We start from the raw sequence: 70,729 nt of genomic DNA on the forward strand, positions 1-70,729 counted from the left end.
TAAAAGGTGACTTTGGAAAAGCCTTCAGGATGCAAGCTCGTTGCCAAGGGAGACAACCTGGTGATTTGAAGGTTGGAACTTGCATTCCTACCCCCAGACCTCTAGGAGGGGAGAGGGGCTGGAGATTTTCGATCACCAATGGCATACAATTGACTCAATCACCCCTCTGTAATGAGTTCTCCATAAAAACCCAAAAGGATGGGGTTCAGAGAGTTCCCAGGTTGGGAAGTCATAGAGATTTGGGGAGATTGGTGCCCCTGGAGTCAGCACGGGGCTCCTAACCTTTTCCCCATACCTGGCCCTACACATCTCTTCCTTCTGGCTGTTCCTGAGCTCTATCCTTTTATAATAAACATCTAGAAAGTAAAATGTCTGAGTTCCATGAGCCTCTCTAGAGAATTAATTGAACCCGAGGAGGGGTTGTGGGAACCTCTAATCTATAGCTGGTCAGTCAGGAACACAGGCGATGCCCTGGGCTTGGGACTGGCATCTGAGGAAGGGTGTGTGGGGCAGTCCTGTGGGCTGAACCCTTAGCCCGAGCACCCACTGCTATCTCAGGCACATCCATCAGAGTGAGGTGAATTATGGAGCACCCACAGGTCCTGGAGAATTGCTCCATGGTGGGAAGAAAGCTTGCATCGAATTGAGAGCAAAATCAGACAGGGCCAAGTCAAGATGGCGCTGAATGAAAACATAAATCACTTTTGGGCCATTTCTCAGATCCTCCAGGAATGAGTTTGCACAGAGAAGCTTTATTACTATTATTTTTTTTTTTCAGGATAAAGTGGATTCCCAAAACTTGAGATATAGTCACATTCATCAACAAATGTGTAAGCAACTCAAAAACCAACGCCAGTGATTTTTTTTTTTTAAACCAACTGTGGTTTTTAGAAGGACATTGAATGTCTTCTCATCTATTAGTGTGAATCGTGAGGAACTGGCTGTTCTCATTAAAGTATAAGAATGCTAATTGGCTTTAAAAACCTTCAGAAGATTTTATGTGGGAAATAAAATTGAGAATGAACTCAATTCTGTTAAAAAATATGCCTGACCAGAAAGACTTGAAGTAAATTAGCAGTTACCTCTGGGTGATACAATTAGGGATAATTTTTATTTCTTTCATTTTGCTTTCCTCTGTTTTCCAAATGTATGCCAAAAATGTATTATTTTTAGAATCATGAAAAAAACGTTGAAGTCTTTCGGGCTTTTCCAGCCCATCTCAGTAGCATCTGAGTTGGACTTGCTGTGTAGGCTTTCTTTGTAATTCACCCTCCCCCTGCCCCGACTGGATAGGGCACGTGACAGCAGGGGTTGTGTACCCCAAATGTGGCCCAGACACAATGATCAAGGACTCAAGCTGCCTCCTTAAGACTCTTTCCCTGTCCTCAAGGCCCTGGATCTGACCCATTCTCTGGGGCTGGTGCCCAGCGCTGGCAGGCATCCAGGAGGATGAGGGTAGTTGAGGTCGCATCTCTCCTGGAGAGGTGAGTGCCCTAAGCAGAGGTCAGGTGAAGGGGCATGTCTGAGAGAATGCTGCATGGCCAAGGGGGACCCATCCAAGTCTGGAGGGCATGAGGTGGACACTGGGGCCAGGAATGCAGAGCTCTTGGCTCTAAGAGCCAGAAACTCCAAGCAGAATCAGACGGGAACAAGTTGAAATGCTCTGAATGAAAAGATAAATCAGTTATTGGAGGGATGAGAGGGAGGAGTGTTGGATTGCAGCGGGGGGAGGGCTCGCTGTTCCCATACTCGTTGGGCCCATCAGGACAGGTGGATGGAGGTAAAGGAAGGGCTTGGACTGAACCCACAGCTGGGAACCAGGGTGCCAGGGTGAGCTCTGCACCTCCTTGGACTCCAGTGCAAGGCACCTGCCTGCCCCTTGGATATCTGACCAGTTCACACTCAGAGCATGGAGCTAGGACCCCCGGTATGGAGGACAGTGCTATCCCAGGCATGACCAAGTTTTAGATACCTGGTCTCCAAGATGCTGGCTTTCATTTTAAAATACAAAGGGCATTTTCCCCAAGGGACTCATCTATACTCTATCTTGTTGCTGATTGGGTTGCCTAAATATACTTATTAATTATTGATAACCTTGATTTTTAAATTGTACTTGCCTTTAGCAATGGCATTTTGTAAAAACACACAATTCCTTTAATTATGCACCAAGGAGGGGCTTCATTACATCGACCCACTGAGAGAGAGGGTGTTGTACAAAAATATTTTAATATATTACAGCATCTTACAATACATCAGACTGGTATTCAAGAGCATCACATATGAAGAAGAAAATATATTTTTCCCCCAAATTGGGACCTATATACACTCAAGACAAACACTTAAAATCTCACAGCATGGCGAGTGTCCCCCTAATCCCAGCTGATTAAACGGTCTTTCAATAAGTGGGCAGGCCAAGAAGGAGAATTATTGCCTGACGGAGCCTCATCGAGACTTCTGCTAGTTTTAACATCACGGTTCTCTCTACCAATCCTACGGCTAGAGTCCAAACGCCGGGAGATGAAACGGGAGCCCGAGTCCAGATGATTCAGCTGGATGACCTCCGCCATCTTCAAACTTCAGAGAAAGTAGGCAACTTTCATGTTGTTTATCACTAAATGACAGCGATGCTTCATGCTTTTTCAACCAATACGGCGTTACTCATGTCTGACTTTCATGGGTTTCTTAAGGCAGAATTCCATTCATATTGTTACAGTGTAAACCTCCTTAAAAACACCACAAAAACTTTGACCTCAACACTTACATTGAGATGCCTCAGATAAATTACCATCTGATACTTTCCTCTCTTTTTTCATTAATTATGATTATTTTTTTAATTCCAGGTAACCAAAAGTGTTGTGTTAGTTCCAGGTGTACAATATAGTGACCCAGCACATCCATTCACCACCAAGTGCCCACCACGGTGAGTGCCCTCCGTTTGTTTTTTCCAAAAAAAAAAAAAAAAAAAAAGTGTTTCACAAAACTGCAAACTTCTATTTAGAACTGAAAAAATAAAGCAAAATGTTAGGTAATCCAAATCTGAATTTTACCCTAGTGCTATATGTCCACATTTCTTCCTTCTAAGAAAAAGAAAACATTTAGGTATTTTAAACATTGCAAATCCTGACCGGGCACAAGGCTGTGAAGCACTGGTGTCAAACTGGTTGGAAAAATATTTAAAATATTTCTCAGGTGCCATTGTTTTATTTTTCTATGTTTTAGACTTCCCTTTGGGGGAAGAGTTATACAATTCCCTGCATTTTGAATTTGAGTGAATTTGAGAGAAATTCATTCCAACTCAGAGGATGTGGGCTTCTGACCTAGATTTTGTTTCAAATAATGACTGAGGCCCCACTGTCTTCCAGACAATGTCTTCAGGGTTTCCACATCTGTGGTCTTTCTTTGCTGAACTTGCTCTTGCTGAATAATGCGAATATCAGCAAAGTGTGCTTATGTTACATTAAAGAAAAAAAAGCAAACAAAAAAACCTTTTATATTTATACAGATTATATTAAGGTAATTCTAGCTTAGTGGCTGTCAAAACCCATACAGGAAAAAAGCTTTCTAGTTCATTTTTCTCTTAAAATATAACACAAAGTAAAATGGAAAAATACATGACAAGCTATCCTGTTTTTAAATTAATTAATTAATTTAAAAATTTTATTTATATATTTATATATTTATTTTACCCATTTATGTTACCTTTTTTGAGATGAGACACAAAAATATCTCAGTTGAATTCTAGTGACTTAAAATATGAAGTAGAAATATATTTTCTGACAAAAAAAAAAATTTACAAAAACCAAACTTTCAAAACCACCAAGTCTGGAAAGTGGATTAAGTGCATTCTGTCACTGCTTTATGGACTCAGGCAACATTTACTGCCACCTAGTGACCCATACTGGTATGGCAGCTAGATTAAAACTCATGCTTGGGCAAAAAAATTTTCCATGATTTTGCTTTTCTGAAACAATGATAGGAAATTGTTGTTTTCCAGGCAATGAGATACTGTCTAAATTACATAAACAAACTGCACTGATATTTCCACAAGGAGGCGACTTTGTTCCCTGACCCCGTTTAGGTGACATTTCTCAAAGAAGCTGAGAAAGGAAGGCACTTCTCCTATTGACTGAAATTATGTCCTTATTTCAAGTGATTCAGAGTTAGTTGAGACCTAATATATTGTGCCCTGGCTTCATTTACATAAAATCCAGGTACATTCTAGACGCTTCCACACATGCCTTCCTACATCCTAGTCCAGTGCTTTTCCTTACACAATAGGTTGATCTAGTAAGATGTCCGTCCGTCCGTCCTTCCTTCCTTCCTTTCCTTCTTTTTCTTTCTTTCTTTCTTTTTCCTTCTCCTTTTTCTCTTTTTTAGATTTTATTTTTAAAAATCACTTGAGAGAGAGAAAGGGAGAAAGACAGAGAAACAGAGAGAGCACAAGCAGGGGGAATAGCAGGCAGAGGGAGAAGCAGACTCCCCACTTAGCCAGAAGCCCGATGCAGGGCTCGATCCCAGGACCTGGAGCTCATGACGTGAGCTGAAGGTTTAACCATCTGAGCCATAAGGCATCATTTCTCAGAGATGTGGGGACAACTGTCTATTCCAATGAACTCACTTGGCAGACTGAGGTGGCAGGAGTAACAGGTTCATAAGGCAACCCAAACACGGACCCTGTGTCAGCTTTGTCACGAAGTGCACAGGGTTTGTTGCTTTTGCTGAGACTCTTGGAAAGGAAGGAGAGCGGCAGAGATGGCTCACATTCATGGAATAGTCAGCGCGGGCCAGGGTCGTGCAGAGCACGGGAAGACCAACCATCTCCTTCCAGGTACTTACTGAAAACTGGTAAGGTGATCATCGCCTACTCTTTGAAACATCTGCTGATCATTTCTAGACCTCTGGGTAAAGAGTCCAAGACTTCAGTGGTAGAACGGCAGGAAGGAAAGAGCATTGCAACAAACAGAACAGTTGGGGGAGAGATTTGTAATGGCTCTAGGTGTGAAAATTGGCATCTCAGTATGTAGCAGAAAACAAAAAACAAAAAACAAAAAACAACAGCCCGACTCTATGAAATGAAAGGACTGGAAACATAACATCAAAATCGGGGAACCAGGAGTCCCAGAAAACTGCTCAAAAACCTAAATCCCAAATAAGCGAATTAATTAAAGTTAATGGTTCGGCATTATCTGTGGGTTTTGATGGCCCAAATGATTCGTGTGTTCAGTTACCACAGAGAATCGGAGAGCCTGCGCAACACAAAATCCGACCTGGGGCCATTGCAAAATGCCGACAGGAAGTGCCGCTCCCGGAAGTTGCCACACCTTGAGTCTGAGTGAGAGTCCCCACCGGTGGGTGGATGCTGCTTCCACGTCCAGCTCTACCAGTCCAGCTTCAGATCTGCCTTGCTCCATACATATTTCCCTCCTCGCTTCAGAAACATCTTTTCATCAAATCCACTGAATTTGATAGCTTCTTCTACACCAACATCCAGGATTGACTTGGAAGGGTCCTTCCGCCCATTCCTACAATTTAGGAAGCGCATCTAGAAAATTCAAAGACAGAAAGGAGATATTTTTGTATAATCGATTCCTTGAAATTCAATTCTGGGAATTAATTCAGAATGATTTTTGATAATGTCATTTCAACAAACATTTATTGAAGGCTGTGGGCCAGATACCATATGAGGATGCTGACCTCCTTGAAGACCCTTTCTCTGCCCAAGTAGCTCACTTTAACTAACAAAAACACATCTGACCAATTAAGTGCACGATCAACCGAATTTCACGTGTGCCACAGCTGGTGCATGTGCCTCCATGCGGGAGGGGTGATGTTCAGAAATCGTAGTCTGGAGAGAACAGTGTTATAAAAGCACAGATGCATGAAACAGGATGATGTCTTCAGGAAATTGCAGGTAGATGATGTTGCTGGAGTGAAAATGGTTTATAAATATATGGCATAACATGAATAAAAATCTCTTTTGAGAAAAGGAGAAAGAGGGATAAAAAGGAAGTAAAGTCAAGTATGAGGCCAAGAAGTGTCATAGACACCTACTGAAGGGTCGCACTTTTCCTCCTACGTTGAACACCTTACAGGCAAGAATGAGGCCTTCACACGTCTTCTGACCTACCCTGTCACTAAGCATCTTGTAGTAATACCTTGAATATTCTTAAATTACCAAAAGCAACTTTTGGTTCACTGTTTGTGGTAACTGTGTGGAGAGCCAAGAGTTTGTTGAAGAGCCTTGGTCAAAATCCCCAGCCAGTCACGACACTCCAAAAATAAAAACTGGGCTGCCGGGTGGCTCAGTCAATGAAGTGTCCAATTCCTGATCTCAGTTCCGGTCACGGTCTCAGGGTCGTGAGATTAAGCTCCACCTTGGGCCCTACACTCAACGTGGTGCCCAAGATTCTCCCTCTCCCCCTTCCTCTGCCCCTTCCCCTTCATCTCCCTCCTTGCATGTGCACTCTCTAAAAATAAAATTTAAAAGACAAAAATAAAAATAAATTGTTTGACCTTTCCTCTCTACCTCAAACCCATACGCAGAACGTTAGCGTCACCTTTCCCCTTACGCCCCATGAAGAATGCTCGTATTGAGAAACAATGAAATGGCTATGAAGTGTCATTGATTAATTTGAAAACACTAAAATATCAAAAGTCAAAACAGGTATTTCTCAAAAAACCAAATTCCATGTATACACTGAATCATTGTTCTTGTTAGAGCTCATTTCTTTCTTTCTTTTGTAAAAAAAAATAAATAAATAAAAATTAAAAAAAATTATTTTTATTAATTTTTAAAATTTACTTATTTATTTGAGAGAGATAGAGAGACGTCGGGCAGGAACAGGGGGGTGGGCAGGGAGGCAGGGTGAGGGAGAAACAGGCTCCCCACTGAGCAAGGAGCCCAACATGGGGTCTGATCTTAGGACCCCCAGATCATGACCTAAGCTTAAGGCAGGCCCTTAACCACTCAGTCACCCAGGTGCCCTGAGCTCATTTCTTAGAAACATCTTTGAATGGACTTGTTCATCCTATCCTAGAACAACTGGCAATAGTTTATGAATCTCGCCCTTCCCCCCAAAAAAAGACAAAGGAAAGAAAAAAGTGATTTGTCTTTCAAATTTGAGAAGGGATAGATTTTCTTTTTTCTTTCTGAGGCAGAGGGTAGCAACTCAATCGGGGCTTTGGGAGAGGAGCTGTAACGGATTCTCACTGGGCTAAGGCTTATCCATCAGGGACGAGGAGCATCAGAGGTGTGAAAGGTAATGGGAAGTGTGAGAACACCTTCCTCCAAAGTTCCCTGGGCTCCCACTGCCAGGAAACTCCCAGCCCAAGACTGCGTGACACAGGACTCGGCTTTCACAGTGTTAGATTCAAGGTGACATCCAGGGACCCATCGCCTGGGGTGGGTGCAGACATGGGGCCGGGGTCAAGCAAAGTCCTGCCCACGTGCATAGCTTGGAACCCACCCAGTGCAGGAACGGCTCTGTAACACGAACGCCCATCAGTGACCACAAACACAGGAAATGCCGGCCCGGAAGAAGAATTGGGACGGGTCAGGCTCATGATAGCCCAACACTGACACAGCAGCTTAATTAATTTTTCATTTTAAAAAATTATTTTTATTTAAAAGTTTTCAAAGTTTATAATCCCTTACTAATACTTACATACTCATCCAGAATAAGGTAGGAATCCTTCATCTGTGAAAGAGAAATTGAACACGAATTTAGTTCCAGCTGCATTTTTCAGTGCGTGCACTCAACGGTCTGTCCCACAGGGTCTGTATGTTTGTGCTTTACTACTTCAGTGGCTTTGGGTGTGTCCCTTCCAAGGCAATCCATCGGCTGGCGCCCCCAGCCCCCTAACACGCATCTCCAAGGACATCCATCTGTGTCTGTTCAGATTCTAGCAGATGCCAGGCTTCTCTGGGTTCTGGAAGCATCAAATGGCCTCCATTGACAGCTTCTCTGACAATCATCCCCAGGAGAATTTCCCCATTTCCTCAAGCTGTGGGACAGCCCTGTTCTTCACTCAGTATTCCCAATGGCTGTTCCGACCCTACACTGAATGTCCCCCTTTATTCAATCTGTAAAGCTTTAACGCTATTCCCTGGGAGCTTCCCTGAAGATTCTACTGTGACTTCATTACCTGTAACTAGTTATACCTTCTCTAGGTATGTGGAAGGTGCACCTACCCTCCTATAGGAAGCTATCCCTGCTCAAGGCCGTGTCCTTGGAACAGCTCCCATTGTGGGAATAGTGGGGGATGCATGGTCAAGGACAGGGAGGGAGAAGGGCCACTGAAGCTCCTCCAGAGGTCCCACAGTGGGAAGGGGACAGCACCCCTCCCAGCCTGCTCTAGAACCCTCTACAGGAACAGCGTGTGAATCCCTCCGAGCTAGAGCTCCCTGTTTGGAATCAGTCTCAAGTTGTGGTGATGAACCAAGCCACGTTTGCGTCATACAACCTTCTGGTTGGACTCGGGCACCAGACAGGACACCTCTTTGTGGCGGTCTAAGAATCCTTCAAATTCTTCGTCGCTGATAACGAATTGTTGCGCTTCCCTCAGAGCTTCCTCTCCGGAATTCTCACCCTCAATCAGGAGGCACTGGAACACCTGGAAGACAAGGATGGTGTCTGCTTTGCCAACAGGCTCCCACTGTTTGCACCCCAAACCCCATTCCCCCAGACCCAGCATCATCTCTTTTGAGCAAAGAAGACTCCACTGACTCAGGAACAGTCTAGAAAGACATTGCTCTGGGCCCTTCAAAGTCAGGAAGTACCAACTGTCTGAAAATATAAGTTTTCAGTGTATGTTTGATTTAGTCTGATAATCTGACTTTTCAGACCACCAGATAACAGGTGTTCATTGCAGGGAATATGGACTATAGAAAACATCAAGAAAATAAACAAATCATTTGTGATCCCCAAACCAAGAAATGATATTTTCAAAACGTTGTTTCTGCTGACTTCATTATATCCTTATTAAGGCCTCTCGACTATGGGGTTTATTATTTAGTTAATATATAAGGACAGTTTCCAAAGGCATTGGTAGTCTCCCAACACTCTTTTAAGTAAATAATTGTGTGTGTGTGTGTGAATGTATTATTCCCTCGTACGGAATACCATCATCTGAGAGGGAAAAACTCTTCTCCAGGGACCTGCTCAAGGTGAAACAAGACGGTCGCTGACGAAACACATGGATGCACGCAGAGCCCGGGTCTGTGGGGTTTTCATGGGAGGGGGATTATACATAGTATTTAATTAACATTTTAGTCAGCTTAGATTTAATTGTAAAGTTCCCTAACATTGCCTTCTTTGCTCACTCTATGTCCACCCCCTTCCTCTGTGCTCCCGGGTCCTCACAGACCCTCGTCCCACAGTAGTTTTAGTATTTGCTTTCATGACTGTCTTGCTCCGTAGGCTGGCTTCTAGGGAGGGGACACCCCTCATTGTTGTCCCCACGGCACCCAAGCCCAGTCCAGGCAACAGGGTGAGGAGAGCGGCCTGGCAGGGAGGTCAGAGGAGGTGTCCGCACGGGTTGGGAGCCCACGCTGATTTGAACATCAGGCAGGGGAAGACATACGTGGGCTTCTTCCCTGGTGACTTTGGTTCTAGAATCCACAGCTCGAATGGAGCTTGAGAAGCAGAATGGGGGGAGGAGGGTGAGATTGGCTGCGCCAGGTTAGGAGGGGCCACTCTCTTGTCACTACGGTAAGCCTCCCGGTGACCACAAAGCCCTCTGTTGAGGAATACCAGGAGGTCTCCTCCGGCCCATGCACTGTTGACGGGGCTGCGAGCCCAGGCCCTCACACGGAGGAGGCAGCCTAGGGGGCTGACCTACACCTGACCCACGAACATCGATTTCCATCGATTTGCAGCCTGCAGACACCCGTGATCTGAGCCGAAACCTGCTCTCCAAACAGACAGCAGCTAATCTGTTCCCCCCCTGAAAACGCAGGGTTTTCAACAGGCAGTTCTGGAGTGGATCGGCGAGGGGGAGCCACAGGAGAAGGTCTAAGATCGGAGAAGAGAGCGCTGAGAGAGAGAGGCCACGAGGAGGTCCTGGCAAACCAAAGTCAAGAGGAAAAATGTATATACCTATACAGAGAAGCTGAAAAGAGAATAATGAGGAAGACAGCAAGACCAAAAGAAGTGGGACAGAGGGGGAGGGGGTTGTCAGGGAAAAGGAGAGTGATGGGCAGATGGTTCTAGAAGGAAGATCTAAGAACCCAGAGCCTGCCTCAGGCCCTCGCCCCTCCCCCTTCCTGGACCACAGCCTCTGTTCCTCCCACCGTCCCACCTCCAGTTCCTTCTGGGCAGGGGGTGCAGGTCCAGGAAGTTGCTTTTTAAACAGTTCCCCAAGTTGATTCCGAAGGAACAACCAGGGGCAAGAATGACTAACTGTTATTTCTGAATCCTGCACATCGTGGGCTGTAAACACGCCCTGAGTTTGAACTTTAGACTTTGTCGTAGCGGACCGAAGGGTCAGTCCTAAAGCACAGATCTTGGCAAATAAGCTTTGCCACAACCTGGGAATAGTGTTGCCCCAGTATCTTCAAATAATTCAAAGAAAAATGTATTAACAGAATTTATGAAGAACATTTATCCATTGATGACTAAGCCGAGAGTTTTAAAAAGAAATCCAGTCTAAATATATTTAATAAATACATCCAGGTTAGGTTTTCTATGGGCACATTCTTCAGAACCTGTCCAAGCACTGACTGTATCTTTTCTTCTTCTTTTTTTTTTTTAAGATTTTAATTTTGAGTCATCTCCACACCCAACGTGGGACTTGAACTCACAACCCCAAGGTCAAGAATCTCGGGCTCCACTGACTGAGCCAGCCAGGTGCCCCCGACTATAACCTTTGACCTTTATCCTCCCAATATCGCAGAAGGGAATCGGGTCCAGTTTTCAGAGGGGAGATTGGGACAGAGGGAGTGGAGGCAGTTTAAAGTTTAAGAGAACTGGAAGAAGGACCAAGGACCAAGGACTTTCCCAGCCGGTTCGGTCAGAGCAGAGTCCTTTCTCACCTAGACATTTTGGGTTTCAGTGTCAAAGTCTCTCCGGAACATTTTCTGAACTACCCTCAGCAAAAGGGACGCGCTACTTACTTTCCAGCGGACAGGGTTCAAGGCTTTAATGGGTTCCCTCATATCCTCATCCACGTTGAATCGATTAATGACAGAATTTATCTTGAAGGCCACTCTGTAATCGCGACACCATGCCCTCAGTTTCTGAAGATTTTCCACATGGTTCTTCTTTCCTTGACCACGGCCGATAAGGACATTGACTTGCTCATCGAAGCTGTCACAGGAGATGGCGAGGATGTCCAGATACTCACCTGAGGGAAAATGAGCACCTTTAAGCTTTTCTGTTCAAGGACAAACACTTTCAGATCATTTATCTCTCTTTATGTTAACACACATCTTGCTTGTATCTAAGTTCTAATGCTTAAAAAGACTTTTTTTCATACCTACAACACTCACAGAAATGTCAACTATACTTGGTATTTGTTTAAATAATCTTAGAAAAAATATACGTATCATGACGTGACGGAGATGATCTGGAGGAGACGGCCCTTTGACCATCCTAAAGCCACACGTGCATGTGTGCGAGCGTTTATTGGTATATTTAAATGAGGTCCTTCGTTAATTGCTACATCTGGATTATATCCCCTCCTCCTGCTCTCAGACTGTCTTGTAGGAGCCCTTGTGAAGAGAGAGTTAGCGCAGCAGATCTGTTCCCTGACTCCTTGTGAGTCTCTGGAAGGGCACAACGATGATGGAGGTTTGGCCAGTCCCCGCATGTAGCCCCCAGAATGCTCTCTGTGTCTCCCGTTGATGATGTGTCTATGTCTGAGCAATGGGGCATGTTATGTCAGCTTGTCAAGAGTCACTGGGATCATTGCACAAGATTCGTGATGTAGCTGGTTTTGTTGTTGGGAGTCCTGCCTTTCAGCTGCCATGGATGGTGTCCAGCGGTACGTGTCTGAGAGACCAGCCCTGCATAAAAGCCTCAGACCCTAAGACTCACATGAACATTCCTCGGCAACAACGTTCCAGACATGTCCCTATAGCTCACAGCGTGAGAGAAAACACATCTTCTACATCCTAGAAGGGAAGGACTCAGAAGCCCGTGTCTCTGGCCCCCCGTGATGCCCATCACTGCCATTTCTGCACCGCAGCCTTTGCCCTGATGAACCTCAGCCATGAGTCTACTGGCTACTGAGTCTTGTGAGTGAGCGCTCCCAGAAAATTGTCAAACTTAGAGACGTGGCGGTTTCTCCAAAATGGTTCTCTTGCAGACCACACAGTTATACATAAACATTGCTGTCTTATTCCCTCATGACATCCGACAATATTCCAAATTATTTGCAAGTATTTCATTGGGAGATTTAACATGGAATGTAGATTTCTGAATTTGGCAACACCAACCCTACGTTCCCACAGAAGATAGACGTCCATGGAAGCTCAGGACTCACGGGCTGCCCGTCCGTCCACCAGGACAGAGCACGGCACTTCCCATGCTTCATGGCCTCCCACTTGCTTATGGTCTCCCTACGACTGAAGCGGGTTTTTCTTCTGCAGCTCCACACTCCCTCACATAGAGTCTCCCACACCAGCATCTGAGCTTCTGACCCTGGATGCTGTGATCCTTCGTCCCACACGGGGCATGGGGAACCAGTGCTGGAGGGAGAGCATGGCTCGGGGACAGTGCCAGCAAGCCCGACCGATTCTCCCCTGCTCATACCGTTCCCTAAACCCTCCTTCCCTCTCTGAATCCGGCTCCCAGAGTTTATTTGGAAACTTCTGACCCCGTTTCACTAAGTGACTCCCTTCACAGTCATTTTGGTTCTCACAGGTCATCTTATGGTCTTCCCTGATCTACTTTCCCCAGAGACTTTCGCATTTGTCTTCCTGCTTCCCCCTCATGAGACAGGCTGCCCCGCCCTCATCCAGTCTTCCCTCCCCACATGCATCTCTCCACCGTCTCAGCAGGGGTGTGTGGTCAGAGACTTCCTGTGCGCTGCCTCAACAGAGGGTAAAGGCAACACCTCTTGCAGTGATGTCCAGGCTCCAACAGCTCATACAAAGTGAGAACAGAAAACTGTGCTCTGAGAGGTTATGACTGTCTACGTAAATGACAGTAGAAATAACAGCTAATATTCTCCACTGCTCCCTCCTCGTTCCGGGTGCTACTCTAGGGATATCACCCCTACGGAAACTCAGCCGTAAGGGAACGCCATGGTCTTAGGATCTGTGGTTCGCCATCCTGGCCGCGGAGTAGAATCCCTGGGAGCCCCCCAGGTTGGTCTGTGACACAGCACGAGGTTCTGATATAATTAGTCTGAGCTTCAGTCCCCACGCAGATATTTTACTTAACTTTCTTCAGCAGCCAAATATGGAGCCAAAGATAGGAAATACGGTTTTGGTCCAATTGTTTCATTCATGAGACTAATGAAGTGATGGTTCCTTCAATATTTAAAAATAAAATATCAGTGGCAAGCAATAAGGTAGAGGTTGCAGAACTGTGTCGGTGTTCCCTGCTAGTGGCTAAGCTAAAGCCATTGGCCTCAGCACCTGCTGAACTGGGATGAGTAACATAGTTGCGCTTATTAACATTTTGTTACCTGTCCTGCCACACCTGTTCGAGTACAGGGCTCTAAGTGTAGAGTCCCGCAGAAGCTTGCCGGGCTTGCAGAGGGATTCGAGTTTGGTGTCTCCTCCCCCAGCGAGCCTGGCCTAAGGACCAGGGTGTTCGGAACCACCAGTCATTGCAGCTGTGACCACAGCGTGAGGGCGGGAAGCTCACCGTAGTTCTGGAACCAGCGCTCCCGGATCAGGCTCCCGTTGCTCACGATGCTCACGCTGGGCAGCCGCAGCTCCTCTTTGCAGAACCTCACCAGCTTGCCCAGGTACTCGCCGCGGTCGTGAATAAACGGCTCTCCGCCCGAAAAGTTTATCTTCTCCATCCCTGTGAGAGGCAGAACGTGAATCTTTCCGTTCCCCCCCCACCCCCGTTGCACAAACACCCCTTGTCATTATTTTAATGACAGAAGAATGTTTTCTCAAAGTAACAAAAAATGAAATGAAAGCTACCCATTATCCCCAGCCCCCACCCCCAACCTTGGCTCCCCATGCTCCCCACGGGGCTTGGCAGGGGGAACTAACCATATACATGACCCAGGGCCTATCCTTCCCCCCTGCTTTAAAATAGATACACTTTAGGGCACCTGGGTGGCTCAGGCAGTTAAGCATCTGCCTTTGGCTCAGGTCATGATCTCAGGGTCTTGGGATCGGGCATCAGGCTCTCTGCTTCTCTCTCTACCCCTCCCTGCTGCTCATGCTTGCTCTCTCTCAAATAACTAAGTAAATAAAATCTTAAAAAAAATAAAAATAATAAAATAGATGTGCTTTAAAGTAGGGAATCAGTTACAGGGATGGAGAAGACAGCGCAAGGATGTGCAGAAAACCCCGTGTCCCACTCAGAATGGTCTTGCTTGGGACTCTAGCCTGAGACCGCTCAGTGCACCCAGCCCTGGTGGCCCCTCCCTCTCCCACGCGCTGGGTGCCTCTTGGCCTGGAATTCCTCCCCTTTCGTCTCTTGACGCACTCCCTTGTTTTGGAAAAGCCCTTAGCAGTTTCCTGAAAAAAAAAAGCACAATATGAATCAAGGTGATATCCTACTTATATGTTTCAAAATTCATCTGTGATCATTCGTTTGGACAGGTATAGTATTCTGGGTGAAGTCACTTTGAGCTTGGAATGTTAAAGGCATGCTTCGTTGTCTTCTAGGTTTTAATATTACTGTTCAGAAGCCTGATAACACTTTGGTTTATAACCTTTTAAAGTGCATAACTCTTTCCCTTCCAGAAGTTTTCTTTCCAGTGTCCCCACATTTCCAGGTGAGGTGCCTTAGCCAAATCTGTCTCTATTCATTGTTCTGGCCACTTGGCAGGTCGTTGTTGGAAAAAGACCGCTTCTTCTGGTACGGCAAGTTTCTCATACCGTGTGTTTGAGAGCTCCTACCCCTTCACCATTGTGCAGATCTCTCTGGAGATCCTGTCCAGGGTTTACTGGCGCTCTGGTTGGTAACCACCCGCCCTTCCTGCTGTGTCTCCTGCGTCCCATTTTCCCAAGACCTTATCTTTTAGTCTTACTATTAAAATTCTAATTTTAGAAATCCCAGTTTCCGTTCCCCAGACTTTCCCACATCTTATTTTCTTAGCACCGCATCGCTATTTCTTACATGTAAATTTTCTCTTATCTCTCTGGGATTATCGGTTACAGATGTTTTGAAGTTTTCCTATATTCTCTTTGCTTGTTTTGGTGTCTGCCTTTTACTTCAGTGTTTCTATTTGTCCTTTCTTATTTGAGTGATGCTTCAAAGAGTGGAAGGGGAATTTCTGTGATTGAGGAAGAAACCCCTCATTTGGAGGGTTCTGCTGCAGAGCGACAGAGAGAGAAACTGACTTAGTCCCTGGATTACGTCCCACATGCTGGGAGCCTTGGTCATGCCTCTGGGCCATTCTGTTCTGCTCCTGCTATGCCATACCCTCTGGGTATCTGCACCCCAGAATGTGGGCTCTCACACCCAGCAGGCAGACTCTCACTCCCCCATCTTCACTATGGTGCTTTTCTTCTCCCTGCTTCTCCTGGGGTGGTTGAGCCCAGCCTCGGTGCCCAGATCCTTCTGAAAATATGCCTTCTGTCATGCGCAGGAAGAGGGGCTCTCCTTGTGGTGGGGGCAGCAGGGGATCTGCCTCGGACCTGCTGTCTCGCTCCTGCCTCACTCCCTCCTTGATCAGTGCTGTACTTCTGTGTGATCAGATGGTTCTCGTGTCTGAAATGCACTGCATTCCACGGGGCGGGCTGGAGAACTCGGGCAGCCCTATGCACACAGGCTGAAGATGTCCAAGTGCCATCCACCAGTTCCAACAATTGCGTTGATTTCTTTGTGCGTTTGTTCCCCTGCTTTCAGTGATGCTACTGGAATTTTAGTGGAGTGAAGGAAAGATTGGAGGGAATGTGGACATGAACTAGGAGGTCCAGAAGTTCGTGAAATACAGACTTTATACGGTGATATTAACCTAGTGGAGTTCATTTTGAATTCAGTTCAGTTCAATTCGGTTGGCTGAGTGCGTCTTTCTTAGATGCCCAGTGCTAGTGGCCACATCAGAGTGGGCCATTTCCAGAATGAACTCGTAATCAGGAAGCAACTGCCTCCGCTAAGAGAAGTGTGAGATGCCCACTCCAGTGGATGTTGAGGGTGTCGAAGGCATGGGCACGGGACAGCATGCTCAGATTAGAGACAGACACCAGGCACCTCAGAGCATGGCAAGGAAGGACCCGGGCTGATGAGCCACAGAAACAGAAGCACATGTGAGGTCAAAGGGGGAAGCATGAGACTGGTAAGAAGTGCAAACAGATCTGGTCATAGGAACGAAATAATTAGAGACACCAGCCAGGCTGGCAGAGAGGGCTGGGGAACTTATTAAGGGGCAAACAGCACATTATGCCGTAAAATTCCCTGAGAATGTTATTTGTTGAGATTCGTTCAATAAACTTTGTACCAGCTAAGTAATGAACACTGTGCGTGAAAATCTAAGCTGTGCAAATTCCCTGTAGCGCAGCCTTTGGAATGCTGCTCTGACTCAGTCTCCAGGTCCCGGCTGAAGGGTGGTCACCTCTTCTTGAGCAACACCCCAAGCCCCTGATCTATGAGGGTCTCTCTCAGGGCCATGGTCCTCTGCCCTCTGCGTCCCAGGGCCAGGTCTCGGACGACCGGGACAGCCCCGGCCGGCACCCAGGGCTCGCTGAAATTGTTCAGACTAGCCCATGCTAAGCTGGCTTTGCCTCCCTATCGGTTCCTTCCTGTGAAAACCACACTGATGGGGTCACATTTACAGTCCTCTCCTGTCCCGACCCAGGACTTCCTGTGAGGCGAGGACTGTCCTGCCCCAGGAACAGTGAATAGCAAATTACACGACTCTTTCCGGTTTTTCTCTCTTGATCTGCATCTGGCCTCCCCAAACCTCACCCAAGGTAACATGGTTCAGGCAAGCATTTAATCCTGAAACCCATTCAGCAAGGAAGGGATTATTATCCTGGTTTTTAGTTGCTGGCATCAAAGCTCAGGAAGGTTCAAAGGATTATTCAGGATCATAAGACTAGGGAAAAAATGGGAGCGAGGATGGGTATCCAAGCTCCACAGCCTTCATCTCTATCAGGGGCACCGCCCTTCCCCCAGCTCTCCCAGCACAGCCCAGCTTTATGGCGGACCAAACGCCATCTGCTGTCGTTTTCAACACCGCCTTTCTCCCTCAGATGTGTCTATGTCTGGACATTGATGGACTCCGTCATCTCACTATTGGACTCCAAATGCCATCTGCTATTGTTTTCAACACCGTCTTTCTCCCTCAGATGTTTCTATGTCTGGACATTGATGGACTCCGTCATCTCACTATTGGAATCCAACATGCTGGGAGCCTGCCTGTGTAACAGTGACCATCGTTTGGTAGAAACATCATTATTCCCGACAGTGTGGTGAAGTAGGATCAGATTAACCGGAGAAGGTGAGGTGGTGTATTGGCCAGCGGCCCTTGAAGAATTTGAGGGGAAGATGTAGACAGGATGAAAGGAACAGAAAGTTGAAGGAACAGGATGCAGGTGCGTAGTTCAGATCATAGACGGACAACAATTACTTCACAATGAAGTTAACCTATCAGGAGTGATCGTACCATAGCACGGATGGATAACTGATGCTCACAGAGGCCAAATTCCGCTCCATTTTCTCCGTGTGTACGTGAGAGAAGTAAAAAATATGTTGTAAAAGCACCTTCCACCCGAGTAGTACATTTTAAATATAATTTACATTTAGCTTTACATTCTTAATCATCACCAAAATAGATTTTCCTCTATTAACCAGAAATCTCACTTAGAGGTCACTTGATCATTTTAATTGACTTTGGCTTTATTTACTTAAAACTGAGCAATCACTATATAAAAATATTAATTATAACCATAATAGTTTATACTTGCTTTAAAAACCCCTGAACATTCACTTATTTGTGTCATGTGGCAACTTTTTGAGGTTGGTATGGGCACTATCCTTTTTTTAAAGATTTTATTTACTTGAGATTGAAAGTTTGAGAGAGAGAGAGAGATTGAGAGCACAAGCCGGGGGGCAGCAGGCAGAAGGAGGAGAAGAAGCAGGCTCCCCACTGAGCAGGGAGCCTGACGTCCAGTTGGATCCCAGGACTCCGGAATCAGGACCTGAGCTGATTCTAGGTTCTAGCTAGGTTCTTCCCATGACACTAGTCCTCCCTTCGTTCATTCATTCATTCATTCATTCATTCATTAATCCATCTCTCCAAAACCATTCATCAACCCCCTGGTAGCCACAAAGATACAAAGAACACTCAAATTCTACCTTGGAACTCAAACTCTCTGGGGGATCCAAATATTAAAAACAAAACAGCAAAACAAAACATAATGGCATAACTTTTTATAAAAAAAAACTATAATAGGGGCGCCTGGGTGGCTCAGTTGGTTGAGCGTCTGCCCTCGGCTCAGGTCATGAACCCAGGGTCCTAGGATTGAGCTCCATGTTGGGCTCCCTGCTCTGTGGGAAACTGCTTCTTCCTCTGCCCCTCCCCCTGCTTATGCTTTCTCTCTCTCAAATAAATAAATAAAATCTTTTTTTTTTTTTAAAGATTTTATTTATTTATTCATTTATCAGAGAGAGAGAGAGAGAGGGAGAGAGAGCAAGCACAGGCAGACAGAATGGCAGGCAGAGGGAGAAGCAGGCTCCCTGAGGAGCAAGGAGCCCGATGTGGGACTCGATCCCAGGACGCTGGGATCATGACCTGAGCCGAAGGCAGCTGCTTAACCAACTGAGCCACCCAGGCGTCCATAAATAAATAAAATCTTTTTAAAAAAGTGTTATAATACATATTTGTAATAGGCACCAAGGGATCACAAATGAAGGAGAGGGGCATTCCAGAAAGTGAGGACAGCATGATCACAGGCTGGATTTAGGCAGGTGTTGGGGGAGAAGGGGTGTAATACAATGTGCCTAGAGGCACTGGGGTGGAGAAACTTGATGTCCCAATGGGGACCGCAGAGACAATTATATGAATTGCAGCAATCCAGGTGAGAAATGGGGAGACCCTGAGCTAAAACCCACTGGGACCAGTGAGGCGGGTCTGTACTTGGATGAACAGCTATGGATGATTGTGCAAACATAATGGAGAACCAAATAAGCCAGATCCAAGGCAGTGCAAATGGTGTAATTTCATTATATAAAGTAAAAAATCAGGCAAAAGCTACTGTCTGTTAGAAGACAAACTCATGGTTACCTGGCGAGGGCAGTGGCTGGAAGGGAGATGCTTCTGGATGCTGTGATGTTCTCTCTCAAGATCTTGGGCTGTTTACGTGGGTGTGGTCACCTTGTGAAACTCGCCCAGCTAAACCCTCAGGATGTGTGCAGTTTTGCGCATACATGGTATACTTCCATAAAAAAAGTTAAGCAAATTGAGAAAAAGCGGGCAAGGCTGCTAAGTTACGAGCTTGGCTGGAGCTCGAGGAAAGACAGGAAGAGGTGAGAAGGGACAGGTCTAGGGTGGAAGATGTTGCCAGGCCGAGCTCTCCCCAAGATGCCTTCACTGTACTGATTCGGGAAAGTTCAGCAAACAAGTCTAGAGCAAAGTCATTGCCATATTTGTATTGTAAATAGCTTCTTTAAAGTTTCATGTTAGGAGCACTTACACGATTCAAAGTAAAAAACTCAAACATGGTAATTCTTTTATTTTTCTTAAGATGTATTTCTGTATTTTAGACAGAGAGAGGGTGGAGAGCGGGGAGGGATAGAGCGAGTGAGAGAATCTTAAGCAGACCCCCCCCCACCCTGAGCGTGGAGCCTGACATGCAGCTCAATCTCACAACCCTGAGATCATGACCTGAGCAGAAACCAAGAGTCAGGTGCTTAACCGACTGAGCGACCCAGGCACCCTTCAAACGTTATAGTTTTTAAGTCAAAGTTTGTGTCTTTGTTTTCAACTTTCCTCTTTTACTGTTTCTGGAAAGCCCCACTCTATCAGCACTTTGGACCAACTCAGAAAGTGGCACGACTTCCCATCCTGTCTCTTGGCCCACGCTGGCTGCCCTGGGAGCCTGGCAGGTGCACAGACTTCTGCTTACTTGGTGGCTCCAGGAGAGATGGGTTTGCATCCCTTACCGTCTGTGCCAGCCAGCTCTGGTTCCGAAGGCCTAAGATCCCACCCCAGTTCACCCTAATACTCCCTCGTAAGGTGGGCTGGGGAGCATCCCAAATTCTGTGTGAGCTCTCGCCCTTGGGCCTGCCCCCAGCCAGCGGCTGTGCCCTGATGCCCTCCCGGGACGGGGGACTCACCAGCTTCCTGCAGCATCTGGAGCCCTCGCTTGGCCTCAGCCAGGGGCAGCACGAAGGACGTCTTGGCCGTGTGGAAGCAGAAGCCACACTTATAGTTGCACTGGCGGGTGAAGTGGTAGTTGACGCTGGTGGGGGTGGTGGGCGGGTCTGGGCCCTCCTCCTCCTCCCCTCTGCTCTCCTGCCGTTCTCCCTGGCCCCTCGGAGGTGCCAACCGGGTGTTCTTGCCCCCTGCCAGCCAGAGTGCTGACCTGAGCCAGAAGAACCAGGGGACCACGCTGCCCCACAGAGAGCCTAGTGGCTTCCGGAGGGAACTCAGCAGCTTTCCGGCAAAAGCGAAGGGCACGAGCATCCACATGGTGACCGGGTGCCCCGGGGCTGCACGGAACCTGGGGATTCTGTTTATATGCGCTGGGCCAGCCTATCACACCTGCGGGACGGACACACCTCTGACTGAGTCTCAGCTGAGCTCAAGTTTCGATTTTCCTTTTCATGAAACTGAAAGCTGGAACAGCGCCAAGACCCGAGGCTCAGGATCAAGCCAGCAGCTGACTCTCTCCGCCTCACCTTTCACCTATCTTCTGGGTCACCAGAGGCTTCTAATTGGATACAGATCAAGGCCTTCTGTCCATCTGTATCTCAGTCCCGCAGAGAGCGGCAGCCTGGAGAGATACAGTCCCCACTTCAGAGGCATTGCTCATGCATGATACCACACGTGGGGGCTCCGCCCCGGCGTGCTGCCCGAGCACACCCCCCCCACCCCGCACTGACTGCTTGTTATGAAAGTCAAAGAATGCAAAGTATGACTGACCTGTGCAGGCTGAGGACAGAGCCCACACGCCTCGGGGCCCCTTTTGGATCACAGTTAGAAAAAGCACAGGCACATAACATGTATCCTTCATCTGCCTTTAGTTACTCATCATCTGTATTTTCATAGTGCCGAAATGCAGACATTTATGTTTTCCTGCATATTTATTTATGCTTTTTTTTTAAGATTTTATTTATTTATTTATTTGACAGACAGAGATCATAAGTAGGCAGACAGGCAGGTACAGAGAGAGGGGGAAGCAGGCTCCCTGCTGAGCAGAGAGCCCTGTGTGGGGCTCAATCCCAGGACCCTGAGATCATGACCTGAGCTGAAGGCAGAGGCTTAACCCACTGAGCCACCCAGGCACCCCTATTTATGGTTTATTTTTAAATACACCCAGCATAAGGCTCAAACTCATGACCCCAAAATTAATAGTCACTCCCTCCTCTGACTGAGTCAGCCAGGTTCCCCACTTCTGTTTTATTTTTAAAAGACGATAGGAAGGGATGCCTGGGAGGGCTCAGTCAGTTAAGTGTCTGCTTTTGGCTCAGGTCATGATCCCAGGGTCCTGGGATCGAGTCCTGCATTGTGCTCCCTGCTCGGCGGGGAGTCTGCCTCTCTTTCTCCATCTGCCTCTCCCCCAGCTCATGCTCTCTCTCTCTCTCTCTCTCAAATAAATATAGAAAACCTTTAATAAAAAAAATAAAAGACCATGGGAAAATCAGATGCTTTTCTAAGATGGTTCTTAATTGTCAAGAGGTACAAGTGGCTTCTTCCTTATTTTTACAGTTTCTTAGAAAGGACTGTCAAATTTTGTGCTGAAACTTATTTTTCCTTGAGTTTTTTTTTTTAATCAGAGCTGAGTTTGAGCAGGTACTTTCAGGTTTTCCTGAGACCTGTGGAAAGTTGCAACAGTCCCAGTGGGGAAGCTTCTGGCACCAGGAGCCCAGCTCATCACTTGCCATGTGACTTTGGTAACTTATGTTATTTCTCTGGGTCTCCATTGCCTCGTCTGCAAATACTGGTGTCTCATGGGACTTTATGTGTGAAGACTGAAAATTCTAATGGATGGAGAATCACATAAATAGGGACATTGTCTAGCAGACTATAAGTGTTCAGTTCGGGATAGCTATTGTTTTTCCAGTAGTGTTATGTTCTGAATGGAAACAAAGATGACTTCCATTTTACTTAGAAAGGAAACTGAAAGTAAATTCAGCAAAATAGCAAGCCAATGTGTAATGATTTCCAATTATGCACTGGTGGATAGAGTCCAAGTGGAAATCATCTTAGCCCAAAGCATTGTGAAATATCACTGTGATATGATTCAGTCAAGAAATAGCTTTTGTTTTTCTTTCTTGCTAGATCACATGTATATGAAGAAACAAAACCAAGTCAGTTTACATCTTGAACTGAGTATCAGGTATGGCACAGAGGGGAGCCATGCAGGCTTTTCAAGCCAAACATTATAAGGTATGAATCCTAGTTCAGCCAGAAGTGTTTAATTTTGGGTAAGTTTCTTTATCTGCCTGGTCTGATAAACACATATGGAAAACATGGATATTAATATCACACTCACATGGGGCATTTTCAGGATTACATGACATAACCCTATGTTAAGCCCCGAGAGTACTGCCGGCATAATAAATTAGCAGTGGCCAGCTTACCATCCAGCACTGTGGACCAGGCACTGCTCTGAACTTAGCGTGCACTAACTTCTTTTATAATTTGGGAAACTCATGTCACAGAGGGAGTAAATGTTTGAACTTGGATTTAAACACCTGCCTCACTGCTCAATGACTGATCATTATTAGCACATTATTTTATTTTTTCATAAAATATTAATAAATATTAATAAAATAGAAATAAAATAAAGAAGTCAAAGTCTTTTCCAGCAAAGAACTCACAAAAGTCATGGAACAGATGTTCTATTCCTTCCACCTTGTCTTTTCCCCTCCATTTAAGAGTAAGACTCAGGACTGGTAGACTGTCTTATTCAATGTCATGGCTTGCACAGGCCAGGGAGGGATTTCTTCTTCCAACTGCTCAGACAGGTGTAGGCTGGAGGAGGTACAAGGCAGCCCCCCTTAGGCCTTCTAGTTAGGAGTTGGTCAGTTCTAAAGACATCCAAATTGCAGTTGGAAACCAGCCAAATGTCATCATCATTTTTCTTTAGCCAGAGACTTTTTCCTCCAAACGACTGCACATCCTTAATGTACCCCATGCTCCCTGAGGTGGACCCTTTCCTGCAGGATGTCCCAGCAGCGGCTGCAACCCATTAGCAGACGGTGGAATCCGTTCAGTTATTTGTAATCATCATAACATTTCTGTGCAAATCTCTTACTGGGGCCTATTGGACATCGGTGCCTACCTCAACTACTGTACGTGCATCGAGAGGGGCATAATCTGTAAGCGCACAGCACAATCAGCTCTTGGCAGAATGAACACATGTGTGGAACGAGTGCCTTGATCAAGAAATCAAATGTCACCAAGAAGTCTCCAAGATGCTGAAAAGAAATTAAAAAAAAAAAAAAAAGAAGTCTCCAAGACTTTCCCCCCAGGCCCTGAACCAAAGATAACCCTGCCCTGTTTTCTGAAAACCATCCTCTAGGTTATCACAGCACGCCCTCGCTCTGTTAGGCTTCTCTCCCTGTGTTGTGTTTACAGACTCACCCACTCTGCTGTGTCTAGCCGCAGACTGTTCAGAGTCATACCTCACATTTGTTGATTCCATTGTTTGAATACACCGCAGTACATTTAATTGTGTCATTAGGATGGATATTTGGAATATCTTGCTATTGTGCCACGTATTTTCTTGTACATATCTTTTGGTTGACATATATGTATGCGTTTATCTTGGGTATATACCAGGATTGGAATCACTGGTTCATACAGTGTACGTGTGCTTCCGGAGAACTTGAACCAATTTGCACTCCCGCCAGAATACTATACATGTGGGAACATCTCTGCACGCTAAATGCCCCAAGTCTGATTGCCCACTGAGCGTAAGAATGATCCTGTTCTCAGAGAGCTAAAAACAACTGAATCTCTGAATTGCTCCTTGTCTATTAGCCCATACTTCAACCATGTATCTATAACAGTTCCTGTTTGTCTGAAAGTTGTATTCCTTCCAGAATTAAAGGTACACCCGTGCTAACTCCAAATTCCTTAAATGATAAAATTTATTTGCCCTCAGTTCATCTAATGTTTTTCATCATTATTCTAAATGTTTGAGTTTTCTCCACAGGATTTTTGTTTTCAGTCCCCTTGGCAATCTTTTTTTTTTTTTTTTTTTTAATGAAGATTTTATTCATTTGTCAGAGAGACAGAGAGAGCGCTCACAAGCAGGGGGCATGGCAGTCAGAGAGAGAAGCAGGCTTCCCGCTGAGCAAGGAGCCTCGATCCAGGGACTGGATCCCAGGACCCTGAGATCATGACCTGAGCCAATGCTGTTATGGATGCCAGGACCCTAATGACCTGAGCTTAAGGCAGAAGCTGCACCGACTGAGCCCGCCCTGTGTTGCTGCTTTACAATCCTCCTCCAAGGTGTCAGCTAATGAGCAAAAACAAACACCGGGGCAGCATTGCCGCCGACGCGGGCTTCAGGCTGGTACAGCCTGTCCCCACCAGCGAACTGGACCCGAAGGCAGGACTTCACTTGGCTCGCGTGCAGATCTGGCAATACGTCCTAGTTTGCAAGTCAGCAAGGGTGGGGGCAGTAATTCCAAGAGGAGGGAGAACGTTCCCCGTTCAGCCCGTCAAAGCAGCTCACAGGACTTCGGTCAGAGTGCGGGCGAGACAGCTGGTCAGCTGGGGCCTGAGGCCCAGTATGGGGCCACCGGGTCTGCAAGTCCTGCGGCGTCGGGAGCCGCACCGCCCTGAAGAGCCGGCGGGGGCCGGCGGGGGCAGCCAGAGAGCCCCGCTAACACGCCGAGCTCGGGCGCGCGCCGTCGCCGAGACACACTCGCACACCCGCGCGCGCACCCCCGGGACGCAAACCTCAGCGGAGAGCTTCGCGCGGGGCTTGGGGCTACCTGCCCCCCAGCCCGGCCGCAGAGGGCGCCCGGCCGAGCGCACCCTCGGGGTGGCCGCCGGGACCGCGCGCCCTGCCTGCTCCCGTCCCCTCCCCCCCGCCGCCGCCGTTTGGGGCGCGCCCCGGGAGCGGGCGGCGGAGGCCTCGGAGGGCGCCCCACCCCGGCCCGGCCCCGCTGGGCCCCGCCCGCGGGTCACTTAGCTTTCGTTTCCCCAGTGGCGAGGGCGGGACCGGACAAGCCCATGGCCTCGGGCCTCCGCCCGCGCTCCCCACTTTCGCTTGGGCGCCTCTCGGGGCCGCGTCGCAGAGCCTACGCTCGGGCCATGGCGCCGCCGCACCGCTTGGCGCTGGAGCTGCCGGGCTGCGCGCTGGCTCACTTGGCCATCGGCGGCGACGCCCCCGACGCGCTCCCCGACCCCCGCGTGGCCGCGCTGCTGGGCCCGCCCGGCCGCAGCTACTCGCTGTGCGTGCCTCTGGCGCCGGGCGGGGACTGCGCGGCCCGGGTGAGGGCTGCGCGGCTGCACCAGCGCCTGCTGCACCAGCTGCGCCGCGACCCCCTCCGGCGGTGCCAGCTGCGCCGGCTGCTGTGCTACGGCCCCGGCGGCGGGGCGGGTGGCGTGGAGCACGGCTTCCTGCTCCACGACCCCGGCGACAGCCCGGACACTCGGCGTGCGCTGTTCTCCCTGCTCGGCGAGTCCCCGGAGGGCCCGCGTCTGGGCGAGTTCGTGGGCGACGCGCAGCAGCAGGTGTGGCAGCACCTGTGGGAGCTGCGGGACGGCGCGGGCTGGCAGCAGGTGGGCCCCCGCGAGCGCGTCGTGGCCGCCCCGGAGCCCGCCCTGCACCCGGTGGTGCCCGACCTGCCCAGCTCCGGGGTCTTCCCGCACCGGGAGGCCGCCCGCGCTGTTTTGGAGGCGGTAAGAGTTCTGCCCCTTCCCTGCACTCGGGGTGCCCCCCTCTCGCCCCCAGACAGGGAGTGGACTAGGCGCGCGCTATCGGGGCTGGCCTACCCAGCCTGGCCTCTGTCGCTCAGGGAACTGCATCCCAAGACACAGGACCTATCAGGCCGCACGAGTGCCAGACTCTGGCTTAGACACTGGGGATTTTTTCTCCACTCTTGGCCGCCAGGAACTTCCTATTCCAGGTGGGAACTGAGGTCCCAACACCACGCTCGGCCAGGCCTGCTCTGTGGGCGTGCTGAAGGCACCTGGGGAGGAAAGAGGTTGCTGGGGGGCGAGGGGGATCATGCCATCTGGGAGGCCGGAGCGTGATTTTGGGGAGAAAAGGGCATGAGTTTGGGGTTTGAGAAACTCGTTCTAAAACCACAGCTGTCTGCTTACTGGCTGCCGGCCCAGGTCGCACGACCGCTCTGTTCTCCCTTTGGTCTGTGACACACTTGCCTCGCGATGTTTAGGACAAGCGGAGACCTGGCACACAGCAGGTGCTCAGGGAAGGAGGGCAAAGATTCTCTCCCAGCGCCGCCTGGCCGGGCCCGGAATGTCCAGACTTGGCTTTCTGAGGCGGCACTGGGGAATTTAGTGCATTTTGCAAGCTCTGGGTTAGTATTACGCGGCGGTTAAAAGGGCAGGACCGGTCACTTGGGTTTAAATCCCAACGCTGGCCTTTATTACCTGTGTCACTTTGTGTTTCTTAAACCCCATGGACGCAGTTTCCTTAGTCCATAGATGGGAATGATAGTGCTGCCACCGTCACCGAGTTACCGTGAAGGCTGGCCGTGTTAATCCCCGAAAGCGCTTAGAGGATGAAGCGCACGCGTGTACAAACGTGTGGCCTCGCTGCAGAGGCATAATAGGGCCTGCGGGCAAGCCCAGGTGAGAACTCCGCCCGCGCACTCACCTGCGGCCCGCCGTGCGCTGCTCTCTTCTCCGCCCCCTGGCGGCTAGGAAGGGACGGTGCTGACCGCTCCAGGAGCTACAGTCTTGCTTTCCACGTGGGACACACTGCGCCAGGCCCGTGCTGTTCCACGGTTGCTCTGAGCTTGTGGTTTTGCCTGTCCTTCCTCCTCTGGGGTAGCTGGTCAGTGAGGGTTGCAGGCCGAGTGATTTCAGCCGCTATCGCCTTTTTTTTTTGAGGCACTGCTAGTAAAAAATGAAGGAATTCAGCCCTTCTCATGTTCAAAATGCTGTGAATTTGGTATGGCGTCCAACACAAGCCTTATGAGCACTGGGCAATCTTGTTCTCAGCAGTTAGATATTGCAAAGCCCCGCTGCTTCACTGCTGATGCACAGAATCACCATTGTTTTGCAGTGTATACCCTTCATTCCTGAAGCCCGAGCAGTGCTTGACCTGGTTGACCAGTGCCTGGAGCCGGTCCAGAAAGGGAAGTTCCCGGTCATTGTCATTGAAGGCCTGGATGCCACAGGTAGTATTACCTTCGAGTTATAGGCAATGCAATTAATTGCTCCCTTGCGGGATAGATGGGTCTTAAGTAAAACTTGATAGAGTTCAATTCATAAGCTTCATGTCCATCTGTAGTGTGTGCCAGGCACGGAGCTAGGCAGGCCTGGGATGTGAAGATGAATAAGACCTTCGGTGGGGGGCCAGGGGAGGGGGGGAGGCTAGAAGAGGGGGGCCGGACCTCAGGTGCCCTGGTGACCAGTAGAAGGCCCTTAGTGCTGCCATGGTGTGGGGAACAGAGCTGTGGTCACGGGCAGCTCTGGAAGAGCTGACACCTGGACGACATTTTCCGTACATATGAGAGCAGTACAGGTGAGGAAGGCAGGAGGGGTCCTTCCTGACAGAAGGAACAACATGGGCAAAAGTGCAGGGATTTGAGTCAGCCTGGGGTATCTGGGAAGTGCGGGCCCTTCAGAGGAACCTTTTGGAGCAAAACTAGGAAGAGCTAGGCAGCTTTGGAGCTGCCAAACAGATACTGAAACACAACGGACAGCTCATGCTTAGCCCAAAACACAAAAAGCAGGAGAAGCGAGGTACCAGGGGCAGCAGGATACAGCCAAGGACTAGGTCAAGGTGGAGCCTGGGGAAGAGATCACATGGTTCAGCATGAGGCGGGGCTCCCTCCGGGGCAGGTGGTAGTGTTTTGAGGAACCAGGTGGAGCTTTTCCCAGGCCTGGAAGTCTATGCCAGAGTTTATCATTAATTTGTAAACAGAGCACAATTTTGCGTTTCTTAGAAGTGTTGTGATACCACAGAGAGGAAAGCCTGGTTCCTAAAGGTCTGGGTTTTTTGTTTGTTTTGTTTTATTTTTGTTTTCTTTTTTTTAAATCCCGAATCATCATAGGTAATGAACTGCTTTGATTTGCAGGTAGATAGAGTGTCTTTGCTCTTTGTGGGCTAATATGAGCATTTGGGACTGCTGTGGTGGCTGTGGTAACGAAGCCTATGTTTGCCTTTTCCGCAGGCAAAACCACTGTGACCCAGTCAGTTTCGGACTCACTCACGGCTGTGCTCTTAAAGTCGCCGCCTGCTTGTATCAGCCGGTGGAGGAAAATCTTTGATGATGAACCGACTATCATTAGAAGAGCTTTTTACTCTTTGGGCAATTACATTGTGGCTTCTGAGATAGCTAAAGAATCTGCCAGATCTCCTGTGATTGTAGACAGGTAGGTAGAAAGATGCTGTGAATTTGTCATTTTCTCCCAAACGTGTGTGTGTGCCCTTTCACGCAAGTATACGCCTGTGTTTTAAGTCAAACTGTGTTATGATAATAATGGGAAAAATGTCTATGACTTGTTAACTACCTACGCCACAGGCAGGCATTTTGCTAAGCACATACATGTATTATACCGTATCTGGAACAATTACATGGTTAAGTGGATGCTAAATGTTATCCCTGGTTCACCGATGAGAAGCACAGGTTTCACAAGGGTTAAGGAACTTGCCGCTGACTGAGGAGAAACAGCACACTGAGGACATTGACGAAGCCTCTGCTTTAGAAATCGATTCTTTCAGTAATACATTTGTTCACCGGCTCATTTATAAAACATGTATTGGGTGTCTGCTGTGGGCCAAAGACTGTTCTTAATTTAGGGGATTCTAGGTACATGAGCTGGACGATGGTGCTCTGTGAGCTGGACGATGGTGCTCTGTGTCACGGAGCGAACATTCCGTCGCAGCTGCGTGGTCTAGTGAGCACAGACGCGTGATCAGATCAGAGAATGATAAACACCCCGACGGAGATAACTCCGTGGGTTTGGCCGAGGATGGCCTCTCTAAGGAGGTAATGTTGATCTGAGTTCTGAAGGCTCCAAAGAGATGGGAATGGAAACTGTGGAGGAACAGCATATGGGAAGAGGAGTCAGCGGGAGCAAAGCCTGCAAACAGAAAGAAGGTAGCATAGTCCAGGACTAGAAGCTGGCTTTGTGATGAGCACATGATGGACGAGGGGGTGCTTTCCAGAGGAATGAACGTGGCGGGGATGGGACAGCACGGCCCGGGGGCCAAGACAGTACAGATTTTATTCTGGGTGCAGAGGGGAGCCATTGGAAGGTTTCAGATAATGGAGTGACATAAACTGATGTAGATTTTTAAAATGCCATACCTAAGAAATAGATTAGAATACCCCAGGAATGATTGAAGTGTATGGCAAGCAAGTCATCCTGGCTTACGATCACCCAGCCCGGTGATATGGAAATTACAATCATGGTGAGATCCCATTTTGCTCTCATCAGGTTTGTGAGAACCAATGAAAATGTGCTAAGACTCAGAGCTGGAGATCATGGATGGGTAGAAGCCCTACAAGGTGCTGGTGGGGCTGGACACTGAGCTCAGAGAGCGGTCTGTAACGGGGCAGCGAAGTGAACACTGCTTCCGCCTCCTGAAGAAATGCAAGAGTTTCTTTTTTGTTGTTGTTTATTTCTTTTTTAAAATTTTATATTTATTTAAATTCATTTAATTAACGTATAGTGTATTATTAGTTTCCGAGGTAGAGTTCAGTGATTCAACGGTCTTCTATAATACCCAGTGCTCATTGTAGCACATACCCTCCCCAAAGTCCGTCACCCAGCCACCCCACCCCCCCACCCGCTTCCGCTCCAGCAACCCTCTCTCAGCTGTGTTCATAATAGTGAAAAGTTAGAAAAACTGAAAGCCCGTCAGTTGAAGGAATCACATGTAAGTACTCGTGTATTTCTGAAATGGAGCACCATTCCACAACATCAGCCAGTGCAATATCCGTGTGCGTAAAATGCAAAGCCCTGGTTTCGACAGCGAAAATCAAGTTGCAGATAGATGTTCAGTAGAACACGTGCCAAGTAATAACAAACTGTAGAGTACGGAGGGGAGAAAGGATAGGGAACGGATTTAACAGAGTGCTAAGGGGAGAGAAATGAGGTTGATACCCAGCACAAGAGGCCCCCCGCTGCAGTTGAACTATGGCTTAGCATTCAGGGGATGTGCACTGCTCTCTGCAATTTTACTAATATCTGGAAAGATAAGCAGTGGTATCAAAGTATGACAAGTATTCAGGAAATAGCACTAATCATAAATGTAAGTCTAGAGGAATTTCAAGCAGTGAACATACCCAAGTCCCACAGCCAGACTTGGAACGTCACCACACCCCATAAAGCCACAGGGTTCTCCTTCCCAGTCCCTGCCCATTCTTCCCTACCCCCTTCGCCCTCCCCCTGTAGTAACTGCAGCCCTGACCTCCATCACCCAGGAACTGTCCTATCTAGTCTTGACCTGCATTAGTGTTTGTATCTGACTTCCGTCTTGCCCCATATGAGACTCGCCTTGCTGCTATGAACATGTATATATATTTTTTAATAGAGTGTGCAGGGTGGGGAGGAGTGGGGTGGGGAGGGGAAGAAGGGGAGGGAGAGAATCTTAAGCAGACTCCGTGACTGGATCTCATGACCCTGAGATCATAACCTGAGCTGAAACCAAGAATTGGACGCTCCGCCAACCGAGCCAGCCAGGTTCCCCTAGGGATATTGTTCTGTACATGACTTTGGTGCGGGTACATATGCTGTTCTGCTGTATAGATTTCCAGGAGTGGAATTGTTCATGTGTGTTCAGCTTTAGCAGGTATTGCAAAAAGTTTTCTGAAGTGGTTGGAACCGTTCACCGTGCCCTCTCCCCACAGCCGTGTTTGAGAATTTCCTGTGGCTCGTGTTCTCTCAACATCTAGCATTGCCCTCCTTTATTCGAGGTCTCTACTGGTTCCCAGTGGCTACGTTGATCAGTGAAAAGCTAGTTTGCCACATCTGGAAACCTCTACCCCTTCCCTGAAATTTCTTTCTCTGTGCACTTTTCTGTATCTCTGAAATATTCCATGAGAAGGTGATTTGCAGCATGTGTAGGGGACAAAGTGGGAGGTGGTGGGTTGCCAGGTAAGAGGAACAAAGCAAAAATAAGTTAGAAGGCCAGTGTTCTCATCTAAGCGGCAATGCCGGCACGTAGTTTGAACACTGGGGATGGCAAGATCATTATTACAAGGTTGTGAGTTAGAGGGGATCCTGGAGAAGGGTAAGAAATTGTATTCCTTTGTAGGACTTCTTTGCCTGTGGGATGTTTTTACCCTATTATTAATGGGTCTGGATCTACCGTATTTGAGATATTTTTTTTTAGACCACGTCCTTTCTCAAGGAGACAGACTGAACTTCTCCTAATATAGGGAGACTCCCTGAGGCACAGGATTTCTTCAGACATCCCAAAGTCCTGGAGCTGCACTGGCTTCTGCGTGTAGACAGATACCTATCCTCTCTGCTCCTGGTTTCCTAATCTGCCCAGTGGAGATACTCCATATCCCTTCCCTGCCCACCTCTGAAACTTTGATGAATGTCCAGTGGGTTGGTACAGGGGGGAAGTGCTTTGCAATAGCAAATTGCCATTAAGATATAAAGCATTATTATATAAGCTATGTACAATGAGTTAGCAAATTGCCTTTGATCTGAACCGATGTGGCTTGCCTGATGGCAGGAATGGAAAATTCTAAACGGTGGAGAGCCTGAAATTGATGGCCAGAGGGTATGATTATTTAAAACGAGCCGCAGCATTGTCAGGGAGAGAACTCCTGCTATAGAAAACGGGCTCTCATTCTTCCCTTGCTTTATCTCCTTTGTGTCTGCGAATTGTCGGCAATTTTGTTCTCTAGAGAGATACTGTATCACCTTGTCAAATGAGAAGAAAAGAGCGCTTATTTGTTGTCTGGGTGGGTTTTGTTCATGTGTAAAGATTTTAATGAAACCCATTTTAGACCACACCATCATCTAGCTGAACAAACGAGGGCAGCAGAGTCGTCTTTGATGGTGACTGTGGTTAAGGTTGGCAACTTAATCACCCTCATTACCTTTAAAAATCTATTCTTGCTGATGGTTTTTCTACAAAAAGAAGGCTTTTAAAATGAAGATGATATCAGCCTCTGTATTCATAGCTGAGTGTTTAATTCAGTGAACACGGGACACGTGCAAACTGCGGAGCAAATTGTCGTTTGGTTGCCAAGAAAGAGAAGCCTGGACTTGCAGGGATGTCTTCAGCTTAGGGGATAAACCGCATCTCACCGAGGATGGAAAGCGCATGATTGTAGGTGGTGAATCGGGGACCTGATAGAGAGGAGGCTGGGGTTTTCAGTGCACACTTCTGGAAGTGGATGAGGGCCTGGAAGGGTTGACGGTATTGGGAGTGATCGCCTTCCCAATTAATTTTTTGGGGTCTTTTTCAGTATTGTCTGTATTACCACATTTGAAAATGCAGCTTTAGTGATAATCAGTGTCCAGTAAGAATAGATATTGTCTTCTAATGATGGGGTGATACAGTTTGTAAAGGGTTTGTCTTTTTTTTTTTTTAATAGCAACTGTGGAAGGAAAACAAAGCTTGCATGTTTTTCATTTTCCAGGTGGGGAAATTGAGGCTGTAATGGCTTAAATGAGTTACCTATGTCCACAGAGCAAGTAGGGGGCAGGGGATAAATCGATCCGCAGCTTGGGTAATGCTGTGAATTCATTTCATAGAGTCTAGTACGTCCTTTCCACTCTGCAAAGAAGTTCAAAAATAAAATGATCAATAATTTAGGATTTTATGTATTATTTCTTTTAAAAAATTATTTATTTTTTAGAAAGAGAGAGCGAGCACATGTACATGAACACAGGGGAGGGGCAGAGGCACAGGGAGAGGCAGAATCCCAAGCAGACTCTGCACTGAGCACAGAGCCCCACACAGGGCTCCATCTCACAACCTTGAGATCATGACCTAAGCCGAAACCAAAAGTCAGATGTTTAACGGGCTGTGCCACCCAGGCATCCCCAGAATTCAGGATTTTGAAACATTGAAGGCAGCAAATTGAAAATACGGACAGGGGTGGGGCCATAGGTTATTCTCTTCATTGGGATGTTGATAATCATTTCATAAATATCCGTTGTAGGCGATATTTCTTTGCTACTGAATTTAAAGTTTTGCATTTAGTCTCTCAGACCTGGAGTATGATACGAACAGGGCAAGATTCTAATAAGCTATGCCAACTCATAAACTGATTCTGATTCGTTCATTTGCACACTCAAAGAACACTTATTGCATGCTTACTGCGTGCCAAACACTGGTTTCAGTTTTGGGAATGCAGAGGTGACTAGAAAAGGAATTTTCTAAGGGAGGAGTTGAAAGAGGTCATACTTACAGACAAATTACTTTTCTTTACTCTTCTGTAGAGTCAACAGTGAAGGACATCGAGGGCCCAGCGGAGGGAACCAGGAGGCCTGCTTGGGGGTTCCATCCGAGTGGGGCTCTGCAGGCAGAGTAGGAGTTTGCTTGCTGAGAAGCTCACTCCAGCTGAAGGAAAGAGCACGAAGACATGCTTGTGTGATGCAGTGCACATAGGTGTACACCGTGAATGCTGTTCTGTGTCTTGGGCAGGACGTTTCCAGCAAGCAATGAAAAGCCATGGGGGCATTTTGAAATAGATTTTCTTTTGCGGTGGTGATTTTCTTCTCCTCCTCCTGCCAGCATTTAAAAGGAGCCTGTCAAGAGGGCCCTACTTCACTCAGGGGGGATGTCACAGAGTAGTGGAGGTCATATTTGGGTTCATTTCCCCCCTGACGGGTACCGATGCACAGTGAGCAGCTGGGCCCTGGGCAGGACAAGGGCCACCTCACCAGGGCCCCCAGAATGTGGATTTCATCTGCAAACTCCACTTTAAAACAACTTAACACTGAATGGACCGGCGGATTTTTATCTGGCCAAGACACGAGATTAGATGCAAGGGGACTACGAGACATGCCGTCCTCCCTTTTACAGAAGGCGACATAGGTCAGGCCAGAGAGAGGCAACCGTGTCATCTTGTGACACACGTGGGATCCGCCGAGTGTCCATCACTCTGTGAAGAGCCCGCTGTATTCTCACTGTGGCTGTTGGCTTTGGTTTACTCTTCACATTTTATAAACACTTTAAAAATAAGATTTAGGGGCACCTGGGTGGCTTAGTCAGTGAAGCTAAAAGTCTGCCTTTGGCTCAGGTCATGATCCCAGGATCCTGAGATCAAGTCCTGAGTCGCATGGGGCTCCCGGCTCAGTGGGGAGCCTGTTTCTTCCTCTGCCCTCCTCCCCCACTTGCGTTCTCTCTCACTCACTCTATGCTCTCTCTCAAATTAAAAAAAAAAAAAATCTTAAATAAAAAAAACAAGTTTTAGTTTTGTTAATTTGGTTTATGCAACGCTGAGGACACTTGAGCCTGTGCTGGTTTCAGCCTCTTCCCCAACTGATCTTCAGGTACACCTTGACCTTGGCCTCTGTGGGTGCAGAACTCACTCCTGCCCTCCTTCTCAGGTACTGGCACAGCACGGCCACCTACGCCATAGCCACCGAGGTGACTGGGGGGCTCCAGCACCTGCCCCCGGCCCATCATCCCATCTACCAGTGGCCCAGGGACCTGCTCAAGCCCGACCTGGTCCTGCTGCTCACAGTGAGTCCCGAGGAGAGGATGCATCGGATCGAGGGCCGGGGCATGGAGAGGACCAGAGAGGAAGCTGAGCTGGAGGCCAACAGCATATTCCGTCAAAAGTAGGTGTCCCGGGGTGCATGGCGGGAGATCCTGGTCATGGTAGTGAGCCGGGATCAGCTCTGACCTTAGGAATGTGGAGAAAATGACATCGTTCCCATTTTCCAAACCCACGAGACAGTATCCTCCGAGCTGGGTTCAGCTCCTGGCTGTGGGACTGGGCCCCAGACCTTCCTTCTGGTCCTGGCTGTGCCGGGAACAGTGTGGACCTGGCTGAGACGATGCACGTTCCTGGGTCTTGGCTCCCCAGTCATAATCTAATGGGCACGGAGTGCTGGGAGCCCGCGGTGACTTTCCCTTAGTGTCAAGTTTTTGGGTTCTGATGCTCTGATCCTTGCAAGGGAACATGAACCACACTTTATTGTTTACAAAACGGAGGCTCAAAGGACTAAGTGATTTGTCTAGATTCACGCAGCTACACTGTGGTGAAACGGGATTGAAATCACGGTCTTTCTGGTTTTCAAGGTAGTGGTTTTGTTGTCGTTAGAAACCGGCGGGAGAGTCTGGGCTGTCCTCTTGCCTGATGGCTGAGCCTGAGGCAGCCTGGGAGGGCAGGTTCAAAAAGCCAAAGCAGAGGAGTTTAGATAAATAAGCAATGAGAGCCAGGCTATCCTAACACAGTCCTGCTAGAAATAACCCGGCAACAGCAGTGCTGTGTGCAGACAAGCCACGTCAGACCATTTACTTATACTGACGCAATTAGGCATCGTGACACACTTGCCAGGAAGGTGTGATTTCTGTCCTCATTTTACAGATGAGAAGATGGAGGCAGAGGGGAAGGGAATTGGGTGAGTTCACTCAGCGAGGAAGTGGTAAACGGCACGTGTTGTAGACACAGGCCGGCCCGCTTCCATCAGGCGGTCCACACACGCATTCGCAGGCAGGGAGGCTAGCTCACAGCCGAGGGGGCCGTGGAAACAGTGCCGTGGCTGAGGACCGCTGGCTTGTCTGAGATCTTCCGTGCAGACCATGGGGACATTCCCCGGTTGTCCAATCAGTTAATCTCTTAGAGCCTCTGCTACTTTCTTTGCAAAATGGGGGAGGACCTGGTTCCCTTCCTGAGCTTACCCCAGGTATGAAACCAGAAGAATCATGCAGAATGCTGACGCTTGGTAGGTAATAGGTATCAATAAAGGCTAGCTATGGAACCTTATTATAAATTTATGATTTATTGAACAAAATGTATCCAGTGTCTCCTGTGGGCAAAGCCAGTGGCCGAGGGGAAGAGTGAGATAAACCAGATGGGGTCCTTGCTGTAAACTCTGTACATCACGGTAGGAAAATAGCGTTTGCATGGAGAGCTGTGTTAAAAGATAAACCTACCCTTTTCATTGTGCCTGTCCCCAGGGTAGAAGTGTCCTATCAGCGGATGGAGAACCCTGGCTGCCACGTGGTTGATGCCAGCCCCTCAAGAGAAAAAGTCCTCCAGACGGTTTTAAGCATAATCCAAAATAATTGTAATTAATTGTATTGACTCCAAAATGTAATTATCCATTTTGCTAGATTTGATGTTGTTTGATGCATCTAGGCCCATGACTGGTTAGTTGTTTTTCCCAGATTTCTGTTGCATAAACAGAGTGTGTCCTAGAAAAATGGAGACCAGACATTTTGGTTTTACTTAAACCATTATCCTCCCTTCTGACCAATGGACCCATCAAGGTTGAGACTGTCATGTTCCAGCCAGAGATCAGTGGTTGCTTTTTCAAGTATAAAAAACTTTTTTTTTTAAATATATTTTTAACTACATTCCTACCAAATACTTCCAAGTTTTGTCTTATCCAGAAAGCATGAGGGACACAGACGCAACCAGGATGATCTCCCAAATCAACAGAAGCCCCTTCAGCCTCTCCCATGCCTATACCTTGGCCACTGATGGGATCTCGATGTAGTAGACTTGCCTTTTTCCCCATATGGCCACACTCCATCAATGGGGACTCAGGCCTGATCCTTGAGCCAAGTGCTCCTGAAGAAAGGGTCCATGTGTCCTGGCTGTCTGAGGACACTCCCACAGAGCCATCTTTGGGTAGGGGATACTTACAAAGAAGACCTGGGACTTGTGCCCTACTGGCCCCGAGATCGTCCTGTTGGTTAGCATCTATAAGGTAGATCCAGAGACGGCCAACCCAAGATGCTCTAAGTACAAACACACCAGGCTTCTTTGAATTATGTTCTCTTTATTTATATTTCTTTCCTTCCCCCTGAAAACATGGTTTTGGATATAATGAGTGTTTTGGACTGAGCTGGATGCCTTAAACTTAGCCAATCGAGCAATATATTCGTATTGATATTTACATCATGTTTCTCCTCAGCGTAAGGGCTCTGCTTACTAATTAAAATTGAAGCCAAGAAGCTAAATGCAACGCTTGTTGTGTATTTTCATTACACAGATTTAATTTATCTCACTAAATAAGCACAGTGGATCCTGGAATGGGATTTCTTAGTAAATTATCTTGCACTTGAATGTCTTATGCTTACGCATGAAATCAGCTTTGAGATCTGTTTGCCTAGGGAAAAAGAAAAGCTGAGGAAAGAGGAAATTTAATAACTCTGTGGCCTGGGAGAGTCACTTGACATCAATAGTCCATGTAACTTGATCTAAAAAGTGATCATAATTCTTTATTTGTCCTAAGGAATTTGTTGAACCGGGTGATGACCTAAAATTCCTTCCAGTTCTAAGATAGGTGAAGTTTGTAAATTGGACATTCCCCCCCAAATAATTACATTTAAGGCCTTATCAGGTTTATCATATAGAATTTTAGATTGTAATCAAGTTTAGTATTAATAACTGTATCATACTATTTTTCAAGAGAATTAGAGATAATTTTACATAATATATTTACATATATAAATATGTAATTGGTTTCAGTTGAAAATATTTTTTAAAGCTAATGAATAGCATCATGAAAGATGTGATATCTATGTCATTGGTGTTATTTACTTTAAACAGTTTGAAAAGTCTATGTTGGCAGTCTAAGAAAACAAACACTTTATGCTTTCTTTCTGTACCTTGCAAAGGAATAAAGTTGCTGTGATTTTCTAATTTATGATGTTGTCACCAGTGTATTTTGGTTGTTCAGAGGTGCTGGTCCAGATGGGGACTTTTGGTCAAGGAGGTGGGAAGGTGTGAGCTCGTGGGCCAGGGGGAAGCTGTGGTCAAAGTGCTTTCAGACGAAGGGAGGGCAGTTTTGGTTTGTTTAAAAAAATTGTTTCAGGAAAGTAGAATCCTTTCTTCATGGCCAATATTAAAAAGAAGAAATAATTCTTTGTGCTCTTGGGTTTTTGGGGACCCTAATAGGTATATGATTTATAAGCATGAAATAAGACGGTGACTCCTACCCAGCAACAGACGACAAGGAATCATTTGCTTGGCTCCGTTTCATGACAAGTTCATTCTCCTTTCTGTTCTTGCGACAGACCTTTCGTGGTCCCAAATATTTATTCTCCCTTTCTTCCACAGTAATAGAATGTTTGACTTGACCCATGGCTGCCAAGAATCACGAGTACATTTCTAGAGCTTCCGTATGGTGAGAGTGGCCAACTGGCCACTTACAGGTTTTTCCAGAAATCTGTGAGCAGAGGGGCTTATGGGATGCCCCTTCCCCCTTTTCACCCTTCACGCGGCCTGGTATTCGGTGGGTGGTGATAGCAAGCCTTCTGAGGACTAAGAGAAGCGACAGTCTGAATGAAGGCTGCTTTTCCTTATGAAGACGTAGACGTGGACTGGGTGGGGATGCGTGTGGTACCCTGGGGAGGGGCTGTGAGGCAGACGCAGGACACGTGCACAGCTTCACCGTCCGCCTCCTCCTCACCCTGCCTCCCTCAGTGGCACCTGCCGGCTTACTTGAGAGTGGAAACTCCTTTTTTGCTGAGGCTTCTCTCTGAAATCTCTCTCTTCTTGGAGCAATTGGGTAGAATCTTTTTTTTTATCAATGAGTTTTTTTTTTAAAGCAATCTCTATATCCAATGTGGGGCTCGAACCCACAAACCCCGAGATCAAGAGCTTCATGCTTTACAGACGGAGCCCTCAATTACGGCACATCTTTAAAGTGTTTAGGCCCTGGGATCTTTCTGGAATGTGTACCAAGGAAATAATCAGTGATACACATATAAATGTTATATAGGCATGATGTATTTCCAGTAATTGGGGAATATTTATGTATCTGCATAATGTACATTTATGTATAATATGCATTTGTTAAATACATTAGGGTAAATCCTTTTAATGGAATCCTGAGCAGAACACAAAGCACCTAAGAACATGTAAAGCAGCAAAAATGCTTCCCTCTCAGTGAGAGCCAGTGATTTAAATTTCAGCCAAAAGTGAAGATATAGCTAAGAGTATCTTACAACACTTTGCTAGGTTGGCGGCTCCAGAATGGGAGCTCTGTGCCCATTAGAGCAGTCTGATTGCAGGTGTGCTGAAAGACGGGGGTTTTTGGCCTTAGGCTTTCTTCATATGCAAGCTGCTCTAGGAGCCAGCCACTCAGCCATGCTTCACGTTGGCAAATATATCCACCGGCAAGTCCATTTGAACCTTCAGACTTCGGTAAAAGTTGTTTTGTTCCTATACCTAGGTATTTTCTGTGTATGAACAGGGAGAGGAGAAAGGGATGCTGGCCTCCCGCCTCCTCCCGCCCCCCGCAAGGGTACTCCTTGTTTCCTCTCTTCAAATGCTTCATGAAATTGATTCAACTTAGAGCTGTAACCTACAGCTAGGAGAAAATGTTTTCCCGTCATGTTGCCTATCGATAATTGGGTCTTTCTCATGAGCACTGTAACTGGTTAGTAGAGGAAAGATATTTACTCCTATCAGAATCAAACTTAATATAACACGAGCTTTTAATGGTCCTCCTAGGTAATGCCCACTCTTGGAGAGAAAATGCTCAGTGGATCAGATTCTCCCATGTTCCAAGCCTCACCCTGGCCCCTCTCCAAGACGGCATCTGGGCGCCTGGATGAGGGAGACCATTTAGGCCACCATGGGGATGAGGGGAAATGGGTCTCTGGTCCCATTAGCCTCTCTCTAACTGGGTGTGGTTGGCCCTGCTGGCACAGGCAAGTGAGATTTTTTTCTTGTAGCCCTTCATGATGAACTTGGCCTCTGTGGGATCTCACTGGTGTTTGGATCTCCTGAGTCTGTCTTCAGTGCAGCCCCAGCCATAGTCAGCCTCAGGGCCAATTCAGTTCCAAATCCTCCTCTCTGGGGGCTCCTGGACCCTCAGGGCATAGTCAAATGTCAAGGAGCAGTCAAGCAAGTAGATGTCGAGGCCTCCTTTGCTCAACCATTCTGCACATTCTGGTTTATTCTGACATGCCTTTAAGTTGGTTCAGAGAAGTTTGAGGTCCCAAATGGAGAGAGAGGTGCTTTCGATGTCCACTCACTGAACCGATCCTCTCGGGTCTAGGACAGAGCCTGGAGGCAGGAAACTGGAGGGCATGGGCCTCAGCACCATGAATCCAGCCAGCATAGAAATATTTGATTCTACTTACACACTAACTTTTCATCACAGTGATTTTTAGACGATCGAATGTGAGAGCCTTTGAAGTCACAGTCTGTCCAACGGCGTCAGAGTCCTTACCCCCCTTCTGCCTCTTCAGAAGTAGAGTAAGGCGTGCTTCTCGGGAGAGGGAGATGGTATCAGGTGCAGAGGCAGACACACACGTCATCAACATCCTCGCCACACCTTCTGTGGCTGGTGAGGATGTTTAAGGCAAACCAGGGTATGGTTTATGCTGCCTGGGGGTGTCGAGAACCGTTTCAGAGAGATGGAAACAAACCTTCCCATGAAACAGGTGTGAGTACACGTTAAACTGGATTGACACGAACATGTCTTGCCAAACACTGTGTCTTGTTGTTGAGGGCTGGGTCACGTGTCCTATTCAGTCAAATGCTTCGACCCACTAATTTTTTTTAAAAGATTTTATTTATTTATTTGACATAGAGCGAGAGCGAGAGTGAGAGAGAGATCAAGCATGGGCAGGGGATGGGGCAGAGGGTGGGGGAGAGGCAGACTCCCTACGGAGCAGGGAGCCTGATGTGAGACTTGATCCCAGGACCCTGGGATCATGACCTGAGCTGAAGGCAGATACTTAATGACTGCCCTTGACCCACTAGATTTTATAGTTGAACTGACTTTCAGATTCTTCTGGGCACAAATCAAATACAAAGTATCTAATTTGGACCTGAGTATTCTAGTTGAAGGCTCCGCATGGGTCTAAATCAATGTTGCAACTTTTTATTGCTAATCTTGAATTTTTTTAAACAAAGTAAAATATATAAGACAGTTGGGCACTAAATCTGCAACGCATTATGTTTGGTTTGATGCCTGCTTGTGACTTTGTCATGCCAGCTCTTTTCCTCTAGTTTGCCTGATGCAGAATTACAATTCCATCCAAAGCAAACATAGCAGGAATCCACTAGAGGGAGGAAAAGAACCAATTTTGAACATTTCCAAGGGAGCTGGTCCTGTGCAGAGATAATCACTTCCCTCATTACACACAAATCGTGCTTGGAAAAACAACAGTGGTTTCTTTCATTTTTATTTAAATGTCTGCTCTAATGGGAGAACAAAGGACAAAACATGGAACATTTCTAGGTCAAAGTAGCACGTCTTTAAAAGTGGCTAATTTCTTGCTTCAAGAATTCTAAATACAGCCCCGGGGTCAGAAAAATATTCAAAGAAAGACCTTAGTGATCAGCGAACTCAATCTCTTTCTTTAATAGTCGTGGAAAATGAGGCCAGGAGGAAGACTTGTGCTGCCTAGGGTCGTAGGATTTGTTAGCAGCAGATGCAAGAATAGAGGAAAGTTTTCGGAATCTTTCTCCAGTGCTCTTTGTAACACAGTAGACGGTGTCAGCAAATCTGATGTGTTGAATGTCATATGCACCTCCATAGACATATTTGTGTACGTCCATAGGCAAGCATACATTTTCTTCCCTGTGAGGTTTATGATTTGAGATCTGGCTTTAAGGAACATTCTGGGGCTTTTATGTGTCCTTGTTTATTTGCTTTTAAAACCTCCCCTCCTGAGCCCCTTCCTTATATAACTCAAAATGCAAACTGCACTGTGTACGTAGGGTATGGCTAATGGATTCCACAAGGTCTGAGCTCTTGTAATTATTGCCCAATCACCAAAATACCATGGTTTAGAAAACACATTGTAAACTTCCCTGTGAAGCCTCCAAGATTTTTATTAACATGCGCGATATTAAGGGCTGTGCTTATTCTGCCATAATTGAGGGTGTGTCCCATTTCTCTGAAATAATAAGGCATTTGGAGGAACTATCAAATTTCACTTTTGGCTGAACCTGGTCTATAAGCTCTTCCAACTGTAATGCATTCTGTGTTCATCTTTGGGGTAGGAAAGATTATTTTCTGAGTTTTAATTGAAAAAAAAAAAAAAGCCCTCCCAAATATTCTAGTCAGCTGTTAAAAAAAGAAAAGCAACCCCAAAACGTGGACTTGTTTGAAGGCATAGAATGATATTTCTTTCAGCATTTTCTGTAGTCAGAGCTTTAGTTAAGGAGTTTTCCCCATGCTGCCGAATATTCTGACTGGGGGCTCTGGTCTCTTTCTACCTGGAGAAAACTTGCATAAAAGACGAGGTTAGGATTTGGTAGACAATACGGAGATACATTTCTCAGAACGGTGGTCGTTCTTTCCGTAAACAACGTGCGTAAGACGTGATGCGGGAACGAACTGGCTGCGGCAGGTGTGGGAATCCCCTCCACTGAGCGGCCACGTGACCCTGCGTAAGTCACTCTGCTTGCGAAACCAGAGTTCAGGCTGGAAGGGGACCCAGAGCTCCCCCCTTCTCCAGGCCGTGACGTCATCATTGCGTAGTGGATGGAATTCTCTTAAGTCCTAACAGGATCCCCCAGGGGGTATGTTGTTTCTGTTTCGGTTCCTCGGTACTGTTTCAGGAACATGGGAAAGCGCGCTGTGGGGGGGTAAGGTGATGCCAAACGCCCTTGTTCCCACAGAACTTTTAGGTGAACTAGTCTTTTATTAAAAAAAATCCTTTGAAATTGCCTAGGGGAGTCTAGTGCGACATCATGACTGAGGTGGGACTAGTACTCAGGGGGGCCATCACCACGGCCCCCTGGAGCGCCCATTCTCCTTACAGCTGCACTGACCTCTTCGCTGGTATCCCCCTCCCCCCACCACTGCCCCCAGTAGTCTACTTGTCGCACAGCACCTGATCTGATCCTTCAAGCCGCCTTGAATGTATATCACCCTCGGGGCCCTTATTTAGGTCTTCTTTCAAGTCTCTGTTTGGCGTTACCATCGCTCAGTCTAAGATGCCATCCCTCTTTCTCTTCCTCTTAGCTCTGACTCATTACTACCTGTCTCTACCCGTGACTGTCCATGCCTGTGTCTCTGTCCACATCTACATCTGTCGTATCCATCCGTAACTGCGTCTGTAACTGCATATCCACACCCAGAACTGTATCTACAACAACATTTGTAACCATATCCGTAACTGTATCCATATGTGTTTGCATTTCTATAACTCTATCTGTAATTTATATGTGCTTGTTAGCACTTGTGCACTAGAATATACACTGCATGAAGACAGAGGCTTGGCTTGGCTCAGCTCATGGCTGTCACCCCAGTGCCCTGAACAGGGCCAGCATATAACAGGAGTCCAATAAGTATTTGCCCAACGGAGGAAGGGATCTCCTGCCTATCAGACTCAGGCCGAGATCTGGGTTGTGGCTTTTGTTAGCTCTGTGGACAAGTGACTTAACTCTAGTGTAACTTTATTTTCCAATTTCTCCACCGAGGACATCATCATGTTCCTCAGATATCTGATGCAAGAGAGAAATCAGACACCATGATGAAAAGTCCTTGCCCAGAAAAGGCACCGTGTTGAGGTCAGTTTCCTTCTTTCTCCTTCCATCTCGCTGAGCACCTCCGACGCTCACACATCTCTGGGCTCGAAGGGAAGCACAGCTCTTCACAGTCACGGCAGACTTATTTTGGGAGTCGGCAAACCTGCTCTGAAAAATGATCGACCTACACTTTGTTTTCTACAGGAGGCTTGCTACAATGCAGAGCAAGTTTATCCAAGAGTTTAAGCATGGTGAATATATTTTTCTCAAAGTGTAGAAGATTGCTGGTTTGTTATTTAATTTGCTAATCAACAAAAATTAAGAGTTCAGAGATACTCCTTTATCTTCTAGGTAACAAGAGCTTAAGCATTTTCCCCATCACCCAACACAAGACACAGCCCATCACGTTTTATAAATAAAAGACTTCCGAGAAGTCCTCTTTCCATTTGCAGTTGAAAACCAAACACTTTTCCAACGGAGAATATCTCTCTCTTAGATACAGGAATCGCTGTAGTCAATGAAAAGATTAGCACCAAGCATCTGCTAAGAGTTTCACACACATCATTGTATGTATTGTTCACATTAAAACCCATGGATCAACTTCTACTGTTGTCTTTTCTATCCTGTGAAGTCACCAGCCAGCCCGGGGTCCCAGGGCTCGTTCACAGGAAAGCCTGGAATCATCCCAGGGCCAGTGAAGGCTCTCATCGCCCGTGCTACGATGCCACGAGCGATGGCAGAGTCCGTCTCAATGACACTCTAAGTACATGAACTAGAAAGCAAGTACCTAGGTCTGCAGAACATTGCATTTGTGCGGCCCTTTGTGGTTCCAGGGGGTCCTTTAGAAGCCCTCTCAGTGCCTCCCGTTTTCTATCCTTTTGTAGCCGAAGCAGGAGAAGTTACAGACCTCCCCGCCGTCCCAGTTCATAAGGAGTAGAGCCTGGAGCTCCACTTCGGGACCGTAGATCCTCGCTCTTTCCGCTGTCCTCCTTGGCCTTCCCAGGAGGAAATTTTTGGTCCTACAGACTTGTTTATTCAGGGACAGAGTCTCTGCTAAGCGCCGGTGACTCTAGAAGTAGTTGCGAGCACACAGCCTCAGACAGACAGGGACCCGGCCCCTCCTCTCTGGGGGAGGGAGACAAGAATGAAGAAGGAACCTACAGAGGATACCAGCGCCAAGGCGGAAGCGTGCGAGGGAGACTGGGAACCCCAGGCTGGGGGAAGGGTTGAGATTTCAGATTGGGTTTTGTGCGAAGTCTTCTCTGCTCTGGAGCTCTTTGAGCCCCTGAGGGGAGTGGGGAGGCAGCTGTCTGTTATCAGGGGAGAGGGGCCGGGAAGAGACAGTGGCCCGGGCAAAGCTCCTGAGATAATGAACGATGCTTGATGTGTCCAGGGGTCCGAAGGAGGCGAGGGGGGCTGTGTCAGCCAGGGAGCCGATGGCTCCACAGCTCAGAGAGCTGTGCCTCCATGTGGAGGGGGCAAGGCCTGGTTGGTGCCGCAAACTTGAGGCTTTGGTGCTCGCTGGCAGGTGCGGGGACGGAACGGGTGAGACGCAGTCCTTGTGGTAGCGGGAGATCAAAGATGATTCAGGCACACTGTTTTATAGCTGCAGAAAAGTTTCTTTTAAAGAGCCAATTCTGTGTCGTTGAGGCGAGCTGTGTTTGCTGAGGTCGGTGAAGCTGGGGGACGGATGCCAGCTCCGGGCCTTTGAGGAAAGGCCTCCTCGGAGTGCCGGGACACGGCCGGCCTGGGGGTGTTCGTGATGTGAACCCGTGCCCCGCCTTCCCTTGAAGACCCAAGTCGAGCCTGCTGTTGGCTTCACGTAGTCTTTCCCCGGTGATTCAACTCTTCCTGGCAGATGCCACACACGTCTGCCGTGTTTCCCAGACCTCAGTCAAATGTCACAAAGTCACACACGCCGTTTTAATTAATAGGATTCATAAGTGCTCACTGGAAGTCAGCACTAGAGAAGCCACTGTTTTCCTCCTGACACTTATGCAGCACTCCCCAACATTTGAAATATATTGTTCTTTTATTGTCCCAACAAGACTGTAAAGTAGCTGAGGAGAGAAGTCCCTTCCTTCCCTCCCTCCTCCCTCCCTCCCTCCCTCCCTCTTTTCTTCCCTCTTTTCCCTTGCTCTCTCTCTCTCTCTCTCTCTTTTTTTTTTTTCCTTACTGTTTTCTTTCTTCTTTCAGGAGGAAATGGAAATCAAGTGGTATTGAGTACGATGGGAAGTGCTGGAATTCTAGAGACCCAGGTAGCTTTTTCTGTGAGGTCTGGCTAGACCCCCTCAAGAAAAGGACATCAGCACCTGGTCAGGCTGTGGGGGTGGGACAGCAGGGGGGTTTCTGAGTCTGCAGCTGCTCTGGGTGGGGGGGGGGTCCTCTTTGCCCCCAGGGACACGCTGGTGGTGTGTGGGGCCTCTGGCAAGCGGGGTTCAGGTCCGGGAGGGTCATTAACTCGAGGACTAAATTCGGGGAAATCATTGGCCCGTTCTAGTGTACCACTCTCTCACCCGTGAGGGAGGGGCTAGATTTTAGGAGAGGGCGTTTCTGCAGCTCTCAAGTCCTGCTGCGTGTGGCTCTGACCACCTTAGAGACATTAACTCCTTTCATTTTCCAGACAGCCTGGGAGGCAGGTAGCACTGGCATCTGCATTTCACTGATGAATAAAGGAAGACTCAGGGAGGCTCAGTAGCTCCCTGGAGGCCATGCCAGTACATCATTAGTTTTTGATGTGGTGTTCCACGATTCATTACTTGTGTGTAACACCCAGTGCTCCATGCATGTGCCCTCCTTGATACCCATCACCAGGCTTACTCAACCCCCTATCTTCTCCTCCTCTCTAAAACCCTCAGTTTGTTTCCCAGAGTCCATAGTCTCTCATGGTTCATCTCCCCTTCCAATTTCTCCCCCTTCTTTTTTCCCTTCCTTCTCCTAATGTCCTCCATGCTATTCCTTATATTCCACAAAGAAGTGAAACCATATGATAATTGACTCTCTCTGCTTGACTTACTTCACTCAGCATAATCTCCTCCAGTCCTGTCCATTTGATGCAAAAGTTGGGTATCCATCCTTTCTGATGGCTGAGTAATACTGCATTATATGTATATATCTCTCTATATATCTCACATCTTTTTTATTCATTCGTCTGTTGAAGGGCATCTTGGTTATTTCCACAGTTTGGCGACTGTGGCCATTGCTGCTGTGAACATTGGGGTACATATTGCCCTTCTTTTCACTATAAATCTGTATCTTTAGGATAGTAGTGCAATTGCTAGATCATAGGGAAGCTCTATTTTTAATTTGAGGAACCTCCACACTGTTTTCCAGAGTGGCTGCACCAACTTGCATTCCCACCAACAGTGTAAGAGGGTTTCTCTTTCTCCACATCCTCTCCCAACACACGTTGTTTCCTGTCTTGCTAATTTTGGCCATTCTAACTGGTGTAAGGTGGTATCTCAATGTGGTTTTAATTTGAGTCTCCCTGATGGCTAGTGATGATGAACATTTTTTCACGTGTCTGTTAGCCATTTGTATGTCTTCATTGGAGAAGTGTCTGTCATGTCTTCTGCCCATTTTTGGACATGATTATCTGTTTTGTGTGTGTTGAGTTTGAGAAGTTCTTTATAGATCTTGGATATCAGCCCTTTGTCTGTAGTGTCATTTGTGAATATCTTCTCCCATTCCGTGGGTTGCCTCTTTGTTTTGCTGACTGTTTCCTTTGCTGTGCAGAAGCTTTTTATCTTGATGAAATCCCAAAAGTACATTTTCACTTTTGTTTCCTTTGCCTTTGGAGAAGTGTCTTGAAAGAATTTGCTATGGCCTATGTTGAAGAGGTTGCTGCCTATGTTCTCCTCTAGGATTTTGATGGATTCCTGTCTCACATTGAGGTCTTTCATCCATTTTCAGTTTATCTTTGTGTACGGTGTAAGAGAATGGTCAAGTTTCATTCTTCTCTATATATCTGTCCATCCAATTTTCCCAACACCATTTATTGAAGAGACTGTTCCCCCTCACCACTGGACAATTTTTCCTGCTTTGTCAAAGATTAGTTGACTGTAGAGTTGAGAGTCCATTTCTGCGTGCTCTGTTCTGTTCTATTGATCTATGTGTCTGTTTTTGTGCCAGTACCATACTGTCTTGATGATAACAGCTTTGTACTATAACTTGATTTTAAAACAGTTTCTGGTTCACAGCAAAACTGGGAAGAAGGTACGGAGATCTTTTATGTGGCCCTGTCCCCACTTGTGCACACCTTGCCCACTGTCAACATTGCCAGCCAGGGTGGGACATTTGTCATAGTCAGTGAACCTCCAGTGACACATAATCATTACCCGAGGTCTGTAGCTTACATTAGGGTTCACTCCCTGCATTGTACATTCTGTGGGTTTAGACACATGTTTAATGACACATATCCATCACTATAGTATCATACACAATAGTTTCACTGTCCTAAAACGCCTCTGTGCTCTGTCTATGCATCTTCCAATCCCCCGATCCCAAGTCCTGGCAATTTCTGATCTGTTTACTGTCTTCACAGTGTTACCTTTTCCAGAATGTCATAGAGTTGGAATCATACAGTCTGTAGCCTTTTCAGATTGGCCTCTTTTGCTCGGTAATACACATTCGAGTCTCCTCCATGTCTTTTCATGGCTTGTAACTCATTGCTTTTTAGTGCTTAATAATATTCCATTGTCTGGATGGGTCAAGGGTTTTTTTTTTTAATTTTTTTTTTTTTTTATCTACTCACTTACTTGGTTGCCTTCAAGTTTTGGCAATTATGAAAAAAACTGCTACAAACATCATTGTGTCTCTGCCTTTCTTGTTTAGCTTTGAAAGGTTTTCCCAACTCCAAGGTAAATTTAAAAAAAAATTCTGTGTCTTAATTTTCTTTTTGTTTGTGATTATCTTACTTTTATTTTTTGATCCATTTGAAATTATTCTGGTGTTGGAATATGTGTTTTTTTTTCATCACATATCTTGTAAATTATTTTGATGGGAAGAGCTACATTTTACACTTCTTTGAAATCTACTTAAGATATACTCAAGTGTTTGGCATATGCATGGCACTAAATACTCCATTTATTAGGGCCATGATGCCTATTTGCCTTTACAAATATTAAGAGGTAACACTGCTGTATAGGAAATGCTAACATGGGGTTGGTGCTGCCATTGATTGAACAGTTACTATGTGCTGGACAGAGTCTCTGCCCGTTTTACCCATTTGAAATCCAACAAGGTACATGTGTATAATTGTCTCTATTTTCCATGCAAGAGAATGAATGATCTCCAGCTCCCACATCTTTCAAGTGGAATAGACTGGACTTGAACACATGTTATTATATCTTCAAAACAGCAAGATTTTCCAACATCTGCTGTGCTGGTAATGGTGGAGAGAGGAGGTGAATGAAGTATGGCTCTATGAAGTCACCTCTTTCTGGTCCACTAACTGGAATTTATAGTCCTACTGACTCAGTCTTTACATCAACTCTTTTACTGAATTAGATTTGAACCTCTCCACTGTCTGCAGACCCGATGAGGTAAGACTTATTAAATGCTCCGTGTTGGCTTCTGTCCCAGCACGGTGGGTAGGAGCACTTTACAGTGATAATTTCCTCCTAATTGGTTGTAACTAATGCACGGCCATCCTGGAATTTGTCACTTACCGAAATGTACCTTAGCAAATGGACCATGTTCTCCATCTAAATGTAAATTTGCACACACTAAAAAGTAGGTTGGTGGAGAGGAGAGCCAGGTTAAGGAGTGGAAGGTGACCTGAAAGACATGCCCAGGTGGGAAGTCGGTGACCTAGTGAGTAGCCACCTTGCGCTGAATCTCGTCTGGATGAGGGAGGATCTGGACTCCCATGGAGAGGCTCTCCTCTGCCAAAAGTCAGTGTGAATCTCCTGGGCTAGCCTGTCTTCCTCATGGGTCTGTTTCCTCATGAGCAGAATCAAGAGGCTTGGTTAGATCTGTGGCTGCATTCTCTGCTTTGTGGGGGTGGCTGGGGAGCATCCTAAGGGACAGGAGCCAGAAGGGGTCTGAGTCCTCTGCTCTCCCTCCAGCCCACGGCTCTCCTCGTTACCTGTTTTCTATCTGTGGTTTCCACGATGACCAGTATTCAAAACACAGGAACTGAGGCTCCCCGGGGCACTTTCAGCGATGACATTCTGAGATCTCACCCCTTCTTCCCATCTCTGATAGAGGCCGGTGTGACCAACACAGTGCACACAGCCTGCCACGGTTTTCCAGGCCCTGCTCACCAGCCAGGACAACACAGAAGTGCAGGGCAAGGCATCCATAACGGGAAGCGACCCGGGTTAGTCTTGGCAAATACCAGGAGCAAATGAACAAAGACTCGAGGGGCAGGTGGCCCATCCTCTGTGACAGGAGCTGATGGAGCAGAGGGTGCAGCAGAGGGCATCTGGGCCCCGTGCGGAGCGTCCAGGGCTGGCGGGGCTGAGGACATGTGGAGCGCCTGCCTGCCCCAGCTGGCTCACTTTGGGCAGTGCCAATGGCAGCGGGGGGCAGCATTCCCGGCTCAGGGGGCGGCCAATTCCAGGAAGGGCGGGCCAAGAGCCTCAGCAGGGGAAGGAACAGATGACATCTCGATACATCGAGGGGACATGGAACTTTTGCACAGAGGTACTGTTTACTTTTTTTTTTGTCAAAAACCCAAAGTATCAGTGAATTCATTTCTCTCTTTCTCTGTGTCTCTCTCTCCGTCTCCCTATCTCTGTCTGTCTCTCTGATCTATATTCTACTGAGCTGTAATTTGCCAGCACTCCAGGGGTCTGAAGGTTTCCATGCCAATTGTAGTAAAATTGCATAAGAAGCGTGGATGTTCCTGTGAATTCTTACTGCCTTGGGGACCAGGCTGGAACCCATAGCAGGAAAGAGCTGGGCTTTGCAGGAGAAGCACAAATGGGAGAGAGGGTGAGAGTGAGCGAGTGAGAGAGAGAGAGAGAGAGAGAGAGGAATTCTGAAAGATCTGCAAGGAATCTCATTTCTGCCTTTTTTGAGCAGGTGGGAAATTAACAAATTGCTTCCCCTGTCTGAATGTCCATCGTCAGATCAGTTAGAAGGGCCTTCAGAGTAGCTCTAGATTCCTAAAGCTAACAATATCTGCCTTCCAAATTTGTTTTGTGAATTATTAGAAAGCGCTCTCCTGACCTGACGTACCTGATGTGTGCTCCGTGGGTGGGAGCTGTGACATTGTGCAGGCAGCCCAGGCTCTGCCGGTCTGCATTCCCGTGCGGACATGCCGACCACAGCGACACATGGTGTCCTGCCCTCCCTAGGCGAACGGAGCCCACCGCGCACATGACGCGTGGTGTCAGCATGTCATTTCCCCGGGCTCGTGGAAACGTCAAACAGTACAAATTTGGAGAAAATGTTAAAAGAACTATTTAAGTCCCACTGGCCAGTTTTCTACTTTCAAATCCTTGTATTTTCTGTTTTTTTTTTTTTTTTTTCCCACCAAATTTCCAGCCTTTTCAGGAAACATTTCCGAGTGGGGCAGGAGTTAGAAGCAGGTGTCGGCCACCCCAGGGTGTCAGTTCAGCCACATCCTTCCTTTCCCGCCTGTTTTGGGGGCACACCACTTCCGGTCTGGTCTGGTATTTCCTTTTCCGGAAAAGTCAGCCTACTGAGCTGAATGCTTCTGAAGTCCATTCGACCTCTGGAAACTTCTCTCCCTCTGTCCCTCTCCATGCTGAGATCATGGTTTTTGCACTAAAATTCAGACACCTGGTCTGATGAATCTCAAGTGAGGATGAAGACATTGAAAGAGATATTTGAAGCTGAAAGGGTGCGTGCTTGGCTCTTTCTCAGGATCCTTCTGGTGACTTGAGAACTCATTTCCAGGCTCACTGTCAGGTTTCCACACCAGTGTATACTTCTGTGTTGCAAATTCCACACTTTGAATTTTCCAGTTCTCTTTCTCTGGGCCCAATGACCCAGCCTAGCTGAGAAAATGTGGTGCCTGATAGTGTGGGTTCTAGAGCTAACTACAAAAGCAAATGATTTATGTGTTTCTGAGAAGTTTTCTATTTCACATTTCATATTTTCAATATCTAAACTCTGTACTATCTGAATGCCTTCCCTTTTATGAAATTAAAAGAAATTAATTGTGGTAAATTTTACTATCATAATTGTTTCTCAATGTTTAGTTCAGTCATGGTAAGCATATTCACTTTGCTGTGCATCCAACACAGTCTCCAAAGGTCTTTTCATCTTGCAAAACTGAACCTCTGTCCCCATTCCTGCCCTACCATTTGTCTCTCTCCTAGCCACTGGGAATTTTCTCCTTCCTTTCTTTTTTCCATCCTTCCTTCCTTCCTTCCTTCCTAGATTTTATTTATTTATTTAGAAAGAGCGCATGTGTATGAGAGAAAAGGAAGGGGCAGAGGGAGAGGGATAGAGAGAATCCTGAAGCACACTCCTTGCTAAGCATGGAGACTGACACAGGACTTGATCCCTCAACCTGAGATCATGACCTGAGCCGAAATCAAGAGTCAGAAGCTTAACTGAACCACGCAGGTGCCCCAGAAATTGCTTTTTCCATTCTTTCTGTATTTGACCTAGACACCTCATCTAAGTGGAACCATACACTTTGTCTTTTGTGACTAGATTATTTCACTTAGATGATGTCCTCAAGGGTCATCCGTGCTATTGCATGTGTCAGAATGTCCCGCTTCCTTTTCAAAGCTGAGTAGTATTCCGTTGTATGTGTGGGCAACATTTTGTTGATCTACTTATCCCCTGAGGGTCACTTGGGTTCCTCCTAGCTTTCAGCTGTCGTGAGCAATACTGCTGTAAACAGAGACACACACCCCACCTTCTGCTATCGCCTTCCATTCTTATTTCATGGAGGTAATGTCTGCAATATCTTTCTTATCACAGGCAATTAATAGTTTTTATACTTGTTTTTGGCTTTCTCTTGGTTTATATTCTTTTTTTGTTAGCATTCTTTTCTTTCCCTCTTCCCATCTTTCCTTCTACAGGGGGATTAATGGTGGCCCTAAAAGGAATATGTCCGCATCCAACACTTGGACCATATGACTTGAAGTGGACAGAGGGTTCATGCAGATGTTGTTAAGTTAGGGATCTCAGGACAAGGTCATCTTGGATTACCTGTGTGCCCCTAAATCCAGCGATAACATCCTTAGAACTTCATGGAGAGATGGGCTGAAGCCCAGGTGAGGGGCAGAGACTGAGCGAGGCAGCAGACAGCCAGTAATCTCCTGGGCCTCCGGGAGCTGGAGTCAAGGAACGGGTCCTCCTCTCCAGGCTTCGGAGTGCGTGTGGTCTTGACTTGGGGCTCTGGCCCCCAAAACAATGAGAAAATGAATCTCTGTGGTTTTAAGTGACAAGTATTTGGTTATAATAGTCCTAGGAAACAACTGTTTTCCTTCCTTCTTTCCTCCTTCCTACTCTCCCTTCTACCCTCCCTCCCTCCAGCCCTCCCTTCTTTCCTCTCTTTCATGTTAGAGGCAGGCTTTCGTCTAGTGGGGGTGCCCCTTGTATGTCGAACAATGTGTAAGTGTCAGACGAAACGAGCTGATGGGCAGCTCTCAGGATGTCTGTGAGTGTGAGGGCTGTGTGTGTAATTCTGTGTGTGCGTGTGTGTGTATGGAGTGGAGTTCTTAGGTGTTGCTCACTCAGATTGGGCGGGAACCCTGCTATCTCATTCGTAGAAGAGTTTCCCAGAGGCAAGGAACAGGGTGGCAGGGAGCCTCCTTGTTCTGGGGGCTCACTTTCACTTAATTCCCTGATTTTGTGAGTAGCACTCTCTCCTCAGTGTGGCTGTGTAATGGAACCTACATGAGTTCTCTCCGTGGTGAGTGACACATAGAAACCACACCAGGTAAGCTGTTCCACAAACAAAATGTTTCTTTGCAGCAAATAAGGAGATCCCTGGGAGGAACTTCCAAAGCCATGACTCCCTGAGCAAGGGTGAATGGGTTCCTTTTACTTAGGTTTAGGATGAATGTTTAGATGGGGAAGCTTGCCATCATATGTAGAGGTGAGCGGAAGGTCACGCATGCACCTTAAGGAAAAACACCTGCACATACATTGTGTATTATGTAAATGAGGCTCGCAGTCCTTGTTGGGCAAAGATTTTAGTCTTATAATGATGTAAAGGCAAGACTTGGTCACTCTGTGGTCCATCTGCACAGGCATGAGTCAGGGGTTAAGCTCCAACCAGTCTGGGTGGTCTGGACTGGCCTGAGCGCTATGTCCAGACAGTCCTTACTGGCCGAGAGGTGATTTCTGTTTCCATCATGGATGTTATGCCCATTGGGTCTTTTTTGCCTGAGTTGAGATAAGTTGGAAAGAAGAGCTTAGGTAAAATATGGGACAAAAGTCAGTGGGTACAAGCACGTGAGCAGTAGAGGTCAGGTCTTGGGGTCCAGCTGGGGACAGCTGGTGTCCTGGATCCAGGGTCTTTTGGTCCCACATGTTCAGAGCTGTCTTTTGTGGGTCTGGGGCAGGGCAGCTCCCTAATTGCTGCTTCTATAAATTTCTACCACCCAGCCTGCCTCTAGTGTCTCTGCTTCCAGTGTCCACTGGGGCTTCCTGTCCACCCAGCCTTGTCTGGCCCTAGTCGTGCCCTTGTGGGTCCAGCATTCCTGGGGCTCCAGTGTCTCTGGTCTGCTGAGTCAGGGCTGCCACGGCGGGTGGTCCCCAGCGCTGCACTCCCCTGACCATTCTTCCCTGTGTCTTCCCTCCTATCCTCCTTGCCCTTTGAATCTTTACTTTTTACTTTTATCGCTTTATTGTCATTTTCAGGGGATTTTAGGAGGGAAAGATATTGAATCCGCTTGTGTAAACAAAAATCCTGAGCTCTCTCGATAAAAGCTAAGTTGAACAATTTGGACTGAACATAAGGGAGTAGCTCAAATCAAAGCTGAATTTGGGGTAGGAGAGATGACTGTGGAGGAGAGGAACAGCGGCCCAGTGAAAAGCATCCTGCATTATGACTGTCCTACGAGCGCTTCTGAATTCTAATCCACTAGGAAGAGAGAGACACAGGGAACTGGAAACAATTCCATGCAGAAACAGTTGGCCCACACATGAAGGAAGCTGGTAAGTCCTACGGAAGGAGACACCTTTAAGAAAGAACCCACAATGGCTCATACCCACCTCGCTGCACGCCTCCCACTGACCAAAGGCACCTGTCTCCTGGGGCTCATCTCTTCTCAACTCTTGACTTGACGGTGGACCGTGTCCACCAGAGGGATTGGCAAATTTGACAGATGAGGCTTCCCCCACCCCCAGCCAGCTGTTAGCCAGTTACCCACACATCACTGCGTGTGGTGTGTGCAGACACACACCCCCTCGCTACAGGTAGTGGGTTAATGTTGGTGTGTATGGTCTGCCTCGACGAGGGTCCTTCCACCAGTGTGGGCTTGCTGTGGTGTCAGACCCTTGCCCTTGCACCTCTGGGAGTGCCTTCCTCCGTCTGTGCCCTCCTGGCCCTGCCCTGCACTGACATGGCGGATTTCTCTGTGTGCTTAGGATCTTCTCCTCTGGGGAGCTTTCCTGTCTCTTTCAGGCAGTGTTTGGGGTCTCCCCTCTGTGCCCCCAAGACAGGCTTTGCTGCTCTGTCTCTGCACCCCTGCACTCTTCTTGGAGCTGTGGCTTTCCCAGGATCCTGAGCTCCCTACCTCCCCTGTCCCCAGCAGCTGACCCAAGCCTGCTTCTCAGAAGTGCTCAGGTCTGTTGAAGGAGTGGACGAGCACACAATCATTTCAGTGTTCTCCTGGAGTAACAAAGAGGCATAGCCTGGCCACACCCTCCGTGGGGAACACCAGGCATCTGGCCCACTCTTCCCCTGGGGGATGCCCACCTTGGGTCCCCACCTCTGGTGGCTGTCCTGATGCCAGCTGCTCCTCTGTGATCCTGAGCATTCTGCACGGGTGTCCTGGCCCATGACTGTCCGTCCCATGCCCTGTATTTGCCTCTTGTAGGCTGAGCCCCACGAGGGGATAAAAAGATGAAAAAGAGACAGGCCTTGCCTCACAGTGCTCATAGTCCAGCTTGAAGACAGACACAGGCGCATCCGGAATATGGGAAGTGGGAGCAATCTGCAGTAGAAGAGGAAGTAAGACGAGGGAAGAGTCAGGGAAACTTCCCACAGAGAAGTTAGGACACACTCACAGAGAAAGAATGCCCCTTGTTTTTTGTAAGAGGAGGTGGGAAGGAGGAGAAAGACGGTCCAGGAAATGGATACAGTGTGGGTGGTCATGAGAGCGTGTGGGTGGAGGTGAGTGAGTTCAAGTAGTTCCGCACCACATGTTTTCCTCTTTCCTGCACTCACTCCCACAGGGAGAAGCAATCACGCACGTGCTTTTTGCCGCGGGTTCCAGGGGCACCCCCATACTTGCTCTGCATCCAGGGCTGGGAACCGGCCCTTTGGCAGTAGTGGAAGGCCGTGTCCTGATCCAGGTGGGAGGATGGGGAGGCTTGGGGTCTGTGGGTGAGTCCCGGACACCCAGTGTGAGCCATCGTGTCTGGACCAGGCCAGCACAGGGCCACTGGAAAGCCTCCTCTTCCTGCTCTCCAGCGGGTAGAACCCCGCCCAGAAATGCCAGGTGAGGGAGGAGGCTCAGAGTGACTCAGAGAGCAGGAGGACCCATGGAAAATGGTGTGATCAGCGGCCTCCCTGGTCCTCTGCCCTCAACTCCCAGACTTGGGGAAATCACCCATAAACGGCAGTGGTGACAGGACCACTCACGGGAGGCCCTTTAGGCTCCGAGCATCTGAGAAAATGAAGGAACATGAAGCTGTTACCCAGACAGACTGCATGAAAATCTCATTAATTCAGAACACAAGGGACCAGACAAAATGGATTTTGAATTAATTAGGTTTGCAGCCTGCTAAAGTATTGCTGAAGAACATAGGGCATTGCATTGCTGAGAAATCCCCGTGCATGACGTCCCCCCGTGTGGCGTCTTAGGTAAACGGAGAGTGACAAGGAGGTTTCCTGCGTGTGGGGACAAATGACAGGCGGCTGGTGGCTTGGTGGTCTGCTCTCTCGGCTGTCTTGGTAACGTTAATTTGATCTCGCCTGCCACCTTGCCTTCCAGCCCCATCTGGGCGGTTCTCAGGTCCTGCTCTTAAACCAGTTTCTTACTTTTCCCTTTGAATCCTGACCAGTCTAACGGTTAACTAGATACAGCATGGTGTGTTTTTGATTTGCTGATTCTTCAAGATTCAGGATTCTTTTTTTTTCCTTTTCAAGATCTTCTATCCTTTCTGTACACGGGGCTTCTGTTCATCAGAGGGGGTGTGGTTTCCTCCTTTTTGTTTGTTTGTTTGTTTATTTTGTTTTTTGTTTTTAGGGAACTCCTAATTCCCATCCCATATTCAACTCCTGCAGGGGGAGTCACAGGTCCCTGCGACAGGGCTACCTCCCCTCCGCTCCCAGCCACGGCCCCACGCTCTCCCAGCGCCTGACATGTGCGCGGGGCAGTCTGTGAGCAGTTACCACATCTGTGCTCTGTAACCTTTTCTTTTCCTGTTGGAGTCAGCTGGACCGGGGCTTCGAGAAGATGAGGTATCATGGAAGAGTGGTCCAGCCCGGCCCGGCCAGGGCCACCCAGAGAGTGTGGTGGGTGCGATAAAGAACGCGAGAGGGAGCCCAAGGTGGGGCCTTCCCCGCCTCCAGCTGGGCTTCCTGTCCCGCATCTCAAGCTCCCTCTCCTGCCACCGTCCATGCCCTTCAGGCCCCAGGGAGGGCATCCCAGCGCTCAGCCTGCGGCCACCTCCTCCATGAGGCTGCACTGCCCCTGAGGGTCGAGCTCCAGCGAGCGGCCGGGAGGGCCTCGGGCACCCAAGCTGCCATCACCAGGACGAAGGCCCACGAGGCAGGGCAGCCCGCCCTCTGGGGACACCAGCCCCAGGGCCTCCTCCGCTGGCCGCCAGCTCTCCACGCGGGCCTCACGCCCCTTGGTGCTCGTGGGTTTCCCTTTTTTGGACTGTCTTTCTAGAATTGGAAGGAAGGAAGCAGAGGATGACTAAGTCAAAATCAAAGGAGGCTGGGCTTTCTTCTTCTTCTTTTTTAATTAATGACTGGATCGGGGACATTTCAATAAGTATGTAGGGTAAGGACATTGCTTTGGAGAGAGCGTGAGGGGAGCTATGAAGAAAGAGCTGGAGCGAAGCTGGCATGATGGTCAGGGTGGGGTCCCCAGCTCAGCCGCTGGTGGGCGGGGCGGCAGGCTTGGCTGGACAGGAAGGAAGGCTCCCAAGTTCCCCTGAGCCTGGAGAGAAGGAAAAAACGTTGCGCAGGGAAAATTTGTGTCCGGGCTCATCTTTCTTTATCTGATTTAAACCCCTAAGCCGATTGATCATTTTATCAATTTCCCCTGCATCCTCTTCCCAACGCTTAACTCAAAATAGATTTGTGGTGGACTGTTTCCTTGCCGCCTCTTCTGCCGCAGAACCTCTTCTCACTGTCCCTTCCAGGGCAGAGACGGACGGGCTTTCCTCTAGATCCTTACCAGGTACTGCATGGCGCGGTGGACTTAGAAAGGCGGAAGCAGACTGACATTTTAGCTCGAAGGAAGCAGGATTTTTGTTGTTGTTGTTGAAGAATACTGTATATTTATTTATTTATTATTTTTTTAAAAAAGATTATTTATTTATTTATTTAACAGAGAGAGAGACAGCGAGAGAGGGAGCACAAGCAGGGGGAGTGGGAGAGGGAGAAGTGGGCTTCCCTACGAGCAAGGAGCCTGATGTGGGCCTCGATCCCCAGACGCTGAGATCATGACCTGAGCCGAAGGCAGACGCTTAATGACTAAGCCCCACAGGCACCCAAGAATATTGTATTTAAAAGTAAATTCCTCATGCGTTTCCACAGCCTAGACGTAATGTGCTCTGCAAGTAGACGAAGAAATCTGTCAAGGTTTCTGACAGACACTGATCGAATGTGCACTGTTGGAGGCCCCTGTGGCCTCCCGGAGACGGTGGGACAGGGACCGCAGCTGAATCGTGTCATCAGGCACCCATCTCTGCACTCGTGCCTCAGTTTCCCTCAGAGGTGCATAGGTCTGTGGGGATGCGGATGGACAGTCCTATACTGGATGGTCTGAGGCCTCCTTTGAGCAATAACACAATGTGAATACTCGTTCGGGTTTAGTCTGAGAACCAGCCATGCCTACGTTTTTCTGAACCCATGAATGACGGGTGGACTCGGGCACTCTTTCCTGGCAAGGAAACATCATGTTCTCTTCTTCCTCCTCCTCCTCACAAGTGTTCCTGGACTTTTCGGCAACATCGGCATGTGCCTGCAACCACAGCTCCCCAGCGTGTCCACCTATTGCTAAAGCAGGCGGCTCCGGCTGCTAGAGAGCATCAGAGGAGCTAGTGGACGGAATGAGATGGAAGGTGCGAAGAAAGAGCCACCCAGGAAGGGTCACCTGCCTGCCTCACACAGTCCATATCTGTCCACGGAGCTGTTTGAAGGAGGGGTCTGCTGCCTCAGGATCCAGTACCCATCAGAAGAAGTCCAGTGTTTGCGCCCCACAAGCCATCCAGCTGCTGGAATCCAGGCAAAGGCAAAAGCGCAACCACTTCCCCAACCCAGTGTCACTTCTGCTGCAGGCACTTCTGTGTCCAGACTCCCAGAGTTCCTAGTAATGATGGTCACTGGCTCTAACTCTGACTGCAACGGGGAACTGAGCAACCCTCTAGACCACCTTCTCTTATCCCAGCCCCCAGACCCACCAAAACTCCTCCCTCTTTCCCCCATTACTAGACAAAATTCCCCTTTGCATCCAGTGGTGTTGCATTGTCTACACCGGCAGCATGTTGGGGGGTGGAGGGTGGGGAGGCCTGTGCCTATGGAGAACTCTAGTGTACAAAGTCAAAAAATGGAGAGTCCTCTGAGTTCCTTGAATAGGAAAAAATTGTTTTCTGAACCATCAGAAAGCCTGGGAGGACAAGTGTACTTATGGAGCAATGGGGCTACTCGTGATCGGTAGTCTACCAAGAAGTCCTGGGTATTGGGTCGATGTATAGCTGAGAACTCTGCCCCTGGGAGGGAACCGGGTTAAGGGGCATTTGGAGAATAGGCTAAGTCGGGTCCTGGAAGCTTTCAGACAACATCAACGACACCACAAGTCACCAGATACTACAGGAGGGGGCTTCGTATGCATTCACAGCGATCCCTGAAAATCACAGCATAGATACGGTTATCTTCTTATGGAGCTGGTAACGATGCATCTCCAAGAGGTGATTCATCCAAACACACAGAGACTGTAAAGGGTGTCAGTTGTCAACACAACTTTAACCCAATTCAGGCAGATTATGAAGCTGTGGCTTATGTCACACAGTCACGTGCTGGGAACACGTCCAGTCATCCCGATCCCTTTCCCGGTCCCGGTCATCTCTCCCAAGGAGCCCACAGCCTGTCTCCAGGAAGAGCAAGACTCAGATATTTCAGCTCTCCTCAGAACACAGTTATTAATTCCTCTTCCTTTTCTCTTAACATCAGATCTCATCTTGAATCTTATTTCCGGATATTCTCAGCTTTGGGTTTGAGCTTTATCCCTTCCTCCAACTCTTTTTCCCGAGGACACATTACCCTTCCCTGATCTGATGCTCTACAGTCACCCTGCATGAAAGCTCTGGGTTTGCCCTGAGGCCTCTGGCTCCTCCTGACCCAGCTCTGGGTGCTGGGACTTGCCTGTCACAGGACATCCTGACCTCCAGCCCCTCCTGCACGATCTTCAGTGGAGGATCCTGCGGTCTCTGGAGGCAGATGGGTGCAAGATGGGATTCTTTCAAGAGGCACCTAGAGGAGGGACCCAGAGCAGCCAGAGCCAAGCTGGGAGGCACCGGGGCCGTGCACTCTCATGGAGTGAGATGAGAGGAGGTTGGGCACATAAGTGCATTCCCAGGTGGTGATCAGAAGGTCTTTGGAAATGGAAATGGAAATGGAAATGGAAAAGAGCCTGAGACATCTGGGCTTGTGGCTTCTATCTTCATTTGTTGCCTGACCCCTGTGTATGCTAGTCAGAGGCTGTGTGATGACCTTGCCCTGCCCTTGTGGGCTTACTGCCCCAGCACACCCTGTGATGTTATGAATGGCTCACATCAAATCTGACCTCTTAGGTGCTGACTTCCAGCTTTTGTAATTTGCCTAGTAGAAGCAGAGAAGTGCAGCTATTTCAGAAGATGCCAATAAAGTTGCTCTTGGATTGAAAGAACCACCAGCCCGCTTGATTTACGTCAGCACACGAAGCGGTTCGTCAAATGTGCTTGGAGGTCCTCCTCTTGAAATTCCCAGCTGTAGATGAGACAGACATATTTGCCTAGGGAGTACCTGCTTCCGTACACCCCTTCTGATAATTGGTATAGTAAAATCAATATGGTGGCAACTAATGGTCTGCCAAGAGTGAGGCACGGTATGGCCTTTTGTGTTCACCTTGGTGTATGCTGGATCAGAGGACCTTAGATGAGTGGGTAGAGGTAGTCTGAAACCAGTTTGTAAGTGGCTGATAGACTGTTATTTAAGAACAGTACAGGGTTTTCATTGTTTTATATTCACAAGAAATTTGTAAATTTAGGGAATATGGTATCTGTGTAGTTGTAATTGTGGCACACACGAAGCTGAGTAAAAATCGAGCTTTTTGATCTTGTCTTCAGATGATTAGGAAGAGGATCCTTCTTGAATCTCGTTTTATGTTGAAGCAACATAAATATCATATTTATTAACAAGTGTGTGTCAACAATGGAACTTTATACACAGCTACGAGTAAATACATTCATCGCTAGACAGGTCACTCTCCTGCCCTCTTTTTTGACCTCATGTTATCTATTGCACATTTTTATAAACTGGAGCATCCATGCCTGGGCCTCAGAGGGACTGTAAACCACTGGAAATTACATATAAATTTTGGCAAGAATGTCTGTATGCTGTTTTTTTATCCTGGGGGAAAGATCGGAGTGCTTTATCTGTTCCTCAAAGGAGACTATCGCCCCTATTGCTTAAACTCCATTGTATCCAGAATGAAGCCCAAAGGTCTTAGTGACTTATGTGAGACTTACCCACACACACACACACACACACACGCGCGCGTGCGCGCACTTACGCGCGTGCACACACACACGCACGCACACACACCTTGCTTTAATCTGCTCATTTCTGATCGCCACTTCTCTCCTCTGGCACCTTCGTCTACAGCCTTGTCAAAATTCTCTCTGTTCCCCAAAGAGGTTATTATTTTCATGGAAGGCACGCTTCATGTCCTTTAACAAATGCTGTCCCTGGCCAGATTGGACGTGTCCTCTGCTGACATGCGGTCCTCTGCTTCAGTCCACCTGGTGCCCCTGGAAGGACCTACTTGTGAGGATCTGGGCAGAGTCTGAGCCTGTCATGGGCCACACCAGCCTCCACCATGGTGCCCGCAAACTACGGCTCATCATCAGTACTCGTGGGAGAGAGACATGAGCTAACGGGACAGTCGTAGTCATCATCCTTTCAGCACTGATACTGAAAAATATCTCTCATTAGCCTGCCTCAGACTGAACAACACAAGTGCAAGTACCACCAACCCACATCTTTGAAGAGGGAGGGAGGCAACGGGAACACCACCTCACTTTTGTGCGTCTGAGCCCACTCTATCTCCAGTCCTCTGCACTGCTAATGGTAAATGTCAAGAACATTCTTTGATTAATCGCTTAAAAAAATTGATGTGCATGATTTTCCATGATTTTGAACACTCTCAATTTGCTTTCTATTTGTCACTTGTTCAGATAGCTTCTACTGATTAGTTGCATGCAAAACGCACCGTCACGCCCCTCTGGCAACAAGGCTTCACTTACCCCTTGCTCTCGGCACGGCTCTGTCCTGATAGAGCCGGCCCGTTGCGGGCTGTGCTGATGTGCTTCAGCGTCCACAGGACATCCTAGCGCGCTTATCCGGCAGAAGCAGTCAGCATGTCTCCCGCATGTTCTCTTGACCGGGGCTTGACAAGCATTCTCTGGGGAATGGGTTTTGGAAAGGAAAAACAGAAAAAGTTTAACGGTGAGAACTGTTCTGCAAAGATGGATGTACAAGGTCCAGGTGAGGTCAGAGGTGCAAGACAAAGCTGGGTGTGAAAGAACTGGACTGTGGTGAACGATTCTATGTTCCTCTGTGTGTGTGCACACACATGTGCAGGAGTGTGTGTGTGCACGCCGGGCCATGCTCACTTTGGCTGATCTCTTGTTTCACACGTGCTGCACATGGCGGTTGTGAGCAGTAAGGGAGGTCACGTGTGAAGCGGTCACGCCGTGTCGGCCTTGCGTTGGTGTTCCGTAACCAACAACTGATACCCCGAAGCTTCTCATTCTTCTTATGAGGGCAGCTGACAGTTTAAAACAGCCCCCTCCTAAGTAGGGTGTTTGTGACTCTTCTTTCTGGTGCCTGGTACTGTTCACAGGGCATTTCCTGTGTGCAAAAGCATAGAAGCCCACGGAACCCAGACAGTGCTGGCCCCCTGACCCCTGTCCTCACATTCTGACCCACAGTTCCTGCTCTGGGTCCTGATTTACAGAGCCCTTGGTTCTGCATCCCAGCTCTTGGGGGGCTTCTGCAGTGTGCTGTTTTGATAACTCCTCTTGGACATATTTCCTGAGCTCCGTCTGTGGCCCTCACTGCTTTTCTTCGATTTTTATCTCCAATCTTCTTGGTCTGGCCATAAGTTGCATCGCTATTGACACACTGAAGCAATTACCTCCGAGTTTTCTGGCCTGGATCCTTAATAATTCATGCAAAATTCTCAGTCTGTTACTGAGGATAATGCTTTTGCCACATGGAAACGGGGTAGGAGTGCATTCTTTAAAAATATGAGCTCCAAAGAGTCGATCCCAAACCTTTGACTTCTTGCAAGATTTGTGACAGCAGAGGACCCCATTTAGAACATTGGCTGTGCTCCCCACCTCCCCTATCTTTTGGCATTCTCTGGTTGAATGAAACCCCCAGGCGGACCGTACTTCTTCTTCCTCACCGTCCCTCAGGTCAGACAGAGACAGCACAAATCGTGTGTGAGCAGAGGTCGGACGGATCCTCATTCCATGTCATTTAGAAACAGAGATAGTCTGAAAGGCTCACTGATTTAATTACAGGATGTAAAAGTGGGTGTTTTACGGCATCCAACTGAGAGCCGACGGGGAACTCCAACGGAGAGCCTTGTTTTCATCTCTGAAATCTTGCTGACAAACCTCAGGGGACATTTTGATAGGACAGTCGTCAACAGACACTGTTCCTTAACTGTCAGGGTAAATTACCAGGTAATTTTTAGTGGAAACTTGTGTCAACATAATATGATCTCTTCTCCATAGTTCCTTCTTCTTCCTTTTTTTTTTTTTTTTTTAAGTACCTTTTAAGGCTGTCTATCTGCTAGCAGGACAGTGAGGGGAGCAGAAAAGTTCCCTTGCAAAGGTATTTTCTGAGGACACAATTTTCTCATTTGTAGGGAGTGGCATTTCTCAACACGTTGGTGATGGGGCTCACGCAGCCCAAATCTGCAGTTCCCCTGTGTGGGGAGTGACAGTCGAGCCACAGGGGAAGTGTGCCCTGGGCTTTCAGAGATGTCACCAGTCATGCTCATGGCCACCCACTGTCCAGCGGTAGCTAAACTTTCAGAAGGTCTGACTCAGGATGGAAACCAACGGTGACTTTATACCTTGTCTTTTATTTTGGGCTCTAACTGGGAGGTTCTTCCTGGTGGGCTGGTTGTTGATTTCAGATGTCTAGGAAACAAAAGGACAAAACTTCATTCCACCCTGGAGACCATGGCACTCCACCTCCATCCACACCACTCCCGGCTCCCCCACCTCAGCCTCGTGCAGTGCTCTGGGACCACACGTGTGGGCCCCCCTGCAGCTGCTGGCCAGTGCTCTCCAACATGATGGCCTTGGTCTTCCACCTCAGCAGCCACGTGACACAGTTCATGCTAGCTGGAGGACAGAGGACATGGACAACCTATGGACCGATGATTCCATGGGCAAGACTTGTCACCGACGAATGGCCACCCATATCACCAAACGAGAAGCCCTGGAACTGTGACAATCACAAAAACAGTGGTCCTCATCTTATCCTGCTCTGTTTTGCAAGACTTCAAGTAAAGGTCACCGATCACTTCGCTTCTGCCAAGCGCCTGCCTTCTCCTCAAACCTGAGCACGTGACCTTTCCTCTGTCCTTGTGCGCCATGGCTGCCTCCCGGGTCAGGTTGATCAAGTCTCCTGTCACCTGCTCGAATCTTCTCGACCCTACCATGCTGCTCTGATGATGCCACCGACGTCTCATCCGTGTTGTCACTTGGGGTCCTCCACTCCCTTCTGCCCTGGAGTGACGGTATCACAGCAGATACATTTGAAGTGTTCTCTTGATGCATAGCTCTCCTTTTTGATGAGTCCCATCATCCTGCTCAGTCTTCAAGATGAGGCTGTGTTCTTCCATCATTCAGAAGCTCACTTTACCCCTCAACCTACAGTGCTTACCAATAGCAACAACCACCATTACCAGTTCTTGCTCCTTCTAATACTGTGACGTAGACATTATTATTATTCCAAGTGATTTACTTATTTATTTACTTGACAGCGAGAATGAGAGAGAGAGAGAGAGGAAGGGGCAGAAAGAGAGAGAGAGAAGGAGAGAGAATTCTAAGCAGACTCTGTGCCCAGTCAGGAGCCTGACATGGGGCTTCATCTCATGACCCTGAGACCGAGACCTGAGCTGAAATCAAGAGTTGGATGCTTAGCCAACTAAGCCACCCAGGCACCCTAACATAGATATTATTATTCCCATTTTGTGGCTAAGAAAGTTGAGGCTCAATAAGGTTACGAGTTGCCTAAATTGGCGATTCAATAGTAACGAACAATGACAAGGGTTAAGCAGGTGCCTCTCATGCACCATTCACGGAGCTAAGCTCTTCATGTGCACTATTTCATTTAATTCTTAAAACACCCTATGCAACAGACATAGTTTTAGGCCGTTTTACCGAAGAAAGTACAGTCAAGAGAGAAGAAATGACCAGATGATGGGTGGCAGAGCCAGGATCCAAACCTTCATGATTATAGTTTAGCTGCACATGTATCTCCATGGTCCAGTTTTTAAACATTATGCCAAAATTGCTTAGTAACTGGCAGCTGTGGCCGTTTAAAAACAAAACAAAACATACCATTCCAGGTATCTGGAAAGTCTCCACCTGCTTCCCTCTCAGGCTTGTTCTCATTGGCAGGAACCTGTGTGCAGAGATGCATCATAGGAGGCAGAAGCAAACTGACGGCATGAGTAGGAACCTTGTAACGTGTGTTTGGTACAGGTAGATCCAGGTCCAAAGTGGATGGACCATAGTGAAAATAGAAATAAACCGATTTGTCTCATTTCATATTTGTATAATTACTCGAGTTGGCGTACAAATGTGTCATTAAAAATACAGCTCTAGTCAATCATATTTTGCATCTTGCTTTCCTGGTCCAGCTTTTTCTGCCTCTAAGTAACTCTTAACATACTTCAGTGCTTTAGAAATAGCCTTATCCAAGCTAATGACATGAAAATAAGGAGTAATGTATACTCAATTGTACATAATAGGGTTGTAATTCCATGGAGAGATGCCTGAGTGCTTTGCTAATGTCATCAGAAATTCAACACGGGATTCCAGGCTCCAGCTAACGTGCAGGATGGTTTGATGGGTTTGCCTGGGAGGCTTTCTTGCAGGATGCTGCTGTCAGTGGGGCCCCTCTAGGGAGCACGGGGAGCGGAGAAGTGGAGGCGACGCTAGGTTCCACCCGCTCTTCTTAATGCATTAGAATGTCCGTCCACAGCCCTGCCTAGAGTGAATGCGATGCCAGGGAGCCTCCTGGTGTCAAGTGCGCTCAGCGGAGACGGACATTCCCAAATCACAATGACACAGTATTATTTTCAATACAGGTCATTTGCCAAGATTTTGCATAGTGATCAGGAATCGCGAGCTAGGCATTCACACTCCATGCCACACTCCTCTCCGACAAGTACTAAGTGACTACTTCATGTGAGACTCTAGACTCAGCAGCAGTGGACCTGTGAGCGTCTCCTGTAAGGCTAAGAGGACCACAAGGGGGCCCCCTGGGAGTGCCCTGAGGTGGCAGACGACGGAACTGGTACCATTGTTTAGAGGAGCCAGGACATCAGCTCAAGCTCCCTGTGAAGTCCAGTCAGAGCTGAAGCAGGACCAGGGCTGAGGACGGTGAAAGAGCCCTGCGCCCCACCTGGGAGCACATCGGTGTAAGGAGCCACACGAAGGCCAGGCAGTGAGGAAAAAGAACGCTCAAGGACAGTCATGGTTTAAATCTTCTAACTTGCAACGTATTTTCCTATGCATGATTTCATGTAATTCTCACAAAACACCATAAATTCCGGGAGCGCCTTAGGTCACATGACCCACACTGACATTTCTTAGCCTGGGATCCAAAAGTCCCTTGAAACTCCAAGTGTGAGGCTGGTACACACGAGATCGGGTCAAGTCACTTCATTCCCTGGCTCAGGTCCTGCATCCTCACAATTAGAATGCAAATATTACTTTTCTCCAGGTGCTGTTCACATAACTAAGTGAGTTAATAAGATGCTGTGGAAGTTGGTAATCACAGGGTACATTTTTTCTGGAGAGACAGTCTCCAGCTTTCGCCAGGTTTTTGAGGTAGTATAAACACCTCTTACCCCAGAACAAACCAGACTTGATCTAGAGGAGGAGAATGACATGTGATTAGCTGAGTCTCCCCACCCCTGGAAGGTGGCATGAGCTGTAGGGTTTCCAGCATGGTGGTGTGTGATGGGGACGCAGGCTGGGCAGGAGCTGCTGGCCCTTCGCCTAGGGAAGAGTGAGGGCGACCTCCACAGAGGGTGCACGTGTCTGACACAGACCGAGGTCTCTCTGTACCATGTGGCACTCAGTCCTTGGTGTCATGGGCCCAGAGGTGGGGTCCCACTGCTACCCTCACTTTACAAAGCAGGAGCAGAGTTCAGAAATTCCCCACAGCTTCAGAGCCCTTCTGGTTCTTGGGGAGAGGCTGGTAACTTTCAAGTGGAGGCAATGTTCGAGTGGGGCCTTGAGGCGTCCTTAGGATCTAGGAGAATAGGGTGACGGGGTCAGGGTCACACCCCTGGGGGGCGCCCGTGAGCGGAGCCCAGATGGGCCACAGATTGTTGCAGAGAACTGGCTGTAACTCGGTCTGGTTCAGGTGCAAAGGGGGTATTGTGTGGGCAGGTCCTGTTTCCCTTTGCCTCACCTCCTTATCTCCTGAAAACAGAACTTTTCCATTAGGTCCTCAGGATTTTTTTTTTTTTAATTTGTCTCCACACCCAGTGTAGAGCCCAACATGGGGCTTGAACTCATGACCATTAGATCAAGACCTGAGCTGAGATGAAGAGTCAGATGCTTAACCGACTGAGCCACCCAGGCTCTGCAGGTCTTTAAACTTTTGCTGGAGAAGGAGGTGAGGGTTTATTGGGATGGGGACAGAGGGAAAAGGGGACACCAGTATGTGCGGTGTGACCTGCTGGTCCTTGAGTTCTCTTCTGGAAGGTCAGGCTGGACAAGGTCCTGGTTGCAGAGTCCCTGGCTGTGGCCCCCTGAGCTCTCATGCAGAGCCAGTGTGTTGCTGTGGAAGAAAGCACCCTCTGGGATGGGATGTCCGCATGAGCTGGGCGAGCGCCAACTAACAGAGACCCCCATGGAGGCCCCATGCCATGGGCCCTCCCTCCCGCCTCTCTGGTGGCCTGGGGCCTCAACCTTCTCACCGAGTTCACTTTTCTGCTGAAGACGAACTTTTCAGCCTGACTGAACCCTAAGAACAAGCATGAGCAGGTGCCTTGTGTCTTTGCCTTTGCCACATTCTTCAAGTGCTCTGTCTGGGGTCTTCTTCATGGTCACCATCACTCTTCCCCAATTGCCTCAACCAATGGTTGTGTCAGCTTTTCTGCTAAAAGGGGTGATATCCAGAGGAAAATTTGAACCCAACTGCCTTAAATCTCTTCTCAAAAGGCATATTGTTCCTCTTGTGGTTTATGCCACCATTTCAGTTGGTTCTTTATGACCGTTCAGAGTTCAGCCTGTGAACCCTCCTGCGGACGAGAGATGCCCCTTCTATGTATCTCTCACTGGGTCATGATTTCACGATCTCCCAGGAGGAAAGACCCTTTTCTGCTTTCTCTGCTACTCTCCATTTTTCCGGGGAGGGAGAGAACTCCCTGGGGCAGAGACTTGGGGAGGCGGAGGGGCACGCAGCATTGGGGGGCATTCCCAGGGGCGGAAGGAGCCCAGTCTGCAGCGGGGGCTCTCTGCCTTGCCGCTCTGCCTGTGCGACTCTGTCTGTGATTCAAGTTCTCCATCCTACCGGGTAAATTTAGAAACAGCACCATGGCGCTGGCTCAAAGCCAGGATGGAAAGAGCTGCTGTACGGACGAGCTTCACCCACACCCGGCCAGGCACCACTGTCCTCTCTCCCTCCTTCTCCCTGGGGCTCAGCAGCACCTTCTCCTCCTCCTCACTGTCCTTCTCTCCGTAGCGTCTCTTTCTGTGTATCTGAGGAAGAATGACAGTGTAGCTGTCATTTCATCCAAATACAGAAATAGCACATCAGTTCTGACGATTTTGCACCTTTGTTGTATACCTTCCAGCTGGCGGGTCACCTTCCCTTTGTTTGTTAACAGAACTATCCACTCGACAGATGCATTACGTCTCCCTCCAGCTTCTAGTTCTATCTGGCAACCTCTTTGGAGTCAGTCTGAGGATGGTCCCTTCCCAGCGTGGTGCTGAGACCCAGGAACCTGAGTATGTCCCACAGCAGGCGCTGGCCCAGGGATTCGGACTCCTCATCCAGTGCTCCTCTGTCTCTAGCAGGTTTAAAGACAACCATTAGTGAAGGACATCATATTGGTCAGGAAACCAGGAGAAACTAAGTGCCCCCTTAAAGGTCTGTGTGTCTCCTCAAGAGTGTTCTTTTCATTAGAAGGGTTAACAACGGAGTTTTCATTCTAAAAACATGCCGGCTCCTGAATGATGTGTGTGAAATGCTTAACCACATGGGGATTCCTTCTGATATGGAAACAAAAAAATACCATAAAGCATTTCTTTTTTTTAAATGGAGAGACATGAATTACACCCTCACGCTATGTGCCAAATTAAGTGCATAGGAAGCTACACTTTTATCAAAATGTTACCAAAGAGTGCCATGGACTAACAAGGTCAAGACTAACTCCCTGTCCACAGTTTGGAGAGGGAACGGGAATCACCTGGCTGGGTCATCACCAAGGAGGCTGATTCTAGGTGGTTTCTGAGCAGGACGTGCAAATGCCCGGGTACAGACAGAGTGCATGCCTGGGGCGAGTGTGGATATTCAGCTCCTTGCTGGTACGTATCTGCTGACGGATCAGGGCAGCCTCGCCTAAGGAACATAGAAAGGAACCCAGGAGCCATAAGAAGAAGAAAGCAAGTCAGAACTTGAGAGCTGGGTGAGGGCAGAACCGTGCCAGAGTCAGGAGCAAGGGAGACACATGGCGGAAGAACATCAGGGCCCCTCTCTGGGCGTAGGCTGACTCGCTGACGTGGCCTTCATAGCGCAGTCTGTCGAGCAGCCGTTGTGGAATTTGATGGTAACTCACAGGTGCAGAATCTGGGGCCATCTGTGCTTCTGC

At 48.0% G+C, this 70,729-nt stretch overlaps 2 protein-coding genes across 2 annotated transcripts; one reads left to right on the top strand and one right to left on the bottom strand.

The window, feature by feature from the left end:
- Positions 1 to 5,377: 5,377 nt before the first annotated feature.
- LOC111154132 (radical S-adenosyl methionine domain containing 2) lies at positions 5,378 to 20,769 on the bottom strand. Its single transcript, XM_022513540.1, has 6 exons — positions 20,415 to 20,769; positions 13,815 to 13,976; positions 11,114 to 11,343; positions 8,464 to 8,613; positions 7,665 to 7,697; positions 5,378 to 5,542 (listed from the first exon to the last, which is right to left on the bottom strand). Exons 1-6 carry the CDS (start codon positions 20,767 to 20,769, stop codon positions 5,378 to 5,380), a joined length of 1,095 nt encoding a protein of 364 aa, XP_022369248.1.
- Positions 20,770 to 25,572: 4,803 nt separating this feature from the next.
- LOC111154136 (cytidine/uridine monophosphate kinase 2) lies at positions 25,573 to 38,259 on the top strand. Its single transcript, XM_022513546.1, has 5 exons — positions 25,573 to 26,163; positions 27,515 to 27,629; positions 28,629 to 28,830; positions 34,984 to 35,217; positions 36,563 to 38,259. The coding sequence occupies exons 1-5, from the start codon at positions 25,573 to 25,575 to the stop codon at positions 36,678 to 36,680; spliced, it is 1,260 nt and encodes a 419-aa protein (XP_022369254.1). The 3' UTR covers positions 36,681 to 38,259.
- Positions 38,260 to 70,729: the final 32,470 nt, after the last annotated feature.

The sequence above is a fragment of the Enhydra lutris genome, unplaced genomic scaffold, assembly GCF_002288905.1.
Source record: "Enhydra lutris kenyoni isolate GAN:26980312 unplaced genomic scaffold, ASM228890v2 scaffoldscaffold35, whole genome shotgun sequence".
Taxonomy (NCBI): domain Eukaryota; kingdom Metazoa; phylum Chordata; class Mammalia; order Carnivora; family Mustelidae; genus Enhydra; species Enhydra lutris.

Excerpts from the sequence above, each read along its gene's own strand:
- LOC111154132 (XM_022513540.1), bottom strand. The coding sequence starts at position 20,769 with ATGTGGATGCTCGTGCCCTTCGCTTTTGCCGGAAAGCTGCTGAGTTCC. Across the intron at positions 11,344-13,814 it reads GCGCTGGTTCCAGAACTACG|GTGAGTATCTGGACATCCTC; the intron begins GTGAGCTTCCCG and ends ATTTTCCCTCAG. Across the intron at positions 8,614-11,113 it reads TGAACCCTGTCCGCTGGAAA|GTGTTCCAGTGCCTCCTGAT; the intron begins GTAAGTAGCGCG and ends CTTGTCTTCCAG.
- LOC111154136 (XM_022513546.1), top strand. The coding sequence starts at position 25,573 with ATGGCGCCGCCGCACCGCTTGGCGCTGGAGCTGCCGGGCTGCGCGCTG. Across the intron at positions 26,164-27,514 it reads CCCGCGCTGTTTTGGAGGCG|TGTATACCCTTCATTCCTGA; the intron begins GTAAGAGTTCTG and ends ATTGTTTTGCAG. Across the intron at positions 27,630-28,628 it reads TGAAGGCCTGGATGCCACAG|GCAAAACCACTGTGACCCAG; the intron begins GTAGTATTACCT and ends CCTTTTCCGCAG.